Raw genomic sequence first — 72,089 nt, forward strand, 5'->3', positions numbered from 1 at the left:
AAGGACCTATATATACTCTGAGCTTGCACTCCTAAACAGCAACATCTGCTTTAACTGTGCAGAGCTGCCCATTTTAGATTATACCTTTCACTTCTCATTTTTCCACAGTCCCTACCACTCTATAATGTCTTACATCTGGCCCACTTTCCTCATCAATCTTATTGTCTGATCTCTATAGACCTCTGAATTTGCAGCTCCTACTATAAACTGATATAGATATATTACTGTGATACGGGGCATGTGGTACACATCTACCATATTGGAAAGAGATACATATTTCCACCACAATATTCATCTAGTCCTGATTCATAACATGTTCCCTCAGCCAACAAATGAGTCACTTCACATAAACTGTCATCAGCATCTCTGAGTCAATTCCTAAACTTCAGGTTCCTACCTTAATATCTAACAACTGGCAGTTTCTATCTGAGAATATTCTCCATAAATGAGAACCATCAAGAAGTGGCACCAAAGACAGAGATAAAGGCCTAGCTTAGGATAGTATTTCCAAAACCCACAAATTATATTTGAATTCAAATATTATTGGTAATTGTGGCTTTGTAATATAATTCTTCTAGAAACAGTATTCTCTTGAATTCCAGAGAATCAAGCAATGGTATTTGGAATACAGTTGTAGGAACATCTAAAGCAGTTGAACATTTGAGAATCTGAGTACCAAGTTCCCATTTCTGGAGTTAGAAGCTGAAAGGTTGAAGAAGTGATATGGCTGATCCCTGTTATATACATCAGGACAGCATGTCTCTGGGAGTATTTACTCCCACCGAACAAGCACTCTGACTGTGGCACCTCCTTTAAGTCATGGACAAGAGTATTTCCATTGTTCAAATTACAATGCTCTAAAACAAATATCTTATAAGTTAATCAGAGGAGATGTATTTTTCATTTTTCAGAAGTAGATGATGTTCAATCAGAGTTGGAATGGAAATGCTTCTTCCTAACTTTTCAATATGGGAGAGGATTGGAGAACTCTGTAGACCAAGCAGAAAGGCCATCATTGCCAGAGCACAGCTCAGCACTGCACCACGAAATGTAAATTGCAAGACATGCTTCTCTATCAGCAGAGCTGATAGAATGATAGTTAATGTAACTGTCACATTAAATCTTGGGTGCTGTGACTCAGTTAATGACTGTCATAAAAGTGTGGCAGTATCTGGCATTTTAAGTGTTTGTGGTGCCTAATGTACAGCTTGTTATTGTAAATAGGCCACACATTTAGAACTAATTGCATGCAAGCTATGATAGCAGGTTTATATTTTACAACTATCTGAGCTGTGATCAGCACTTGTAATCACAAAGCAAGGAAAAATAGGCAGTGACAGCAACACCTTCATGTTGAAAGCAAATTCTCTTTCTGAGTGTTATGAAGTCTTAAGTGTTTTCCAACAGAAAGTGAATATGGTTAGTCAGAAGCAGATATAATTATGAAATAGCCTGGATTTGGCTTTTATACTGTGTTTACATCCACACGCACTTTTTTTCTGTAAGGTTTTATTCAGTCCAGCAAACACTCCAAATCCTATCATTTTTGAAGCAATATTATTTTGACTTCTGAAGGTCAAGGAGAGGAAAGTTGCTATTTTCTGAGTTTCAGCATAGCACTGGTTTTGTTTGTGTGTTTTGGCTGAAGCCAAGTTACAACCAGGCTGAGACATGAAGGAGGCTGACATTTTTTGGACCCTCTTAGTTCAGAGATGCCTCCTATCCATTCTCCAATCTGGAGCATTTTCAAATGCTTCCCTACATGGGTAATCAGAAATCAGAGCTATCTGGAAAGTGGCTATAGACCAAGGAATCTTAATCTGGAGTTGATGGACTCCCTAGGGTGCATGGATAGTCTAGGGGCAAGGGGAGAGCAGAACATCCCAACCCCCAAATGCTTGCAAAATTTTACAGGTATGTTTGCTTTTCTGGAGAGAGGATCCAGAGCTTTTTTCAGGGTCTGAGAAGGAATATTAAGCATCACAAGTTGGCAGCTCATTCAGACCCCAGGATCTCATGAAGGAGAGGGTCTTGAGAAATCAGCTGGGGTCTGCCTTCTTGAGGAGGCCAAGACAATTGGACTTTTGACAGTGAACTAAATAAACATTAGCTGCTGCTAATGTATAGAAAGCTCCAGGAACACCGGCCCATGGAGTCCTTCTGAGAGCATTGTGTGGCCTCACTTCCCTGGTCTCAACATAATGCTTAACTGCAACTGGTGTGCAAGAGATGAAGGGGGGACAGTGGAGACAGTGGGGCCAAAGGCTTTAGCAGCCTCTGCAACAGCAGCTCCACAATCTCTTTTCCGTCCTGTGTCCAGCCTAGGAGACCAGAGCATTCCTGGCTCTGTGGAAGATCTCCAGTCTGCTGCAGGTTGAACATTGACCGTGTGGGCCACTGTGGGGCAGAGGAAGCTGGAGCCTGAGTCCAAACGTTGGGATTGGGGCTGAGATGAAAGACGGGAGTTAGGAGTCAGGCTCGGAGAAGAGGCTGCAGCCTGGCTGACCGAGGAGAGTGATAAAGGCCTGGCAATCTGCGGGGTGTTGAGTGGAGGCTCCAGATTTCCAGTGTGCGCCAGTATCCATTCCTTTCTTTCCATGTCTCTTCTCTCCTTTCTCGCTGAAGCTTGCATGGAGAGTCCAGAGCTGAAGGCAAACGCTCAGCACTCCTTCATCCCCCTTCTGCCTCCTCTGCTTGCCTTTCTCTGTTTCCTCTCCCTCGGTCTGTCTTCCCTTTTCCCTTATTTCTTATTTTTGTTCTCTCAATGTCCTCTTTATCTTCACTGTGCCCGGGGCCACACCTCAGTAAGTGGTCAGGGAGTAGACTTGCAGAGTGCTCGGGGAGGACATGATCAGTAATCTGCTTATTTTTCATGTCCCATACAGATTCCCTTTGAGGAACTTAACGATGCTTACAGCAGTCACTGGTCTCTCCATCTTACTGCATGGGCTTTGAGCCTCCTGTTAACCCTGTGAGGGGTAGGTCATCTCCATCTCAGGGGAGACTGGATTCCCATGGCGGAAGCAGTGCTCACCCTCTGGCCACTGGTCCCCAAAGTCTCTGCCTTCTGCTGTGTTCTGGTATCTCTCAGGAGAGAGGATAGTCAAGGACGCATCTTTGGGTGGTCTCCACTTTCCTGCCACCCCTGGACTCCCTGTGATTCTCAGCCACAATACCTCCCGTCGGGAAGACCCCACAGATTGGGGAGCACCTCACTTGTTTCCCTTTCTGGGGAGCAGAGTACACCAGTCCCTTTATCTGTGGCGTGGGGCTTGCTATTCAGTGATGGCTATGCTGAGACAGCATCGTGAACACTGAGGACAGCCCGGCTGGGTGCACGCAGCTCCCGCTCTGCCTGCTTGGGGCGGAAGGCTGCTTTGATCTGTGAGCAGGCCTGGGAGGTTACGGCCCTAATTAATTCCTGCATAACACTCTGAATTTCCTTTTCATTTGGAGAAAAGTGTAATCATTTAAAAACTTTCATAATGCAGAAATTCTTGACCTCCAGTTGGGTCTTATTTTCCTAAGTCTGGTCAGGGTGACCCATGGATAGCTCTGAAACAAAAGGACAGTGGAAACTATTTCTCTCAAATTACTGAAAACTGTTTCGCTTGGAAGAAGGACTTTTGTCATTAGGCAAAATTTTAGGTGGGAGTGGAACTTATAATAAGCAGGGGGGAGTGTCAACAAAGTCTTCATCAGAATCTGCCTTTTGTTACCTGAATGCATCAGCCTCCAAATCTACCCCATTCTATGGAAATGTCATCCAAATTGAAGAAAAATAGAGAGCATGAGGGAGAGCACGGATAGGAAAGCACTTTGTAAACAGCAACACGCTGGATAAATGTGACATATTATTATAGCCTGACTTCTGCAGCTCCTTCCCCATGGTTAGAAAGTACTAGAGGTCCCCTGACTCTTGTCAGACGCCTTTTTAATGATCTCTAAACTTCATTCCTAAAGGCAGGGCAGTGATACTGGCAGAAAAAGTGCCTAATAATTTGTTTATGGTAAAATGTACTCCTAATTAGTAGATCTCATTAATTTCAATAAGACATCACTCCATTTCTCTCTCTCTCCCCTGCAATCAATCAGCAGCAGGTCTGTTGCCTTTGCCAACATCTGTCCCTTACCTATTTACTTCGCCCCCACTGCCACCACTGACTTAGTGACCTCTCCTGTCACACCTGGGCAGCAGTAACTTAGGGTCTCCTGACACCCACTCACCATGGCAGCCAAAAGGGTCTTTTAGGGATGAATTGTGTTCATCATGCCCAGCTTCACCCAGGCAATGGTTTCCTCGGTCACCACTTGAATGGCCCTCCAGGCCCAGCTCTTGTTCTCAGCTTCTTGAACCTTCTGACTCATGCATTGGTCTGATTTTTCAATCCCTCATGTACTTGAAACTTTTTTCTCTTAGGTTTGGCCTATGCTGTTCCTTCTTCCTAGAAGGTGCTTTCCAGATCTTCGTGTGTGGTGGCTGCTGCTTGCAGTCTTAGCTCACAAAGGCCTCATGCCCTCCTGACACGCAGCAGCCTGCCCGCCACCACTGGCTCCTCACCTTGCTTCTCTAGCTTCCTACTTCCAACAACACCTCATTTGTGTGATTATCTGTTATTCATCCCTTCCTGCTCAACCCCTGTTCCAGGAGGGCAAGGACCATCTCTATATTGTTCTCGGCTATTTCCCCACAGGCTCCCGCAGAGCCTGGCGCAGGAGGGATTTTGATTTAGCATTTGAATACATGAGTGTTAACTAAAGGCAGAAACTATTAACTGAGGGGAAAAAAAAATAAAAAAGGCATGTTCCAGTAAAGTAATTTTGTTCGTGTTGACAGTATATTAAAACAACTAGTAAAATTCCCATCAATGCAGAACTCAGTGAGTTACAGAAGTGAGTTAATTTTAAGAACATTTTAAAAAACAGCAGGTATACAAAATTATATACTATCTATATCTTTTGATTAAATTAGCCAGAATGGCTTATAAGGGTTGGGATCCTCCATTCTTATTTAAATTTTACAAGTGGATAAACTCTAGTAGCCATGTCACCTATTTTAATGGGAGCTAACTATGGGCCTTTCAGTATTGGTTTCTAGTAACAGTTAAAGGCATACCCAATCAAAAGATAAATGAGTTTATAGAGTTTGAGATTAGAAGGCAATTAACTTGAATTAAATTGTATTATGTTGAATTTCAAAAACAAATCAGAAACAATTGGACCATTTCTTTTCCTCAAAATTTGCATCAGTAAAAAAGAAAAAGAAAATAAAACCCTCATGGGCAACACACACACACACACACACACACACACACACACATGAAAATGGGGATTGTTCAAACAGAACTTCTCCCAGTTCTTCCATCCTTGGTTGACAGAACATAAACTTGAGAGTGTTGGCAGGTTTTTAAATCTTTAAGAGTATTATAAAATCAGAGTTCCAAGTTTTTGTAATGTTTAAAGAAGGTTTTTTTCCTTGACATTTCTAATTTCTGCTAAGTATTGAAATATATCACCCATATAATAATTGTAGGCTATGAATTTCAGAGCTGGAAGGGACTTTGGAGACAATTTAGTCTATCCACGCATTTCTTTTTTTATTTTAATTTTTTTAAATCCATGATTTCTACAGAGGTGAAAACTGAGTTCAGGGAGGCAAACAGACTCGCTCAAGGTTATTTGCTAGTCTGGACAGAGCTGGGGCCCTAGTTTTTTTCATCTTATGGAAATGCCCACTTGTACTTCACTATTTAAGTTCTGCAAAGTCCCTGGAACTTTAATATGCTAAAAATACAAGAGTTTGATGGCCAGACAATACAAGAGTTAATCATTAATATCACAGTCTTACTTTTTCCCTTTGAGAAGCTGCAGTTCAGAATCATGGGCTTGGAGGATGCTCATTTAAGTAGAGGATAAAGAAACTTCAGGAACTGGAACCTGGCAGTCTTGGTTGGGAGTCCATTCCCCGTGATGTCTCCTGCAGCTTTGCTACTTCTCCTTGAAATTCAGAGTTTTCTTGCCAAGACTGCACAAGGGTGGCACCCTCAGATGGGTCCTGCTTTGTCTCACTTGACCTAAAAAGAAGCAGCACTAAGGAGTTGGCCTTGGTGGCCCAGGGCATTCTCTTAAAGCCTTCTTGCTTCTTTTATCTCAGAAAAGGGGATTGCCAACACTTACTTCTCCCTTGCCTCACAAAGCTTTTTGGTGAAATAATATTCCTGCCATTCTTTACCAGCACTCCTGGTGCGTGCATTGTCAGAGTGTGTTTATATGTGGTTTTCCTGTTTGACTTGAGGGTCAGGCCTCCCCCTGTCCCTGGGAGTCAGGAGCAATGTGTTCTGAAGGAGATCCTCATTCCAAGGATCCACCCCTGGGAAGAGGCCTAGCCCAAGTCCAGACAGTATAGACGGGGACTACATCTACCCTCTTGTGTTTTTCATTGTGGGGTTTCCTTTCTGAGGAGCAGACTTGTTCTAGAATGTGCTCTGGGATGGAAGGGGCAAAGTACCAAGATTACTACAAGGAGGCAGACCCAGGAATGGGTGGGGTGGACCTGAGCCCAGGGGAGGAGCCATATTTTACAATATGGGTAGATGATCTGATTACATGTTTTGTCTAAACCTCTTTCCTTTAATTTTTAAAAACCCTTAGCGTTTTCTTAAATAGCATGACCTGGTCTTAGCTGGAGTTTAAGGGGAAGATGTGGGCTATACCTGGTCTGCAGTATTAAAGGGGAAGTGCCCCTAGATTGGGGCTTGGTGGCAGCAGGACTTAGGGAGAAATACCCACGGTGGATGGGAGGAAGGCAAATCTAAGTGTTGGTGTCTAGCCTTGACATGGCTCAACTGCGGAGGCAAATTCTGTCCTGGGGGGGCCAGTGTCCAGAGAGTGAGCAGTATTTGATTACAGAAGAAAGCAGTTTGCTAATAGCTCTGGTACTTTTTTTTCTAGAGTGTTTTGCTGTTGTTTATCTGGGTAGTTTACTTATTTGTTTCAAAAAATCCCTAGGGAAAGTTAAGCAACAATTCTTGTCTTAACTAACAGAAAGGCCAGAGGCTCCCCATTTTAATAGTCTGAATTTAATCTCTAGTGAGAAAGTAAACCTTGGCTGTATATGATCAACATAATTTTATTTCTTGAAGACAAAATTAAGGAACAGATGTTCCATAACTTGGAGACTAGGCCAGTCATAGGTATCATTCAGATGTCATTGAAATGGTGTTGCAGATCAAATGAACAGATAATGGAACTTTTTCTCTGCATCTATAAACATGCTATCAATCACCAGGCTCCCATCTTCCAACCAAGCAGTCAGTGAAAAGTCAACAAAACTGCAGAAGTTGGCAGAAAAATGGTTTGAACTGAGCACACCACCAAGTCAGCCTGTAGAGACTCAGCCACAAGGCACAACCCAAAGGAAAACCACAGGGGTCACTGCAGCACTCAGGGTGGGCTTCATTCTTAGAAACCAGGTCCCTTATTTTCCTTCACTTCTGACTTGAAAACTTGAATGAATATAGTGTATTCACAACTTTTTTTATATTTGCATGATAATAATGCTTTTGAGACTAACTGACTCATGTGACTGAATATGTCTCTATGCTCTTCTTTATTGAGTGGAAAAAAATTGAAAAGAACCCATATTACTAACACAGGTATCTCTTTTCACTGTCTTCTTTCTCTTTTTAGTTAAAATTTTTTCTATAGTCATTTCTTACAACTTCAATGAGGCATAGTTGACATTTTCATAAGACTAGAAATTTTAAGATGGCCGGGCCGTTTCTGTTTTGTTCATGGATGTAATCCTAGCACAGTGCTTTCACACAGTAGGTCCTCAGCAGACAACGTGCATGTAGTATGTCTTTACCCCTGTTCAGAGTATGTTTACAATGGTTTTAGTTCAAATGCCCTATTTGCAGAACTCTAATATAGAATAGCCAAGTACTGGATAATCTCTTTTGTAGAAACCAGATCTTTCTTCCTCTAATGTACTTAAGTTGATGTGTTTATAATTTACTTGTTTAGTGTGACTCACCCATTTGACCAGAGGCTCTGTTAGATTAAAGCCAATGTCTATCTTGTTTCACACTCTAGCACAGTGCCCAGCACACAGTGGTGTTTAATAAATGCTAATGATTGGATGGATGAGTGAACGCTACATTCCACAAGTGTGTGTTCAGTCCCACTCACATGCTGGCCCTATTCTGTCCTTGAGTAATAAAGAACAATACGAATACCACAGAGAATGGCTGTACAGCTTCCTATTCAGCTAATTTTTAGACACTGCATGACTAAAAGGGGAAGATTTTAGTACATAGTCCAGATTATGCTATTAGGCTTGGGATAGAAAATTTCTCTATTGCAATATATCACAATATAGGCCCCAGATGGAATTCTGGCTTTAATAGCAAACTGTGATCTTGGGCAAATGACACAACCTTTCAGATTCTCTTATCTTAATATGTAAATTTGGGACACATAGTACTTACTTTACTTGGTTATTTAGAAGATTAAACAAGATGTATGTAAAGTATGTAGTTTTAGTGCCTGGCACAGAATAAGGAATAAGTGCTCAATAAAAGTTATTATTAAATTAATAATAACATTTGAAGTCCATCAGTGGGCTAGCAATGTCCCAGGACTCAATTAGGTTGTAATTAAATGTATTAAACAATGTCTTATGCTCAACATCAGTGAAAGGAATTATTGCTTTGCTTTTAATGGCTATAAAACTCTACTTAGCTAAATAATGAAATCTGATGAATTCCCTATAGTCAAAGTTGAGTTTAGTAAGATCTGTAAGGTTGTAACATAAGACACACTGTCAGTGCAGATTAAAATATCTCTACATCCAAAATATTGTAGTTATTTAATGGAATGTCGAGTGATCTTTTAAAATTTCTTTGACAAGAAGAAAATTCAACCACATAAGTTAAGAATTTAAAAGAAATCTATAACCATATAATCACTCAAGTGTATGTAAACAATATCCCATGGTAAAAATAATTATGGAAATATCTTTTTTATAGCCATTCTTCAAAGGTGTGTCACCAACATATTGGACTGTTAACAAATGTTGTTTTTGAATAGAAATCATTTTAAAGTTTAGTCTTATTGACACAACAGAATTACACACACACACACAGTTTAGATAATTTACAGTGACCAGTGAGACCTAAATTACAGGAGTCAGAAACCTAATTGTTTCAAATTGAATAATCTCCCTAACCAGGGTCACTCATTTTAAGGGAACAAAGGCAACAGCTATTTAAAATTTCTTACTTATATTTGTAGTTCTGTAAAAATTTTTCAATAAATTTTATCAGAGTTCTACATCACAAAAACTCCAAGAGCTGGACATTTCATTACCAATAACAAGAAAATGTACATAGTCTGCCTGATCACCATCCATGTATTTATGAGGGAACAGTGGAAACTCTAATACTACAGTCAACCTGCAATTTTCCCATCACTCTTCAATTTGGACCAAAAAAAAATACTATTCAGAAAAAAATTCTCAAATTTCAAACCTCATGGTAGATGTGGGTGGTATATTGTAGAATAATTTTTCTCCATGTTATTCATGCCCTGCAGTGTTTGACAGAATAAAGACTTCAGTGAGCTGCTAATCTCTCATATTTGTCATCTCTCTTATTTAGGGGATTGGCAGGGTGTGGGTTAAAGAGGAGAGAGTTTGGGTTCTGGAATTCTAGCTCACAGCTTCTGAGGCATGTCAGTGGGACCACCTCATGTTGTTCTTCCTTTATATCTGCAGAACATCAAATAAGAAGTCTTCAGGGATAGTAGAAAATAGTGATACCATCAGCTGCTTTATTGTTACCATATTTTCTGCTACCCACATTCCATCTTTGTGAACTCAAGACATGAGGAGAGAGTGACAGTTAAATAACACATATTTAGGTTTAAAAGACCTCCTTGATTAAACTTGTCCTTCATTCTATTTGAGATAATGCCAGGAAAATACCATCTTTAATGATTATTAATATTCAATATTAGGTATGTTTATATTTGTGTATCTCTCTTACATAATCAGCACTTCTCTCTCTCTCTCTCTCTCTCTCTCTCTCTCACACACACACACACACACACACACACACACTTTCCCATTGGCACACTTGTCCAAACAAAACAAAACAAACAAAAAGAGCAATGTAATGCTCTTCAGATACTTCTCCATTTCCCTTCTCCTCATCCCAGCAGAACACAAGGAAGGAGTTGTCTATATTTCATGTCTCCACTTCTTCATCACTCTTTTCCTACCCAACCTACTTCATACATTTTTTCATTCCCATAGTCCCATTAAATTTGCCCTTATCAAGGTGACCAATTACCTGTATGTGGCCAAAGCTATCAGTCAATTCCCCATTCTCATCTTACACCCTCTGTCAGTAGCAGTGGACCTTGCTGAACACTTCTCTTCTTTCCCTTATTATTCTTTTTATTATTATTTATTATTTATTTGAGTATTGTCCTTTTTTTTCCTTTATGAGCCTAACTAGAGGTTTATTAATTTTGTTTATTTTTTCAAAGAACAAATTTATGATTTCATTAATCCTTTGAATTGTCTTTTTGATGTCTACTTATTTATTTCTGCTCTAAATTTATTATTTCCTTCTTTCTACTGGCTTGTGGTTTCATTAGCTCACTTTTTCCTAGTTACTTGAGGTGATATAAGATTATTTATTTGTGCTCTTCCTTGTTTCTTGATATGGGTCTCCATTACTATATATGCCCCTTTGACTGCTTTTGCTGTGTCCCATAGATTCTGGTAGGTTATGTCCTCATTTTCATTCGTTGCAAGGTGTTTTTTAAATCTCTCCTTTAATTTCCTCATTAACATAATTGTCATTCAGTAGTGTGTTGTTCAGTCTCTACATACTGGAAGATTTTCCTGCTTTCTTTTTTGTCATTGACTTATAACTTGATAACATCATGATCAGAGAAGACACTTGTTATGATATCAGTCTTTATGAATTTATTGATACTTATTTTGTGGTCCAGTAGGTGGTCTATCCTGCAGAATATCCCATGCACACTTGAGAAGAGCGTGTATTCAGCTTTTGGGGGATACAGTGCCCAAAGCTATTAAGCTCATATGATCTAATTCTTTAAGGATATTGCATCCGTGTTTATTTTCTGTCTTGTTGATCTCTCTATTGGTGAGAGTGGGGTGTTGAAATTCTCAGCCACTATTGAATTGCTAACAATATCTGTTTTCCTCTTTGATAGTAATTGCCTTATATGTCTTAATTCTCCTTGATTGGTGATATATCAATGAGTGCTATGCCTTCTTGATGTATTACTCCCTAAGTCATTATATAGTGTCCATCACTATTGCTTGTTACCTGTTTTTAGCTGAAAATCTATTTTATCTGATATAAGGATATCTGTCCCTGCCTTCTTTTGGGTCCCATTTGCTTGTAGGATTGCTTTACTCTAAGCCTATGTTTAATTTTTTAGTGCCAGTGCACTTCCTGATGACAACAGAAAGTTGCATTTAATTTTTGATTCAACCTGATAATACTCTGTGCCTTTTGATTGATGAGTTCAGTTAACTTGCATTTAGGTGACTCTTGGTATATGAGGGTGTGCTACTGCCATTTGCCCTTAATTCAATGTTTCTAGCTATTTCTTTATTCAGTTTATTTTGTGGGTGTTCTCTTTGATTTAGAAATAAGAGATCTTTTCAGCATTTCTTGTAGGGGGCGTTTCCTAGTATTTTCAAACTCCTTTAGTTTCTTTTTGTCTGAGAAGGCCTTTATATCTGACTGAGTCTTGCATGATACAGTATACTTGGTTGGCAATTTTAATCTATAAATAAATCATTCCATTCTCTCTTTTCCCATGGTGTTTCCTCAGAGAAGTCAGGTGTAAGACTGATGAACATACCTTTATAGATTACTGCTTCTTTCCCCTAGCAAGCTTCAGTATTCTTTTTTCATCTTGAACTCTTGGAGTTTCACAACTATGTGTCCTGGTGTAGGTCTCATTACATTTAGGTAACATGGTATTCTTTTAGCTTTATGGACTTGTATATTCAGTTCCATATTTAGATTTGGGAAATCTCCTCTACTATTTCTTTGAGTAAGTCCTCTTTTCACTTCTCTTTCTCTTCCCCTTCTGGAATATCCATTATTTTTTATATTGCTTTTCCTCATCTACTTGTATAATTTTCAAAATATCTCTTCATTTCCCCCTTATATAGTTCTCTATCTTCTACTAGAGTCTGTTCATTGCCATCTTCAGTGTTACCAAATTGATCTTCTATTTGGGCTATTCTACTTCCATAGCTATCTCCAGGAATTTTTATCTCCTTTATTGACCTTTTTTACATTCTGAATCACTGCTATTTTTTTATTTAAATATTCAATTTCTACCTTCTGCTCATTAATTTTATTTCTCAGGACAGTCATTTGTTTTTCTGAGTATATCTTTGATCTGCTTTTCTGTGTTTTCTTCCATTTCATTGAATTTCTTTTTCATAGCAACTTTGAACTCTATCTCTGATAGGAAGAAAAGAAATTACACATTTTTTATGATATTAAAGTAATTTTTTTATTGTCATAAGGAATGCAAAATGACCACATGGTGCCATTACTTTAGGGTAATGTAATTGTCTAAAAGAGCACTGTGTCCTCTGGCAGATCTCTCCATCTCTCAACTGGAAGTCAGAACTTCTAGTCCAACATAGCCTAATATTGTGAGTCATAAAGTATAAATTCCCCAACTGGATAAGTGATTGTATGTGCCAGAAACTATTCCTACTTCCACCTCTTGGTTCCTGAACTCATGAATTCATCCTTCAATACCTATTGATTCAGACTATGTACTACTTTTTATTTATTTTTTATTTAAATTTTATTTTTATATCCCCATACAATTACAACCCCCTTATTTTGACCCCAATCTCTCATTTCCACTCCCCCCACCTCCATAGAGTGTCTCTGGTTCATAGTTGTTTGTTGATTTTGATATTTTCTTTCTTATAGTTATTCTTTTTCCTGGTCCCTTATTTAAGTTTTCTAGATTCCTGCTATGAGTGAGACCATCTGGTATTTTTCTTTTTCTTTCTGGCTTATTTCGCTGACCATGATCCCTTCCAGCGCCATCCATGTTGCTGCAAATTGCATGTGTTTATCTTTTTTGAATGCTGAGTAATATTCCATGGTGTATATGTACCACATCTTCTTGATCCAGTCATCTATTTTTGGGCATTTGGGTTGTTTCCAAAGCTTAGCTATTGTAAATAGTGCTGCTATAGCACATAGGGGTGCAAGTGCTCTTTGGAATTGGTGTTTCTGTGTCCTTTGGGTAAATACGTAGGAGTGGAATTGCTGGATCATATGGAAGCTCTATGTTTAGTAGGTCCAGAAATCTCCACACAGCTCTCCATAGTGGTTGGGCCAGTTTGCATGCCCACCAACAGTGCAGGAGAGTTCCTTTTTCTCCACAACCTCACCAACATTTGCTGTTGCTAGTTTTTTTAATATGTGCCATTCTCACTGGTGTGAGATGGTATCTCATGGTAGTTTTGTTTTGCATTTCCCTGATTACAAGTGATGTTGAACATTTTTTCATATGCCTGTTGGCCATTTGCATTTCCTCTTCAGAGAAGTTTCTTTTTAGCTCTTCTGCCCATTTTTTGACTGGATTATTTTCTTTGTTGTTGTTGAGTCTCATCAGCTCTTTGTAGATTTTTGTGATCAGTCCTTTATCATTAGTGTTGTGTGCAAAAATGTTCTCCCAGTCGGTGGGGTTTCTCTTTGTTTTGGTTATTGTCTCTTTTGCTGTGCAGAAGCTCTTTAATTTGATGTAGTCCCAGCTGTTTATCTTTGCCTTCACTATCACTGCTTTGGGTGATGTGTCTGTAAAGATGTCTTTGATGTGCATGTCATGTAGTGTTTCGCCTATATTTCCTTCTATGTATTTTATGGTTTCAGGTCTTATGTCTAGTTCTTTAATCCATTTTGAGTTGGTTTTTGTGCATGGTGCGAGGTAGTAGTCAAGCTTCATTCTTTTGCATGTAGCGACCCAGTTTTCCCAGCACCATTTATTGAACAAACTTTCTTTGCTCCAATGCATATTCTTTGCTACTTTGTCAAAGATTAGTTGACCATAAATCTGTGGGTTTATTTCTGGATTTTCTATTCTATTCCATTGGTCTGTGTGTCTGTTCTTGTTCCAATACCATGCAGTTTTGATGAGTATGGCTTTGTAGTATAGTTTGAAGTCTGGGAGTGTGATGCCTCCATTCCCTTCTTTTTTTTTTTTCAGGAGAGCTTTGGCTATTTGGGGGTTTTGGTGATTCCATATGAATTTCATCAATAATTGTTCTATTTCTTTGAAGAATGACATTGAAATTTTTATTGGAATAGCATTGAATCTGTATATTGCTTTTGGTAGGATGGCCATTTTAATAATGTTTATTCTTCCAATCCATGAGCAGGGGATGTCTTTCCATTTCTTTGTGTCTTCTTCTATTTCTTTTAACAGTGTTTTATAGTTTTCTTTGTATAGGTCCTTTACCTCTTTTGTTAGATTTATTCCCAAGTATTTGATTTTTTTTTTGTTTCGATAATAAAAGGGATGGTTTTTTTTTTTTTATTTCTTCTTCTTCAGATTTATTGTTTGTGTATAGGAAGGCTACTGACTTTTGCGTGTTGATTTTGTATCCTGCCACTTTACTGAACTGCTTGATTAGTTGAATTAGTTTTTCTGTGGTGTTTTTGGGGTTCTCTATGTATATTATCATATCATCCTCAAATAGTGATAGTTTGACTTCTTCTTTTCCTATTTGGATTCCTTGTATGTCTTTCTCTTGTCTTATTGCTCTGGCTAGGACTTCCAGTATTATATTGAAAAGCAGTGGTGAAAGTGGACATCCTTGTCTTGTTCCAGATCTTAATGGAAATGCTTTCAGCTTTTCACCATTGAGAATGATACTGGCTATTGGCTTGTCATATATGGCCTAATGATGTTGAGATATGTTCCTTGTATCCCAAGAATTTCAAGGGCTTTTATCATGAATGGGTTGCACTTTGTCAAAAGCTTTCTCAGCATCTATTGATATTATCATATGGTTTTTATATTTCTTTTTGTTGATGTGTTGAATAACATTGATTGATTTTGGATGTTGAACCATCCTTGTGTCCCTGGAATGAATCCTACTTGGTCGTGGTGAATTATCTTATGGATACATTGTTGGATTCTGATAGCTAAAATTTTATTGAGGATTTTTGCATCAATGTTCATTAGCGAGATTGGCCTGTAGTTTTCTTTTTTTGTGTTGTCCTTGTTTGGTTTTGGTATTAGTGTAATGTTGGCTTCATAGAACTTATTTGGTATTATCCCTTCCTTCTCAATTTTTTGGAAGAGTTTGTGAAGGATAGGCACTAATTCGTTTCTGAACATTTGGTAGAATTCATTTGTAAATCCATCAGGTCCTGGGCTTTTGTTTTTGATTACCAAGAAATTACACATTTTTGAGGTTGCATTCTGGAGAGTTGTTCCCTCTCTCTGGTGAAATATTCCCTGCAGGGCTCTAGCTACCATGTGTTATATCTTTTGACTGCCCATTTTCCTATTTTCAGGTAAGAACTTCCACTTTTTCAGCAGAGGGCACTTTGGTTCCCCCCCCCTCAAACTTTTCCTGACTTGGAATTTTAGTATGCTGATGTTTTATATGAGAAGAACTGATCTGTAGCTGCTGGATCAGAGGGTGGGGGAGAGTCCTGGAAAGGTCTAGTCACTGGTGAAAATGGTGTGCTAGGCTGACTCATGCCTGTGGTACACTGAGAGGCTGCCTCTCTGAGTTTCCAGACCCTCATTTCCATATTCAGGGGGTAGGGCTTTCAATATCACTTCATAGCATCAGCCCCATGGGGATAGGGGGCTTACTCTGGTGCCCTGTTCTCTTCAGCAGGAACCTTGTTGCCTTGTTCACTCCAGCACATTTGCAAGAATCTTGCCACATCATTCAGGTCTCCCCTCTCCAGTGCCACCAGCCAAACACTAGATCACAGATTTGTGACACTAGTTCCCACTCCTATTGTATGTAGTCTCAGGATGCCTCTCTCTACCCACCTTTTATTTTATAGAATTGAATTTCCTCAGTGGCCCTTCTATTTCAGTCAGAGCCAGTCTCTAATGTCCAGGAGGTGCTGTAGTTTCACCCCAAATCAAAAGATTTTCTGAATCTGTTTTCCTCTAGATTACCTTAAACCATCTTCCTTGGAGCAAAGCAGGAAACCTTCTTCTGATGCGATCATTCCTCCTTACTCCTCCACAATCTTCTATGAAAACACACCTTCTTTGATATACTCTGGTTTTTATGACACCATTCTCCAGTTTTCCCTACATCAGAGAAAGCCTTATCTCATCTCCATTCTGGATTTCTCCTTTTTTCTCAGTCATGTGAGAGGACCCATGGCACCAAGACAGCAATTTCTTCTTCTAACTGCACTCTCTCCCAGTTCCATGATTTCTCTAGACACTGATGCATCTCAAATGTGTACTTAGTCCAGCTCTTGATTATTCAGTTGCCTACTCAACATCTCCACCTGAATGTCTAAAAGGCACAAAGCAGAGGGACACATAAGCACCAAAGGCATTACCCTCTCTATCCTCATTCATTATCCAAAGATAAGGAAAAGTTAGTTAACTTCCTTCTCAAAACCAAGAGGAGAGAGTGAACGCAAGTGAATTTTTGAGATGCAATCATGCATCTATCATCTCAAAATTGGTAGAAATAATAGGGGCAACTACATTTCAAATTGTTGTGAATAAATGCTTATACTGAAACACCACCCAGCTGCTAGATAATCTCACATGTACTGAAAATCTTGTCCTAAAACTGGTAACTTACCTTTGGAAATCAGTGTCAACCCTCACTAAGGTTTCATATACTTCTTAGAACAGTAGTTGTTGGTTCAACCCTTCAAACTCTCTATGTGCCTAAAGAAATCATTAACCCCACTTTTCCAATGATCCCAGCTTCAAGCTACTCAGCATAATTTCCCCTTACTCTTATTCCTAAAACAAAAATAGTAAATTTTGATATCATCCTAGAGGACTCCTCTCAAATGGCCCATTTATATATCATCAGGAATCTTAAACACATGTGAGAGTCAAATGCTAGACATATAAAGATCTAATTCTTTATTCCTTTTCTTATATCCAGTGATTGTTTCTGTCATCACAATTACTATAAAAGCATCTAGGATTTAGTGCTTTAAAGGAATTCACTCTACCAGATTCATGCATAGTATTCCAAATGTACTTACTCAGTTTTGCACATCCCAAGAACTCTCAGTCTGCAAAATGGGTAGGGAGAGTACTTGCTGCCTCTTCTTGTTCATAGAAGATACTTCTACCTTCCAAAGTTATTTCTCTTTCAAGGAAACAGGAACACCTAATCTCACTGAAAAGCCTACCTTCACTGAATACCTTTTACTAGTAGGTGTTTGTTGTTCTCAATGATTACATATCCCTCCTGCCTATGGAGGTAGTGACCTTTTTGACAGCATACTAGTCATGGTGATGGCTATATTTTCAGCTCCTCCTCAGTTTCTGTAGAGCTAGAGGGTGCACCATTTTCAGGGATGGAAGTCATGGGATGCTCCAAGTTCACTTCAGGCATAAGCTATATTCTTGGATATAAGTTTACCGGGAATCCTGCTTTTAGGAAGTTATTGGTACTTGCCTGAATTAATAAAGGAATACTTCCTTTTTCTTGTGGGTATCAACCTTTAAGCATCTACACTAGTGAGAACCTTAAAGGAAAAGAGGTAGAAACCCCAAACTCCCAACTTAAGAATTGAAGTAATCTAGAAAGTAAAAGCAGCTTTTCCATTTCATCAGTTTTTTTTTTTTATTACTGTCTCAAATTAGTGGTCTCAAATAATACCCATTTATTGTCTCATAGTTCTGTAGTCAGAAGTTTGGATACTGTGTGGTCCAGCTGGTTCTATACATATGGTGTCACAAGGCTACAGTCAAGGTGTTAACAAGGTTGCTTTTCTTCTTGTGGGTTCTGGGATAAATCTGCTTCAAGCTCATGGAAGTGGTTGGTAGAATCCAGTTCCATAAGGTTGCCAGACTGAGTTTCTTGTTCCTTTGCTGGATGTCAACCAGTGATTTCTTCAGGAGTTCACCCTCATCTCTCTCTCATGGCCACTCCTTTCTTCATCTTCAAAGCAACCGTGGTTGGTAGATCTTTTATACTTCAAATTTCTCTAACCTACTTCCTACTGCACATCTCCTCTGCCATATTTGACTGCCTTCTTCTTTTAAGGCTCAAATGGAGGGCTTCCCTGGAAGATCCAACATGATTGCCCTATTTGAAGTTCAGATGATTAGTAACCTCAATTCCATCTGCAAAACCTCTTCAAAACTGTACCTAGATTAGTGTTTTGTTGAATCACGAGGGTACAACTTTATAATTGCTCTTACCAAGGAGTTTCTCCATTTCTCTATTATTTCTCCTAACACTTTTCATGCCCTCAGTTAAGGCTCAATTATTACTTTTCTCTGAATGTCCAAACATCCAATATTACTTACTAATTCCCACTGCCAGCCCTTCTCTTGCATTTTCGACCTGTGTATCAGGGGCAAGTCTTAAACTTCTCTGAGTCCCACTTTCCTCTGATATAATAAAGGTCTTCTACATTACAATATATTGCCAAGCATTAAATTAAAGTGAATAAATTTTAGAAAATGTAAAATTAAATGCAAATGTTCATTGTGTCAGCAGCTTATGCTTGTATATATAAATATTTTAAAAAGTAAAATGGAAGGGTTTTAAAAATTAACAGGAAAAAGTAAAAAACAATAACTAAGTGCTAATTCTAAACTGCTATATATGTTGTTTGGATAAGGTGATTTCTAATCCTCGTTGTGCTAAAGTTACAAAATGTGGACTAGAGTGTACTTACTAGTTGGATGACCTTGGTCACATCATCTTGTTTTGGTACGTCTTTTATTCCCCTCATCTGTGACATTAAGGTGTTTTACAAAAGTATCTCCCATTCAGCTCTGAAATTCTGTTTCTGTTTTATGCCCTTTCTTCAAGATGCACTAAGAATCAGAGTTGCAAGAGGCAATCTACTTGTAGTCAGCTCTTCATAAGATGACTGTAAAATGCCTGAGACAAGCTCATAATGCCAGAACTAGAAAACTCCTCCAGGACAACCTGAAATATATCTGTAAATCCCAGTAGGGTTTTCAGTTCTTTATCATTATAATCATTATAATCATTTCTTCAGTACCCATTTTCAAAATATTTGGCTAATGAACAGTTTCAGTGTGAAAATTCATATTATATAATTAACTAAATGCTATTATGTTTCAGAAAAATTTTAAATATATTACATACGCTAGTAAAAATGTTGTCCTTGAATTGTTTTTAAAAGAAAAATCAAGTATGCACATAAAACCTAATTCAGTATTTGTGAACATCTGGATTTTCCAATTTTTCAAGATTTGGACATTAAGTAATAACTTAAATTGTAAAACTTGCCCTTTCTCTCCCGAAGAATTCTGTTTTTATTTCAAACAAACCACAGAGATCAAGCTATGTGTCTTTGGTTTTGTCTCAAGAGTCACTAATGAATGCATTCACTTTGCTGAGTGTTGGTCTATTCTACATCCTGGATCTGGAAAGAAGACTATTTTTATAAATTTTAGTTTTGAATTTTAAAAAGGAGACATTTCCCCCAAATTCCCTTTGGTGAATTTCCCACAATACAACCTTATTTCTACAACGGTGTTGGTGGGGAATGTAAGGAGGGTGGGACTGTGAGTTTTCAAGCCCTTTTCATTCATAGCCTCATTGGGGAGTCCACTCTCTGCAGGGGCCTGCTTGGGGGAGGAAAATGACAGGGCTGGCTGAGTGTGAGCACAAGCCCTTGTCACCTTTGAGTTAGTGCTTCTTAAGGGAAATAAATGAGTTATTCTGACCACACTGTGGTGGTCAACCAGCTTTCACTTAAAGAAAATAATTTTCTTTGCCATGGTAATCTCCTAGGTTGTTGTAGCTGGCTGGAATTGAAGGTTCACAAGATGAATGTGGTGGGCAGTGTGTTTGGCTCTAATCAGTTGCATGTGTGTGCTCGTTTCAGCTCCAGTTTAGATACAGTAGAGAGAAAAGATGACCAGAATGAGGAAAGAGAAGGATGCAAAAGTAGGAAAATAAAAGCAGGCATTAAATTTGTTCTTGGAATTGCAAGAAAAAAAAAAAGAGGAACAAAAAGAGATGCAGAGGCTAGGACATTAGGTTGTCATTTGTTATTCATTCAACAAATCAAGTCCCTGCTCTGTTCCCAGGTTTCAGTGTTTGCTAGGGACATCCCAATGAACAGGACAGATGCTCCCCTGCCCTGAGGAGCTGTGGTCTTCAGGAAGCTTGGTCTCAAAGTGCATCCAGGTGCTGCTCATGTGCTCAGAGAGGTGCTTGTGAGCAGGTGGGTCCTCCACATCCTCCACATGAGCTGTAAAAAGCCCCCCTAAGCTCAGGGCACCTCGTAGGATCTGCCTCTCAGGGCTTCTCAACCACAGAAGCTATGTGTTTGAAGAAGCACTTTTAAATTTTCAGTTTGAAAGATTTTTGGCTAACCACGGGTCCTAGATGATTCTGCTAGACAACTTGTTTGTGTTGGAGAAAGAGCAATTGCAGAGTGACATGTACATCATCCTTTGGTGGAGTTGGCACACTTTTATAGACTAGTCAGAATTTTTAGTCCCCAATGGAGTAATGGTGGAAACCAAGAGGACAAAATTAGGAAGTAACTTTGGAGATTTTTTTCTGTCCCTCCCTGGCACTCTCCAAATAATACCCTTCAGTTCCTCTCCAGAGTGCCAGCTGGTACGCCCTCCTGGATCAGACTGGATAAGATACCTTTCCACAATTCCAATTTTATTTGTTCTGATTCCAGTTACAGACATTGCTAGGCAATAGGAGGCATTTGATAAACTTATTCAACCTGAACTGTCACTAGCAGATTCCTACCAGGAGTTATTATTCTCCCTTTATCAACTGAGGGTTAGTATCTGTGCCTGAATGAGTTAGTAATGGGGATTCCAGATTATTAGCCAGGGCCGAGGGCTTTGGGCTCTCCTCAGTTCTTTGCTTGTTCTAAAAATGCACAGATCTGGTGGGAAGCTGTGCCTGAAGGGGAGAAGGTAGTGGCATCCAAGGTTTCTGTGAAACTGCTCATTCTGCTAGACATTCTACTTAGAATAGATCAGAATTAGGACTTGAGTTAGTGTCTTCATTCTAAATCTGGGTAAGTGTACCTCATATATAGTCATTTTTATCAGATTCACTCGCATAAAAAGTGTGGCTCTTCAGACAAATCCCTGGATAAAAAGTGCTTTTCAGTTTGAAACCCGTTCCCTGTTCTGTCTCAAACTATTTTGCCTCTGACCTGCCCAAGAATCAGTGAATGAACCAGATAGACCATCTGCAGCCCCATCACTGGGCTCCCAAGGTGGGCTCAAAGAGGGTGGTTAAAGCTTCTCAAGATCCTTCTAATTACTCATTGTTTAGGAAATAAAGTTTTGCTTTTTTATTGTTTCATTTTTAGTCTTTTTCTTTCAGTGAAATTATAGGAGGTTGAATTTAGAAATAATACTTAGCATTTATATGTACAAACATATATTATTTATGTATGCCTATCAGAAGCATCTAGATTAGATTTAGAATGTTTGAAGATTATTTTAATGGCCATTTGTGGTGTATTTTACCACGCAAAAGTCCCTTCATAGACATTTTCTCATTTGATCCTCAGGAGTAGTTCTCTGGAGTCCATAGTCATTCTGCCCTCAGAAGGAAGGAAGAGAAGGTTTATATACTTGATCCTTCAATTGTGCTCTTCACTCACAAATATTCTATTCACAAGTATATTCACACATGCATCACTTCATATAATTCTTAAAGTGGAACTGTGAAGTTGTTATTCTTCATGTGCTCCTGTCTTTACAAGTGAGAGTCATCCAACCTTGAAGCAGAGAAACCAGGACTGAAGGAGGTCAGTTGGCCCTCAATGCTCCATGCTCTGGTCCCTAGCCCCACCCCATCACCGAGGATCCACATTGTTTGTTCTGGCCCTGGTGGCCATTTCCTCTCCAAGCACCACAAACCTCTGTCTCAGAAACTGCTGGCTTTGTTCCCGGTCATGTTCATGGAGGCCTCTGTCTGCTTGGGAGGCACATTTGGCCAATATGGCAGAGTCTCCCACTTATGAAGGACCTGGGTGGATACTTTACTACATGACCCCTGAAATTCTGTGGTGGGGACATAGGAAGGTGCCAGTTGACACCTCGCTTACCAAAGGCAGACATTTGACTGCTTTTCCATATGCCAGCAGTTACTGCCTCCTGCCTACCCGCTACGTCTATCTCATGTCTCTGAAGTTGTTTCACTCAGCCCAGCATCTGGAAACTGCCTACTTGGAAACCTGGGGACTTTGAGATTCGAAGTCATTCCTTTATGTCATCCTGCCTGTTCATTCTATTTAGTAAATGCAGATTTCGTCACCCCCACCACACATACGTCTTTTCCCTGCTAGCCATTTTTTCAAACCTAGAAATGTTGGCTCTAGTCAGGGTAGAAGGCAGGAGCTGCTGGGAGAAAATCAATGCCAGCCTCTGGCTATCATTTGAATAAAACAGAATCCACTTCTGTGGACATCTGCTATTCTCAGGCTAAATTATGGTGTTAAAAGACATGAAATTGAAGAAAGTACGATACCAAATCTGTTTTATAAGGAATACTTTTGTGATTCTACTATTTTAAAAGCCTATTCAATCCCTTATTTCTTATCTCACCCGCTACAACTAGGATAAGCCTTGGCTTAATAAAAAACTCATCTGGATTAAAATGCAGTAACCCATTTCAAAGCCCACAGAAATAAAGTCATTTTGCAATCATTTTGATGATGTTGAAACAAACTCTTCCAAATGTTGTCAAGTCTAGTCTTCAGTGAACATTTCACCATGGTGTGCAAGGGGAGTTTCAAACCTGACAACCATTTCCTACTTGTTAGAAACAAGAAGGAGGGGTTTAAAGGAAACAAGATCTCTGCCTTTCAGATGTAGAAATAATAATAAAAATAACTCTACGGACCAAAGGGCTGACTGGGCCACTTCCAAGAACAGGCAGTGCGAGGACCTAATGTGTCATGACAGCTTGGTGGAGAAGCTATCTCTCCACAGGAGGGCTGGCCTCACTGCCTCTTCTGGTTTAGTTTTGCTATGGCAGCCATGAGCGATGAGGCCACCCTTATCTCCCTGAGATGAAGGTCATATTCCCCATGGCTGTGACGTGTTCTTTCTGTGGAATCACTTAGGGGGTGGATTCCATGTCCCAACAATACACATGCTTTACACACAAATACACACACACACACACACACACACAGAGCAGGAGAAAGAACTGCCTGTCTTTCAGTGATGTTCAAATATGGATGTGGCACTGCTGATGTGTCGAAAGAGGACTCTCCTCTCCCCACACTGTGGGCACTTGACTGACTTTCAAGAAAACCAACTCCCCTTTCCCTAGCAATCTGGTTTTCATACCAATTTATCTCCTGATGCCAGAACATTTTAGAAATGGCAGCAGCACACATTAAAAAAACCCAAAGTGACACTCTTGTCTGAAGTGGCGAGCAGGCCGACTCCTTGTCTAGAGACTTCCAGCGGGTGGGTTCCTCTCAACCCTGAGCCATGTGTGTCGCAAAACTGACAAACGTACATTCTCGGCTCAGCTCTTTTCCAAAGCGGGACGCCGGGTGGGAGGCCTGACGACATGTAAAGTGTATAGTCTTAGTCCTGTCGAAGCCAACCAATGGTTCTGTGGTGTTCTTTCTCTTTTTGGTTTTGAATTATTTATTGAAAGACACAAGGTCTCACCACAACAGAGAATGTGAATTTTATGATTGGTGCATAGAATCTGCTCCTCAAGTGAAAGCTGTGGGGGAACCTCAAATAGTGACAGAGAGGCTGCTGAAAGTCCAGGTGTTCCCCCTTTCTGATTTAATTCAGAAGAGATGGCTTGTAAATATTTTGGTTCTATTCTCCAAATGTTTTTTGTTCTCTTTGAAAAGTAAACTGCTGTTAGAAAGCCCCAACTTAGCTTTCCTCATAAAAACACAGGGAGACCTGCTTAGGGTTAGCTTTATCCTTCCTTGAGGAGGTTTGTGTAGGTTGATTGGGAGGTGAAGAGGGGCTAGTCACTCACTTTTCTTTTGCTTTGATGGATTCCTCCCCTCATAAACTATAGCCCAGCTCATAATTATAATGCAAAACAGCATCCCCACAGCCTGCTCGGTGCATTTCAAATTTGAAGTTCCTTGAAGTTCTAAGGATTGTAAAATATTGATATTCATTAATTGCATGGCTTTTTGTGACATAAATGCACATTACATACTTTCATGTGCTGGCAACAGCTAAAAATGCCATGTCACAAATGTTTACATGGCTGTTATGGAAAACGGTACCATGCTAATCTATGTCTGCTTCTTAAATTCTGTTAGCAGTTGTAAGACAGTCAGATACCACCCGTGGGATCTTGTGCCCTCATGAAACACAATTACAATGAGAATATCTCATTATCTCATTGGCTTTAGCTTACTGCTCTGTTTCCATGGTTTCAAATACACAGAGGAGTCTGAAAGTAAGAGTGCTGCTAACAAAGAACATATCCTTGTACAATGACATCAGATCGTGTTAGACAGAATAGACTTAATTAAATACCCCCTGATGGAGGCCAAAATACAGAAGTTGGGTCTACTTTTTAAAAAAGAAACCAGTCATTTAAGAAGATTCTACTTAATTTACTTGGGGATTTCACATTGCGTTTTAACAGTAACTACAATAATAAAAACAAACCAAACTCAGAGCCCATTTAATATTCACTGGGAGTGATGAGAAGTTAAGGGAATGGGGAAGGATAAAACCCTCAACAGAAAATGATGTCAAATGTGGTTTTCCTCTGAGAGTCTGGTGACTGGGCCAATCAGCCCTCAGACTGAGCAAGTGGAACAATTCTGAGGGTTCAAACCCTGTGGTGTGTCCCAACTCCCCAGCACGAACCCTGCATTCCTTCCTGACAAGACCTGATTCACTAGACACTTAGGGCATTTCACCCTCTTTTCTGACACTTGTAGTGTCTAACTTTGCAAAACTAGAATTATATTACTTTTTATGATGGAAAAAAGGTCGACTTTATTAGAAGCAAAATCACCACTCTGAACTTGCCCCTGGCTGACTCCACGCTGAGCAAAGTGCTTGTAACTCCAGCCAATGTGGCTTTTGTTTAGGCAAATCTTTAAAATGCACTTCAGTGCAAGAGATCATTTTAGACCCAAGAGTATCCTAATGGTAATCATTTTCTCCCAAAGACCTAAAACAGTGGCATCCCTTTTTTCCATGGTGTAAAATTAATTTCCCTATAATAGAAATCTCCCTTGTCAATGTGAAGCTTACCCCTAACCCCCACCACCATACACACGAATACACCCTCCCCCACACAAAGAATCATAGTAGTAAAAAAAAAAAAAAAATTAAATCACTTATAGGCCCTGGAGACTATCGGGTGACATAATGTGACAATAATGACATCCCTAGTGGTGTTAATTGATTTTGTCCTGGTAGAGAAGGTAATTTGGCTTCCACGGTGACTGCTGGATCATGGACTTACTGATTGGCTTGCCTAGGTAGTATTACCATTAATGAACAAAAAACATACTTTCTTTCTTAAAACATACTAGTAATTATGGGGAAGGGAAGATGGAAAGCCATAGGTTCTTAATCGTTTAAGGAGGCTTAATCCTGAGTTGTTTGCATTAAAAGAAGGATATACGGTAAAAGACCATGAATTAGCAATTCAGAGCCTCACTCCATAAAATCCAGCTGCTTTTATGCTACCTTAGGAAGATCTGTGAAAAAGTCAAATGATTTGTAATGTGCGCCTTAACAGAAAAAAATAGCAATTGGCAGCTGCATGTGCTGTGTGATTAAAAGTGATACATCATCTGTCAAGCTGGCTCACTTTATTGGTCTACATTCCTTCCTTTATGGCTTCTAATTGGTGTGATTTTTAAAATATTTTTAAAATGAAAAACACATCTCATTCTAAATTGTGTGTGGAGAATAAGATATTCAGATAATCCTGATTTCAGGAGAGTTGCATAGATTTGGGAGTCTTTCATGCTAAAATCAAATAATTGAGGTTATGTAAATAGAAATGATGTTACCCATATCAGTTAAAGGCACCATTATTCTCTATGTCACCAAGCTAGAAAATCTTGGTGATATCTCAATTCATTCCTCACCCATTTGCAAGTCCTTTCTGTCCTTCCACACTGGATAATATTCTGTCTGTGGGCACCAGCTCTTGCCATGCAGGTATACATGACTTATGTCCATTCTGAAGGGTCAGAGTCATGCATTGGCCATTTAAATATCTTTTGAATCTTCCCCTTTATCTCCATTGATGTGTTACTGTCCTTAGCTAGATTTTAGTTATCTCTAACCTATTTATTATTAAGGGTGGTTATTAGCTAGTAATTTCCACCCCCACCCCCTCCCAGTAATAGGCTTTGAACTGGTCTTTTTTACTCCAATCTCCTCCTACTTTAATCTATACCCCTCATTCTAACTACAGTTCCTGTTTATATTGATATAAACTATTTTCAATGAAGAATAGAGAACACATAGAAAAGTACACAAATTCTAAATCTATGGCTGTATTATTTTAGAACAGGTTCCTAGAAGCAGAGCCTGAGATGGGGAATTTATGCAAGTGATTTATTGAGGGGAATGCTCAACTGAAACTGTAACATAGCCCTTGTGGCTTTTGATTTTCTGAAGGTGCAGGAGGTCGTGGGTGGGGTGGGGTGGGGGTTGGTGTGCAGCTGAGTGGCGTCAGCCATAGCCACAGTTTGATGGCCAACCCTGGTGCAGTCAGGTTTGGGTTTTAAGAGAAAAGGGGAAAGAAAACCTCGGCAATCTTGGGACATGCGGGTCAGGTTTGAACTTGGCCAGTGCCATTCAGATACAGTGGAGCTTACCCGCCCAGCTCCTGCAAGAGCCAGTGCAGGGCAGAGTGAAGGCACTACTGGGGTTTTGGTTTTGAACCTTGAGCTAGTTTTGAGGACAGACCAGGTCCATGGTCCCAGTGACACCAGTTAGCGTCAAGCTTGCGCCAGCACCAATTCAGTCTTGGACACAGCTTGTTTGGAAAATGGACCAATTAGGTTTGAAAGGTGGGATCCTGAAGGGGGATATAAGCTGAAGCTTTAGCAAGGCTAGAAGCTCGGCTTGATGGAGGAAAAGGGTTGTTGGAGGAAAGCTGCCAGGGAGAGGAGCTGTTTGGGAAGGCTTGGAGCCAGCTTGAAAGGAAAGGCTTGACTGGCTTGGGAAGGCTTTATTTGGTTTGAGGAGGCTGCCTTGGAAGGCTTGAGTTGGTTGAGAAGGTTAAACTCAGTTCGGAAGAAGATTCAGGAAGAAAATTCAGCTTTGAGAGAGATGCCACTACAGTGTGGCCTCGGCAGTCCTGCCTGTGACTACCCAGATGCCACGGGTTAGCTATCCTGGCTCACCACTTAACCTTTGCGCCCCAGTTCCAGGCTCTCATTAGAGGAACATTACCTTGCATGGGGTTTGGACTACTGGCTAATGCAGACACTATCTGGGGCAGGACATCCAGCCATTTGTAGCCTTAGGAATATTTTCCTTTTCCCCAATTTCCTCTTTGTAAATAAGCCCTGTTGGACTTGCTCCCTGGAATTGAACTGTGTATTGGAATTGTCAGTACTCAGGTGAAAAGCCCACAGTGATCTGTCCCCCACCTTTGCACACTTTCAAAACCTGTGAGAGAACAGGGTAAGTGGGAGAAGTGGGAGAAGAAGTTGTAAAGAACTGGGAAGGATATGAAATTTTACCTTATTTGCAAGCCAACAAATTAGCCTGTCACCATTTGCTGCATTTGGGTCAGAAAAAGGACATCCTTACTTGACAGCACTAGCAGAAGCCGGAGAGAGCAGCATCTGCACTGGTTCCCTGAGCTGGGATTCCCATACGGAGAGAGAAAGAAGGTCAGGAATGCCCACAAGTGGTGGATTATATTATAGGAGAGGAACTCAAGCTTTAGGAGTCTGCATCTTTTGTAATGGGCAAAACCTGTCTGAATTTTGCCCTGGAAGAAGATACTATCTTTATTGTACTGCACGGTAAACAAACTATCCTCTGCTCCAAGGAAATGCTATGCTATATCCTGGGCTATTCACACCCCAGGATGTATAAATATCTTAGTACAATATCATGCTGAGTGAAAGTAGTTTGTGTCTCTGCTTACAAGATGTGCAGAATGGGGAATTGTCAACTGACAGAGGAAGCAAGTTCAGTGAAGTCCAGCCTCAGTGTGATCCCATGGGGGCATTCTGGGGTATTAGTGGCCCATCAGGCAATGGGCCTGGTCTTATGTACCTCTGTATCACTCAATGTTTGGCTGTGATCACTTGATAGGAAGGCACTACCTTGGGAGTATTTCCAATGAAAGCCACTTCCTCTGACCCAGGGTCATTCTCAGAACAAGGAAGCAGCTATGAATTGCCAGTAACCAAAACTCACAGTAACTTTGGAAAAGATGCATCAAGCAAAGGGCGTCTGGGTGGGCATCAAGTGTCTACTATATTTGATTACTTACACAAAGTGAATATACTCATGCAATCATAACCAAGGATAAGAAATGGAGCTTTATCGACCCCCCCACCCCTTTTTGTGCCTCCTTTGTTATCCACCCCATCTCCCTAAATATACCCCGTCCTGACTTTTTGTACCATGTCTTGGTGCCTGTTGTTGAAGTTATATATATATATATATATATATATATATATATATAATATCATATAGAATGTTCTTCTTTATGTGTGGTATTTTCCACCCAACATTATTTTTGTAAGATTCATCCATATTGATGGGTGCAGCCATAGTTCACACCTTTTCGTTGCTGTATAGTATTTCATTTAAAACCTTTCTTCTGTTAATGAGCATTTAGTTCATTCTGACTTTGGCTCACTATGCTGAAATTTTATAATATCTTGTACATAACTTTCATGTCCATATTTCTCTTTAATATAAACTGCCTTGTTGATCTAGTGAATATGTCTGTGTTCAGCTTTTCATACCTGGTACCAACCACTTTTCCAAAGTGGTGGTCCTAATTTATACTTCTACCAACAGTGTAGGAAAATTTCATTTACTCCACAGCTTTATTGGTCTTACATTTTAATAATTGTGGTAGGTATGTGGTTGGTTCTCCCTAAGGTTTTAAATTGTATTTCTCTGATGCACAAGGCTAAACACCTTTTATATATTGTATTTGTTGACCATTTGGCTATCTTCTTTTAGAAGTACCTGCTTCAAATATTTTGCTCATTTTTCTTAATGTAGGAGTTTGTTATATATTGTAGATATAAGTTCTTTATCCAATATATGTGTGCAAATGTGCAAACAAATTCCTTTTCCTACTTTCAGTGCCTTTACACGTTTAGTGATGTCATTTGTTGAACAGCAGTTTTTATTTTAATGTTATCTAATTTATAATTTTTTTAACATGGTTAGTGCTTTTAGTGTCCCATTTAAGAAGTTTTATCTACCTCAGATCATAAAAAAAATACTTTTATGTTCTCATTTCTGAAAGTTTTATTGTTTTATATTTCACATTTAGATCAATTCATCTGGAATTGATTTTTAGTATCATATGATGTAGCACTTGAGTCATTATTTTTCCATATAAATATCAATTGGCCTAGCACTATTTTTGAAAAGACTATCTTTTCCCCACTGTACTTATTGTTACCATCATTGTAAGTCAAATGACCATAAATGCTTGGTCTGTTTCTTGACACTATATTCTGTTCCATGGTTCTCTATATTTTGCCTCCTCATATCTGGCCAATTTCATATATTCTTTAATTTCTAATGACAAGACTTGCTGTTTAATTGACCTTTGTAATTATGAAGTAATCATTTTTATCTTTGGAAATACTTTTTGCATTTATAGAATATTAATATGGAAACACTAGATTAGAATTTGTCTGATATATTAGTCAATGTTCTCCAGAGAAGATAAATGTTGCAGTTCAACCAATGAACCAGGGAACAAAAAGGAGGGAGCAAAATCTTCCTTCATCTGACATTTGTTCATTTTAAAGATTTATTTATTTATTTATACAAGCAATGGGGTACAGTCAGAAGCGCGGGAGGGTGAGAGAATTCACCAGAGCCAGAATGGAGAGCAGAATAGGCAGACTGACAAAGTACACTGCTGAGGGGAGCAGCAGGTGGCAGGGGAGGTCTGCGCGCCATGTGGGACCCTCACCTGGTGGCCGGGGATCGAACCGGCATTGCAGAGGCTGCAGGCAACTTCGCAATCCAGGGCTCAACCGCTGCGCCACCAGGGAGGCCCCGCATTTGTTCATTTTAGACCAAAATGGACTGGATGGTGCCCACCTACACTGGGGAGGGCACTCTACTTCATGGAGTTCACCAATTCAAATGCATTTTCCTCACCTATATAATATATATATGTAATACATATAATACAATACATTGTTCATATAGTATGTACAACATATATATTATTACTGACATGTTGTATATAACATATATGTGGCATAATATATTATTTATACATAAAACATATTATTACTGTCATTACTCCCTATATTCTGAGAATTTTATGGTTTCAAGTCTTTAAGTCTTTAATCCATTTTGAGTTGATTTTTCTATGACAAAACTGAGACAAAAATGAGCCTCTCTGTTTCTCTTCATTTTTTAACAGTGTCTTTCATAGGGTAGAGATTGTAGTTAAATTAAGTTAAACTTAGCAAAGTTTTTCTTTTATGAATCATGGTTTTGGTATTGTATCTAAAAATTATTGCCAAATCCAAGTTCATCTAGATTTGTATTCCTCTGCTATATTCCATAAGTTTTGCATGTTACATTTGGATCTATGATTCAGCTCAGCTTTTAAATTATCTGCCTACACAGCTTACAAACCAATAAATAACTTTGAGGAAAAAGGATTTTATTTTATTCTTTAATTGTATTTTTTATTTGAGGTAACATTGGTTTAGAACACCATAAATGATTCAGAGCTATAGATTTACACCTCTTCAGATGTATGTTACCACACCACACCCACCACCAATGCACCCATAATCCTCCACCATAGTTCACCTCTCAGAATTTGCTCCCCACCTTCCAGGTAACCTCAGTTCTGCAGTCAGATTTCTAGGGTTTGATTTGTTTTGGCTTTGTCTGTTGCTTTGATTTGTTTCTCTACACACCACGTATAGTGAAATATCTGATATTTGTCTTTCTCTTTATTTGCTTGTCATTCACTTTTCTGCCCTTCTCACAGATAGTCATCCTTAAAGTGTTGATTGTCTAGTGTCCATGAATTGTAATTTTTGTCTCACCAATACTGCAAGATTGCTGAAAACTGCTAATTTTTTGTCTTTTAGCATCTCCTTTTCCCTCTTCACTCAAGATGTTTATGAACTGGTAGTTCTCAAGGGAAAAAGAAGTATAGAATATTGTGTTCACTTCAATGAGTTTCCCTTTCTCCTGACATATTGGTTCTTCAGGTCCTGGGTGATTTTGTAGGTCTCCAAAGTGTTCAAGATAAATTTTAAAAATAATATCAAATCTACCTTTTCTAGTTGCTCTTGACAAGAGAATTGATCTACTATGGGTCAGTATTCCAAACCTGGAAAGCACAATTTAAAAACACATGTCATATACAACTTTCTTGCTCAAAAATCTTTATAGTCTCTCACTGACCACGTGTCTGGCATACATAAAGTAGGATAGTCTATGATATCATTAATACTCTGCCCATACCTGATTCTGGGGCCAATCTCCATACATATTATTATCAAGTTGTATCCTAATTTACAATATTCTCATGCTTTTGTGCCTTTGCTTGTGTTCTTCCTTTACCCACAACATTCTTCTGATGGTCCTCCAATTTTTTTTATACTACATGCATACTTTCATCAGTATAGTTATTATTCCCATTATTTCCACTAGTTATTATTCCCATTCTATACTAATAAATCTAGAAGCATTGTGTTATTTGCCTGAGTCACACAACTAATAAAGGACACAGCTAGGATTGAAACCAACACTTTCTGTGACTGAAGTTACTCTATTCCATCTCGCCATTAACTTTTTTCCTCCTTACTATCATCCCTTATATCCCTTTGACCCTTTCACCCTCCTTACCTTAAGTTCAGAAACCTCACTTCATTTATTAATGTCTGCTAGTTTGTAGTAGTGGTTCACTTTATTGAACATCTACTATATAAATGTCCAATATTTCTCTTTGTCATTCTCACTTATTTTACCACACACTGTTCCCTTGAACTCCTTCACTTTTTCTGTATGGCAACATTTCATCTTTTTCATAGCTGAATAGTATTCAGTAGTGTGGGTATACCATTTCTTCTTGACCCAGTCTTCTATCAATGAGCATTTAGGTTGCTTCCATGTCCTTGCTATTGTAGATAGTGTTACAGTAAACCTTGCATATAGTAATTTGAGTTGATGGTTTCACATTCTTTGGATAGATGTCCAGGAGCGAGATTGCTGTTTTTTTCTTTGAATTTTTCGTATAAGTTTTTTAAAGTAAATCCGGATCATTTTCCAAAATGGTGCTTCATTTTAAGCAGGAGTTTACATTCCCAGCAACAGAGTAATAGGGTTCCTCTTTCTCCACGTCCTCTCCAGCATCTGTAGTTGTTTTCTTAATATGCGTTATTGTCATGGATATGAGATAATATCTTCCTATGGTTTTAACTAACTTTTCCCTAATTAAAAGTGATTATGAACATTTTTTTGTATCTATTGGCCTTCTAGATGTCCTGTTTGATAAACTGTCTATTTGGATCTGCTACCTATTTATTAATTAGGTTGGTTTTTTTAAATTGTTGAATTGTATATATTTTTTGTATATCTTGGGTTTGAACTCTTTGTCAGTTGTGTGATATGTAAATGTTTTCTTCTGTTCAGTAGGATTATTTTTAATTTACTTATATTTTCTTTCATTCCATACAGGCTTTTTGATATGAGGTAACCCCAATTATTTTTGCTTTTATTTTATTTGCCTCAGGAGTGGAATCTCTAAAAACATCTTTACCATTGATGTCATTGTAGGGTCAGGAATGGCCACAGTGCAGGTTTTCTGATCCAGCAGACCGGGTAAAGGAGGAGTCAGAGTCCTCAGTGGCTTTTGCAGATCTTTTATTGGGATTTACCCGGTACACAGCAGGCAGGGGTGCTGCGGGGCTGGGAGACTGGCTGTCCTCCCAGTCCCTAGCAAATCCTCACTCTATCTGGGTTCTCTGGCATTCTCTCTGCTTCTGCTTCTCTTGCTTTTCTCTCAGCTTCTGCTGCTGCTGGCATCTCCATGACACCGCCTTTAAAATTTCAGTCTCTCAGCCCAGGTGTACCCACTTCAGGGGCCTGCCATCAGGCATGCATTCAGGACCACAGGGTTCCCTCATCTATCCTGATGGCGGGAGGGCAGAAAAGCCTAATACCTTTTACCTACCCTACAGTCATGAAACATATTGATAATATTTTCATCTATGTATTTTATTACTACAAGTCTTCTGTCTAATTCTTTAAGCCATTTGGAATTTATGTTTGTGCATGGAGTTAGAATGTGATCCAACTTCATTCTTTTACATGTGACCTTTCAGTTTTCCCAGCACCATTTTTTAAAGAGACTCTTATATCCCCATCGTGTGGTTATGGCTGCTTCATCAAAAATTAAGTATTGATTTGCATGTGGATTTATTTCTGGGCTTTCAATTCAATTTTGGTGATCTATGTGTCTATTTTATTCCAATATCGTATGGTTTTAATTACTGTTGCTGTGTAGAATAATTTAAAGCCAGGTAATATGATGCCTCCATTTTTCTTTGTTTTCTTTAGTGTTGGTTTTGTTATTTAAGGTCCTTTTATTGTTTATAAATTTTATTTTTTTTTGTTCAAATTCTTTGAGAATTTGTTGGTATTTTCATGGAGATTGTATTAAATTTATATATCACCTTAGATGAAATAGTCATTTTGATTATATTGATTCTCCCCATCCATGTGCATGGAATGTCTTTCCATTTCCTTATGTCATCATCTAAATCTTTTAATAACATCTTATAGTTCTTTCTATGTAGGTTCCTCACCTCCTTAGTTAGGTTAAGTCTTAAATACTTGATTGCCTTTGAAGCAATTTTGAATGGAATTAATTTCTTAATTTCTTTTTCTTCTTGCTTGTTGTTTGTATAGAAAAATGCAACAAATTTTGCATGTTCAATTTGCAACCTGCCACCTTGCTTTACTCTTTGTTGTTTCTAGTAGCTTTTTGGTAGATTTCAGGGTTTCCTATATATAATAAAACATCATGTGAAAATAGTTTAATTTTACCTCTTTTCTGAATTAGATTTATTTCCTTTATCTGATTGTTGTAGTTAAAATTTCTAAGATTAAATTAAACATAAATGTTAAAGTGGTAACTCCTTGCCTGTTCCTGAACTTAAGAGGAAAACTTTCAATTTTTCATCATTAAGTGTTATATTGGCTATTCGTTTGTGATAATGACCTTTATTATATTATGGTGGGTTTCTTCTACTGCCATCTTATTTAGAGTTTTTATCATAATTGGGTGCTGAATGTTATCAAATGTTTTCTCTGCACCTACTGATATTTTCATATGATTTTAATCTTCACTTTCATTGATATAATACATTACATAAATTATTTTACACTTATTAAACCATCCTTGAAGTCCTGAGATAAATCACACTTGATGATGATGTATATAATCCTTGTGATAAATTGTGAAATTCAGTCCTCCAAAATTATCCAATTACTCATCCATCTAGCCCTAAAGCAAATGTCATCTTTTCTGGGAAACATACCTGAATCTTTCTCCCTAGGCAGAATTAAGTTTTCTCATCTATATTCTCACTGAATATTATACAAACCTCAATCAAGATACTTTTCAAATTGCATTTGATGAATTGTTTGTGTCCCTATGTTCTGTGAACTTTTCTGTGATCAGCACATAGCCAGACATGACCTACAATAGGCAGTCAGTAGATAACTGCTGGCTAAATAAATACATGAACTATTCAACCAACTGATTTATTTGACTATAGTTTCTCCAGAACTATGCTTTCTCCAAACATTACTCAGTAATAAAGTCATTATAAAATAGTAGTTCATTTAATTAAAAAATCACTTATTCAACAAATATTTACCAATTACAAACCACATGTCAGGTACATTTCTAGGAAACAGAAAACACAATAATGAACATCTTAGAATCAGCTATTGTCTTCACAGAGTTTCTCATCTAGAGACATTATGCATTTCATTTGAAAACACGTTTCTCAAATGGTCAGTAGCAAGTAATTCAGAGAAAATATTTTCTCTTTGGCTTTCTTTCTGTACTCTTTGTCCTAAAGCTATTAAGTTAAATGTTTTTATTTGCAGCAGTTCACACTCTGAACTGTTATTTTCCCCATGTGCCATGGAAAACAGAGGGGCTCACATGCTGAGATACCTCATCTCAAAGAGCAATTAAAATATTTTAGGTAGATCCTGTCAGTCAAGTCACAGAATGTGTGTTTCATTAAGCAGCATAATTATTTTATCTTTATTTTAAGTGACAAGAATGTCAACTCTTTGATGTTAATTGATATTGCCAATTGAAAGGTTGATAAAAATCTTTTATTTGATGCCAAATAGCTATTTTAATGTGAGAGCTTTTTTTCTTCATTGAATTGACTCATTTTTGGTGAGGTGGGAGGAGGAGAAATAGGGAGGGTATGGGTATCTGACTCTATAGTAAGTTCTTCATATGAGGCAGCTAGAATAAAATTTTAAACATATATTTCAAATTCATAATAGTTTCTTAAGGATGACATTGTACCTTTCTTTGTTCTATTTACTCTCTGTATGCCTATGTTTGAATTAACTATTCCATGGCAGTAAGGATTATAAATTATGAAAGAATTTCTTATGCAAAGAATTTCCTAAACCCTCGATTTAAAAGTGCTAAAATTTAAATTTTGATTTAAAAAATTCTTGAACTTGATAATTTTTATAGCGCTTTACTAGAATTGGCTCATAAACCTAAAAATGAGCATAAGTTTGTTTTTTTTAGACCTGCATTTAGCACATTGGTAGCACATGAAACAAGCAAAGCCTAGGATATTTATGTTTTGGTTATATACATCACACATTGTCTAAGTTTAAGTTCTCACTGTTAGAGTTGTGATCAAGATTTTAAGCTGCTTAAGAAAATAACTAAGAACTTAAAAAATGCATTTAGTGTGAGCCTATACACACAAATTAGAACACAGTGGATCCTCTGTGTAAATAAAATAATGTTTATTTACATTAGAATACTAAAGTTGCTATTTAGGAAAGAAATAGATAATCAGATCAAAATATTTGAGAGACAGCAAATAAAGGAGAAGGGAAACAATTATAGTTTTAGAAGCCGCAAGATGTTTTTAAAATGTACACAAATAACACCTTTCTTCAGATTTGATAGTAATCACCTTAGGTAAGTTAACATTTGACAGTAAATTACCCTGTGCAGATTTGCAAAGAACAGGGCCACGTTCCCCCGCAGTGCAGATGGTGGCCCAGAGTCAGCTCTTGTCTGGGTGCAGGTCTGTGTGCAGATGTGCACAATGATGAGATCAGAGTGCAAGAAAACACAGCTACCAGGAGCGAAGAGCAGCTCTTGCCTCAGCTGTGAGACAGCTGCAAAGATTCGTTTGGCCATGGGGATCTCAGCACCAAAGAGCATGTGGAGGCCGGGGAAATTAACTGGCATGCATTGTTCAGAAGCTGCACGGAAGATAATAGACTGTGGTTTCTGGAATATTTACAGTTCACCTTGGGTTTTCCTAAAAGTATAAACTTTCCTCAGCTTGAACCCGGTAAGGGATAGGAAGAAAGCACAAAAATCCAATGGGATGTTAGTTAAGAAGACTCATTCTTTCTAATTAAAGGGGAAACAAACTCCACAACCAAGGATCAGGCTTATGGGAGGGAATCAGTGTGTGGAATAGTTCTAAGATAGGGACAAGATACTTTCTCTGGGATAAAAATTAATGCCTTTATTAATCTTCCTTCAGCCCTGCTATTGGGACATGGCTTGCACTCATTCTCATGTCAGTATGTCTCACATTTCCCAGGGTTCTCCAGTTTAGGGTTCCAGGCCTCCTAAAGGCCTTCCTTCTGCATACCAAGCATCTGCTGTAAGGTCTCCTGAGACCTCAAGGAGTCCTGGTATCTCTAGTTGTGCTGCTTGTTCTGCTGGGGCGCTTCCCCCCACCCCCTGGAATGCCACCTGTTGTTCAGGATGAACTTAATGCAATGCTTTTCATGGCCTTCCCATGTCCCCTCTTTGGGCGTCCTTTGCTCCCAGGGCAGGGACCAAATTTTGCACTATTTCATGTCAGGTATCCACACTGCTGACTGTCCTCTTAGATGGGAAGCTCCTTGAAGGCCTGGGCCATGAGTTTTGCTTATTTGTGTCCCTCACAGCACTTAATCAAGAACAATCACAATCACAACCACATTTACACAGTGCCAAATAGTACAGAACACTTACTCACCCTTTCTTCCTTTGAGACTAAATAACTATCTTATGAAGTCAGTTAAATCAGGTAGTGATTTGTCTAATTTACAGAAGCAGAACTAGAGGTTCAGAAAGATTAAGCAATTTACCTTTGGCCAAACAGCCAAGAACTGGAAGTTTCTAGACTAGAGTTCAAGTCTTTTGACTCTGGATTCTTATTTTTCCTTGTCCTGCTCCATTTCAAAGAATGTAGAGTTGAATTAAAGGAACCACTCGCCAACCTCTTACCAAGAAAATAAGCTCTTAGTAACAACTTTTGTTGAGATCTCAGCTGGTGAATGGGGCCACAGAGAAGAGTCTCAGTTCATAGCTGGGGATTTGCAGCTACCCAAAACCTTTCACTGAATTTGACTTTGAATCAGTCAAAGGGGTATTTTCAGCTTCATTTTGCTTGGTTTGGGGTTTGCGTGAGCTCTGATTAAATGCAACCAATCTCTGCTCTTTCCTATTTATCTTGTCAAATAAGAGGCTTTCCTTTCCTCCCTGAGAGGAACACTTGAATCTCATCAAAGTGAATGGCAGGGGTTTTACTTAACACAGATGGCAAACCAAATAGAGAGGGCAGGAGATCTCCAGGAGAGAATCCAGAGCAACTTTGAACAAAGAGAATAGTCAGTTTGTAAGTATAGGACTAGAGTAAAAATCATCAACAACACTGGCAAGATCAACTGAGAAAACACTTTGAAGAAGATGAGCTGTGGTCTCTTGGCAACTGGTAGCAGAATGGTGTGGGCACAAAGCTCAGAAAGGGGTGGCCATGATGCTCTTCCAGGGGCTGGTGGGCATGCCCCCTTCCTCTGTGTGCTCTCCTGTGTGGCATTTGTAAAACTACAGGGCTTGTAGAATACAGGCAGACCTCGAGATATTGAGAGCTCAGTTCCAGACCACTGCAATAAAGCGAGTCACACCAACGTTTTGGTTTCTCAGAGCACATGAAAAATTATATTTACATAGCATTGTAGTCTATTAAGTATACAACAGCATTATGACTAAAAATACCCCACAATGTATATATGTAATGAAATGTAACATAGAGATACAAAATTGAGAATGTGTTTTTGCAAAAATTGCGCTAATAGACTTGCTGGATACATTGTGGCCACAGAGCTTCGATTTGCGGAAAAACAGAATGTGTGCGGAGCAATAAAGTGGGGTGCAATAAAGTGAGGTATAACTGTACTCTTCTTAGGAACATGTTTTAATCCTTTTTTATTGGAAACTGCTCTCAGACAAAAATAAGAACACATCCCCTTTTGATGTTCAACATCTGACTTCTCCAGGATGTAGGTTCTAAGCTAGAATGTTATGTGTTTTATTTGCCAATATGAGTTTCTGTTGGACTGATACCACATCAGTGAAGGCACAGTCGATGAAAAATTCTATGCTAACAGTTGGTAACAAAGCAATTTTGAGTTTTTGCCTCACAGCTCCTTTGCCTTAGGCTTAAATCTGGTTTAGATTCCACACTGAAAAATTTTAGAAGTCCCAAACACAAAGTCCACAGGAAAGTTTTGCTTTATCCCAATATTATCAATGAATTCTCCTTTTTCTTTAGTCCCTGTCACTCACACGGTCCTGGGCACCAGAAGACAAACTGTGGGACTCAGGCCACCCCAGACTAGGGTTATTAGAAGGTCACATGAAGAGTGACAGTGACCTCGCCTTTCCCCTGTCTGTGCAGGCTCCTCTGCTGTCTGCAGAGTTGTGTTTGATGACTTCTGGGAGGGTTCAGCTCTATTCATGAATAATCACAACCAGCATCACAGGACATCTGCTGGAGGTGGCTGCCTCTTCAGGACCTCATTGCAACTGTGTATTGGCATCCATTTCAAGCTCTCCTGCCATACCTTCCGTACAAACAACCATTTCTTCTGGACTCTGCCACGTTGCTCCCACAAACACTGGGCTCCATGGCCTGACTTGGTGCCATTCCCTCCTGTAGAACATCAGAGGCTCCATGGCCTTGTGCAGCCCACTCCAGGGTTGAAACACTAAGTCGCAGGATCTGGGTGCCTCCTGTGTTCCACTCTGCTAGTGGGGCTCCAAAGCAGCACCTCTTTGTGCCAGCTGCTTTATACTAGTTATATTGAAAACAGAGATGCAATTATTACTTTGTAGCCCCCAAGAGCTCCTCCCCAGGGAGCTAGCCTGGGAACAAAAGCCAATGACAAACACCACCAGCACTTTCTACCCCAGACCCCCAGCCTCCTAGCCCATCTAAAGTTTTGTCATAAGATCTGTCTGGCCTACAGCATTCCTTTTACCACCAGTTCCAAAAAGGACATGATGTATTAAGGATCATCTTCTCTGCATCCTCTATTAGTTTCCTATTGCTGCTGTAACAAATTATTATGAATTTAGTCATTTGAAACAACACAATTTTTTTTTGATTTATGATTCCAGTGGTCAGAAGTTTGAAATTTATCACTAGGTTAAAGTCAAGGACCAACAGGGTTGCATTCGTCAGCGGCTCTAGATGAGAATCCATCTCATCTTTCCAAACTTCTAAAGGTGCCCTCATTCTTTGGCTCATGGCCTTGCTCCATCTTCAAAGCCAGCAATGGCTAGTCAAGTCCTTCTCACACTGCCAGCTGTCTGATTCTCTGTTTTGCTTTCCTTTTCCACTGATAAGGACATATGACTGTATGGGATCCAAGTGGATCTTCCAAGAAAATGTTCCGCTCAAAGTCAATTGAATCCTTAATTCCATCATCAACTTTAATTTCTTCTTATCATGTAACAGAAACTATTTGCAGCTTTTGGGGATTAGGGTACAGACTTCTTACACTATTCTACTTACCACAGCTGCTTTGATGAAAGCATAGTGACAGCTACTCCTGAGGGCTATGCACATGCAATGGGTAGAGCGGGCAGATGGGCAAAGTTGCATCACTGTGACTTCGGCTCTCTCCATAGTCCTGCTTTATCTGTGGACACCGTGTGCCTATCCAAAGATAGCCACTTTTTGTCTTTCCAAAAACTCCCTGCTGCCACTCACATGACCTTCTCTTTCCTTCTTTAGACTCTTCCCTTCCACAACTTTCTGATCCCATAATCTAAAAAGCTTCTATAGATCTCTCCTGATTTTGACAGGCTTTTTACAAGGCCTCCAGAGTCAAACTGCTATTCTTATCCATGTACTAGATACCAGTAAGTGAATGAACAGCAGGGCAGTTTATTTGTTTGTTTGCTTTCTTGCTTGTGTCTAAACAGCATCTCCCTGCTGGCCAGTGTGTTCCGGAAACAATTATTATGCCCCCAAAATATCACATTGACTACATTAATTGGTCCTTACCTTGACCCAACAAGAGCTTTTCCACAAAGTAGACGATGCCCAGCTGGACTTCCATGTCCTCTTGCCAGTGACTTAGAGACCTATAGACTTCCACCTAGACTAACCTCCACCCCTTCTCAGCTCAATAAAAGAGAAGCTCATGGCCCAGGAGGACCAAGGTGGTACTCTTGGAAACTGGATCAGAAGGTGGGATCAGAACCAAAGTCAGTGGAATTCTGCCCCAATCCCGAGATCTGTATGCAGGTTATCTGTCAACTTATTCAGTCCCAAGAAACACTCCTGAATCAGTGATATTTGATGGGAGGTGTGTGGTGCCTACAAATATGAGCAGTCCACCCTTTGCCCTACAGAAATATGTTTCCAGGTTTGGTTGATGGAGTGAAGCTCACCAACTTTCCCCCACACCTTCCCTCAGATCTTCTATTTCATTTTATTTCCGTCCCCACACAGATTTTGGCGTGCACACGGCACTAACACCACAGGTAATCCTTGGCAGCATGTGTCAGAACAAAACAAGCTCCAACCAGACAAAACACCAGCATGTTTCCCCTGATTCCGAGATGGGCAGCTCATTTTCTTGGAAAGCACATGCTACTCAGAGGCGGCATCTCTTGAGAATACCAGAACTCTTGCAAAAATTCCCATCTTGGCATAATTTTGACCTAATTTATATGGAAAATATAAGAACTTTAACTTAATTTAAGATGGAAATGTAACCCATTTACAATATCTGTGCACCCTAGATGAATAATAAGTTTTCATTCTCATGAGGTGCAAATGCATTTCCCAAGTTTGGATCTGGAAAATTTATCAATTTTTTTGCAAATCCCTTGAGAAGGAAACTCTCAAGAGGAATGTAGGAAACAGCAGAGACAGCTAGTGGCCCCTATGCCCACAGCTAATTTGAGCATCACTGATACCCTAAGCAGCATCCTGCTGCCCCTATAATGAAGAACATGCTTACTTCTAATTTGTAGCTTTTCTCCCCTTCCTGATTATACAAGATGGGTTCATTCATTATTAATCCATTTGTCAGACAGCACAGCCCTCCAAGTGTCAGCCTTCCTTGTTTCCAGGCAGTGAATTTGTGTAAGAGCAATGAAATTTCAGAATGCACAGATCAGCAAGCTCTCGTCTGCACCCGATTAAAGTTAGATAGACCAACTTAACAGCCTTAAAATAATTCTACATGAAGCAGCAGGGCACCTTTCTATATTTGTCCTTATTATTGGAAAGGAAATGGACTTAAAAATCATTACTTTTCTTCCAAACTGCACCTGATTTGAAAGGGAGTGAAGGAAAGAAAGCGATTCCTCTTTGTCTACACCAAATAACCTCAAATCGAAAATAGCAAAGGAGATATAAATTCCAAGTTTACTTTAAGGAAAGTCATTTTCTAAGCACACATACACACATGGATGCACATCTGAGCATGCGTGCACACACATACACACACATGCACACATACACGCACACACACACACACACACAAACTACCCTTGCTTCATGGACCTTACAACTCAACACTAACCAGATCTTGACATCATGTTGTCAGTGGAAAGAGTGCTGGATGTGCCAAGAAAGGATTAGTTTGAGATGATTCTCAGGGCAGTGACTTAGGCATCACTCTGTATTGGGTCATGTGACTGAATCCGGGGTGCATCTAGAGAGAAGAGGAAAACAGTGCATTGTGGGAAGCAGACACAGATACCATGCATTTCAAAACAATAATTATGTAAAAGACTGAGAAATAGATTCTAGCAGATTTCCAAATCATTTGAATGAGCACTGGAATTATTTTTCTTTTGTATCCTCTTAGCTTTAGAGGAAGGGCTGGATGAATAAATCTTGAACTACATACAATGAACAAATTTCCATCGTGCCTGTGGAGAGGTTTTTGATAAGGGTCCCTTAACATTCTTTTCTTCTTATATCCATCAGAAATCCAGCACTTTGTCAATCAAAAATGCTCTGGGCTGTTTCTTGCCCCTGGGATGGAGATGCCCACATATGTGGCAGGAAAACCAATCATGTTTAGATTTTGGACTAGCACTACCTTGGAGCATGTTTGGAGGAAGGCGAATAACAGTGGTGTAGGGGCAATGAGGGATTATTTGTATGGACTCACTAGCCAGAAAAATTAAGTGCACTGGGTGTTCCTGAAGCTGGCAAAGAGACAAAGAGGACAGATTGCAACTCTTGGAGTTATACAGGGAGTCTCATTTGCCTAAAGAGTGTAATTGATTTTTGACACAAAATCCTTGACACAGATTGCCAAAAATGTTATCCCCTAAATTTAAAGGAAACCACAAAGGTAATTTCTATTATATACCAATGATTCTCAACAATGGGAAGAGGGAGATAATTTGCCTCCCAGGAGATATTTGGCAATATCTGAAGACCCTTTTGGTTGATACAACTGGGTAAAAAAGAGGCTTCCTCTGAGTGGGGAAAGCAAGAGAAGGGGTTGGGGAAGAGCTGGGAAGAGCTAACTAGTCTTTTGTCACAACCTCACTGAGGACCATTTTTATGCAACTTTTCATAATAGTTACATTATTTGGTAATTGTAAATATTAAATGAGATAATGCATGTAAAGCAGTTATCACAGTGCTTGACACTCAATAAATTATCTCTGTTATTATTAGCATTATTATATTATTCACAGAAATGGTGTTTCATGACCACGCCAAGGGAAAATGACTTGAGAATTTGGGGAGGCATTTAAAATTAATTTATGATACCTCCCACAAGAGGCCAATGAAAAATTAAGTAAGGAGTGAAGTGTGGTGGCAGTGGAAGCTCCTGAATAAATCTGACTTTAGTAGAATATACCCATAACACGAAAGAACATATTCCACAGAAGATTTTTTTGATTTAATGTAAAACTGAGAACAATCTTGATGACTAAAACCTAGAACAGCACCATCTAATAGAAATGTAATGTGAACCCCACTCATAATTTAAAATGTTGTAGTAACTACATTAAAAATGAAAAAGAAACAGGAAAATTCATTCTAATACCATATTTCATATATGCAACATATCAAAAATAATATCATTTCAATATGTAACCAATATAAAAAAAATCTGATAGCTTAATTTCTTTTCTTCATTAAGGCCTCAAGATTGAGTGCCTATACAGCGGTTGAGCGCTGGGTTGCGAAGCTGCTCGCGGCCTCTGCGGCGCCGGTTCGATCCCCGGCTGCTCCCCGGCCACCGGAGGAGGGTCCCACATGGCGTGCAGACCTCTCCTGCCGCCCGCTGCTCCCCTCAGCAGTGTACTTCGGTCCTTCTGCCTGCTCTGCTCCCCGCTCTGGCTCTGGTGAATTCTCTCACCCTCCCGCGCTTCTGACTGTACCCAGTGCATGTATAAACAAAACAAACAAACAAATAAATAAATAAATAAAACATGCCTCTATTTAAAAAAAAAAAAAAAAAAGATTGAGTGCCTATATTTTAAACTTACAGCACAACTCAGTGTGGACTAGCCACATTTCAAGTGCTTAATAGCTACATGTAGCCACTGGGTACCATATTGGATAGAAAATATACAGAAGGTTGTTGTAAAATGTTAGGGATGCCAAAAATAAGCCTTTAAAGGCATTTCCAGAAGAAGGAGGGTAAGGAAGAAAATTGAAACCTGCTGATATGGGATGATAATTTCATGTTAGCACTATTCAGCTATGTTTTAACTTCCTTCTTTTCCTTCAGGAAAACTTACTTCCCAGCAGGGGTGGTTAGACCTTGCCTTGGTATGAGATATATAAAGGCCAAACTGTGATAAACCATGAAGATATTATTTTGAGTGCTAGAAAAGAGTTAAAATGTCTGTTACTGGGCCTCCCTGCTGGCTCAAGGGATTAAGTCTCAGCACCATGAAGCTATCTGCAGCCACTGCAGCATGAGTTCGATCCCAGGCCAGGGAGCTACCCACACAGCACAGCAGACCTCTCCTATCTTGCCCGCTGCTCCCCTCAGCAGTGTATTTCAGTCAGTCTGCCTGTTTCTGCTCCCCATTCTGTCTCTGGTGAATCTCCTCACCCCCCACACCTCTGGCCTGTACCCCAATTCTTGTATGCATAAATAAATAAATCTTTAAAAATATATATCAGTTAATAGAGAAACCAAAGGATTAAAGAAAGACAGACTTTAAAAATCTGACTCATGGAAGCTGACCATGGATCTAAGGCATCCAGACAGTGAGGGGAAGGGAGAAGGAGAGGGCAAGAAACAGGAGAGGAGGAAAGCGCAGACCACTGTGGTGAGCACCATGTGTTCTTTGGTGGTGGGAAAACTATGGTGACCGCACCTGAGGGGAGAAGTCCCAGATTGTGAAGAAATAAATAAGGATGCAAAATAATGATAGGTCAGGGCCTCCCCGGTGGCCCAGCGGTTGAGCGTTGGGTTGTGAAGCTGCCCGCAGCCTCTGCAGCACCGGTTCAATCCCCGGCTGCTCCCCGGCCACTGAAGGAGGGTCCCCACATGATGCACAGACCTCTCCTGCCACCCGCTGCTCCCCTCAGCAGTGTACTTCGGTCCTTCTGCCTGCTCTGCTCCCCACTCTGGCTCTGGTGAATTCTCTCACCCTCCCGAGCTTCTGACTGTACCCAGTGCTTGTATAAATAAATAAATAAATCTTTAAAAAAAAAAAAAAGGTCATTAATAAAAAGAAATCTGTTACCAATCCAAATATATTTTAGAGAACAGAGCTTTGAGCAGATTTGAGGAGTTGAGTAGTAATAGGGGGTGGAGACACTAATAATAGGAATGAGGAAATAATGCTCTGATTTTCAAAAGGAGGAAAAACTGTGGGTTTCCATGTGAACTTGATGGGCCTCTGCAAAAGTCAGTCACTGAGTCCTTGGGATCTCATATACGGGCCAGAGTTGCATCACACACGTTCGATGGCCGCTTGGTATTTGAATTTGTATGATTATCCAAAGATGGTGGTGCAGTATTGAGAAAGGAAAGAGATGATCACCAGAGTTCAGCAATAGTTTATAAAAGACAAATCACATAAGCTTAACCTCATTTCCTCTTGTAAGAGGGTCTCTAGTCTTGCACTTCTGGGAAAAGATTAGGTCAGAGCACAACTGGATTCTGGTGAGAGATTTGGAACTTACATTTAATGAGCATACACTAGTCACTCAACATTAATTCAACAGACATTTGTTGAGCATCTATAATGTTTTAGACACTGAGGATATGACAGTAGATGTCTCTTAAGAAATGAATTATGCAAAGTTGACTATGGAACAATGTGGAAGCTTCAAGGGAAATCTATTTACCTGTAAATAGACTTACCTGTAAATCCATGTAGACCTTACTTCAAGCAACACCCAGTTAGAGTAAACAAAGGGAGAGGTAAGAGAAATTGCTGAAGAGGTAGGCAGGGGTTGGATCATGAAGGTCTTTATAGGTCGTGCTGAGGGCTTTTTTGCTAATATTTCAAGGGCATTCAGTAGGGGTAAGAAATCATTATCTTTGTACTCTTGAAAGATCTCTCTAGTAGTAGTGAGGATGAGTTGAAAAAAACAAATCAGGAAGCAGTTCAGTTGAGAGGAACTTGCATAACTCCTAGAGAGATAATAGGAGTTTAAACCAGAAAGAGGGCATTTGCAGAGATAAAAAGGAATGGGTAGATTCAAGGTGGGACTTAAGAGGCCATTAATGATATGAGCTTGGTATGGGTGCTGAAGGAATAGAAGAGTCAGGAATGAAACCCTAACAAGTAGGGGTGCAGCTTGACAATGAGGTCAATTTACTGATACAGGAAAACAGGAGGAGATAGTTTGAGGGCGACTCTGGTTAGTATGCTTTCAGAGATAATAAAATGGAAGTATAACAGGTCATCTACATAGAGAAGTCCAGGAGGCAGATGAACATGCATACCTGGCACTCAGAAGAGAGTAGGAGTTAAAGATATCAACTTAACATTGGAGTATTAACGTACACTGAGTAATGAAAGGTTGAGCGTAAATGAGAATCCCCAGAGGAAACACAGATTTAGAAGTCTTCCTCAAATGCTTTAATAAAGAGCTGGCTTGTGCTTGAGAGTAAGTTTGTGTATTTCTAGATGAAATAATCTGTATTAACTAGAGGATATTACAAGAGGGTAGATTTTGATTCTTTATAAAGAAAGAGATTTCTCATGGTATGAGCTAACAGGTAACTCAGAGGTAGTGAGATTCTCATTTATGGATATATTCAAATGAATAACAAAAGGCTACTTCTCAAGAATATGGAAGAGAGTATTCATAAGTCTGGGAGGGGTTGGGTTAATGGCCTCTCAAGCAGTGACTCCCAAGTTGCATTATTGGAGTGGAGTGGAGCCGGTAAGAGATTTTAAAGACAGAAATAGATCCTCCCTGGTGGTGCAAGTGGTTAAGACACAACCTATGAAGCTTGCCGCAGCCACTGCATTATGAGTTTGATCCCCAGCCAGGGAGCTACCCACATGGTGCAGCAGACCTCTCCTGGCTCACCCGCTGTTCCCCTCAGCAGTGTATTTTGTTGGATCTGCCTGTTCTGTTCCCCACTCCGTCTCTGGGGAATCCTCTCAATGCCTCCCACACCTCTGGCCTGTACCCCAGTTCTTGTGTGTATAAATAAATGTTTAAAAATAAATAAAGTTAGAGATTCCTAAAGTTCCACTCTCTGGACATTGATTGCATAGATTTTTACTTTTAAAAAGCTCTCTAGATGCTTCTATGTACAGCCAGGTTCTTAAACTTGAACTAAGTTGCCTCCCAACTCTGAAATTTTGAAGTAGCCTAATGTTATCCCCAGGATCCTTTTGTGTATCTCTGCAGAGTCAAAAGCAACACCCAATATTATGATGTGATTCTTCCTAGTTTTCCAGCTTCCACTTTCTGTGGCACAGGTTACTACTGCAGGTGGCACCCAATGGAAGCAAACTGTCAGGCTTCCTCTGTACTTATGAGATGGTGCAGTGGGTCTCTGCAGAGGGCTTGTTAAATGGGAACACCATGCCATTAACAAGCACAAGATTCAGAGGCACAAAGGTCAACCAGTCTTTCCTTAATTGAAGAAAAAGCAAACGTGCATGTTGCTTATATAAACGCTGATATTTAATATTTAACTCAACCCTCATGATTCGTTAAGAAAAGGAAATTCAATAACATCAGGCAGATGTGACAACAGGAAAAGTCACCTCCAATGACTTTGGCTGTTTCCAAGACTTTGAGTAAAGGAGAAATCAAGTTTTGAAATAAAGTGCTAAATATAGACAGTGACCATCATTAGACATATTACTGTTTGTTTTTATTCTCATAGCAACTATCTCTCTATCTTGTACAAATGTGTTTCTTCAGTCCCTTGGAATACTTATTAAAGAATCTCACTGTGTTTGAACTATAAACTCTTGGGTCAGAAAGTGACTAGTGATGGCTAAGTTCCTAGTTATTTCTGATTTCCAAAAACAAAAATTGATTTTTAGGAGACACATTTTGTGGGTCAGAATTTGTGGGAAATTAAGTAGATACAGTAAATTGGCAGCAGAGAGGAGGCAAAAAATAATAGTAAACAGACCTAAGATCTGGAAAAGCATAGCCGTCTGGGACCATTTAGAGGAGAGGCAGACAGCACTGCACACCTCAACAGTCCCTGGGGCATCACTGGGTCTAAGGTCAGAGTCTAGTTTATAAAGCTTTCCATCCAAATAAGTTTTAAAAGATGCTACTAAATAGTGTTTGTGCCTAATGGGCATAAAAGGTGACTTGTAGAGAGTGAACAAGGGGTGCTTGGAGAAAAGAATCATTTAAAGATTAAAAAACCCTCAGATTTTGAAAGGGGGAATAAAACAGGAAATGATCAATAATAGTATTTGCAGAATCTAACATTACACAGGACTGGGCATATGATTTTAAACAATCAGGTGTTGGCAAATTATAAAGAAAAATGAAAAGAATTTAGTCACACACTCAAAAAGTGGCAATCTACAGCTTAAGTGTCTCTGACTTTGACCTAAAGATGAGAAAGTAGCAGGTTTCCTCTCAGTTTTTGTAAAGTCTGCCCTTGAAATTACAGGCAGCAGCCCCACTGCTTCCTCTTCCGGCCGAACCTTCCTTCTGTGAGCCAAATAAATACTGCTGAGGTCATTTTCTTTTCCCCTCACTCTAATGTAGTTGGGTACAAGAGGGTGTGAGCTGGGATGATGAAGGCCGACAGCTGAAGCCTGAAGGATTCTGTCAAACAACAACAGTGTTGCCAGACTTCCTGAAAAGCAGGTCAGAGACTCAATACAGAAATAGAAGCAGCCCCCGACCTCACGGTGACTGTAGTGACGGTGGATGGGACCTGGCCAATGGACTCATCTACAAGAACTCATGGTCCATTTAAAATAATATTCATGGTTCTTCCATTATTTGGGTGGCTTTGTGCAAGTCATGTCTTCCTTGCTAACCTCACAAATATTCTAAGGAACGTGATTAAGATCGTTATAATTCACTGTTGTTAGTTAGTCTGTTGTTTCCACCAACAGAAGTGCATCAGATTCAGCACAGTCCTTTGTTTGCCCTAAGAGGTGATATGGTACTTTTGTTTAATTCTGATTCAGAGACTCAAAAACCATGGGGGCAACTTGGAAGGGATCTTAGGACTACCTGGACAGGGTATGGAAAAGGCAGAGTGTATAGGGCCAGAGTCAGATACTTGATATGCTCAATGCTCCTGCTTTCTTTCTGGTTAACTTGTTATAAATTAAAATGTGTCAGGATTCTTTGTGACTCATGTATGCTAAAATTAGAATATTTTGGTGAATTTGGGGATTCATTGCTGGATGAAAAAGTGAAATCCTCTTTTGCTTTTTTTCTTTCCTGTCTTCCACCCCTCCCTCTCTTATTCCCTCCCTCCCCCTCTTCGTTCCTTCCCTCTACATCTCCCTTCTTTCTCAATATTTTTGGGGCCTTTGGCTAAGCAATGTGTTCTATCTAGAAGCAGAATCTAGGTTTCTGATTCAAGACCCTGATATGACATGACTAAACTTGATTTTCATGGGTGGAGGTGGCTATACAGAAGATTCAGCCCAAAGCTAAGTTGAACTAAGACAGCCAGAACTTCATGCTAGTCCAAGGAGTGTTGTCTCTCTCATCTAATGTACAATAGGGAATAGTTGAAGAACTTATCTCCTGTGCGTGCAAGTTATTATATTAGACTTAAGGATATTATGACTTATTCTGGCAAGAAATTTAGTATCACACAATTGATGCTACTTCAATTCATGCTTTATTGTATTTGCTAAGGGCTATATGCAATGTCATAAAGTATTCCTTTTTGTTTCCAGTTTTCCTTGACATTCCCATATCACCGAGCCCGGAACTTGTCATGGAATTGTAGACTATGGTAAATTGGAAAAATCTAGAAGGGGAAGGTGTTACCAGTGATTTACTGAAAATATGTTATAAAGATTTTCAAATATTAAAAAGAATTATTTTTTGAGGGCATCATTAACTGCTTAAATATAGTATTTTGGTTATAGAGAAGCAGCAATATTTTATGGAAAGGTATGGTCTTTGAACTCAACTGAGTCAAGCCCTGCATTTTCTCTGTGAACTGGGTTTTTATGCAATCTGAGTCACATGTTTTTAACTGTCAATTTGGGATCACATGGTCATTTTAAAGGACTACATTAAATTATTTATTTTTTTGCACACTTAGTGCAAGCTTGACATGTAGTAAAAGTAGTGATGGTGATGGTGGTATTGATGATATTAATAATGATAATGGTGCTCTGATTTTGTGCAAATATTTTCCTTATCTTCTACTTCATAATGAATTATCCCAAAATCAAGTGGCTTAAAACAACAGCAACCACAAAAACCAATTACCTCACAGTTTTGGGGGATCAGGAATCAAAGAACAACTTAGCTGTGATTGTTGGATTCTATTTTTTGAGGACTGTAGAACTGAGAGCCTAAATTCTGCTGCCTGTGGGCTGAAGGCTTCCCTCTGGTCCTTGTCCCATGGGCATTGTCCATCGCAGTAGCCAGAAAAATTCTGCCAGTGAGACAGATGCCACCGGCTTTTTCACCCAGTCACAGAAGCGATATCCCATCACTGTTGCTGTATTCTTTTTGTTTGAAGTAAGTCATTTGGTCCAGCTGACAGGCAATTACACAGAGGGAATTACACCGAGTGGGAATATCAGTAAGGAGGGGGATTTTTAGGGACCATCAGATCGTCTGCCTCCACAGCAAGTTACTTGACTTCTTTTTATTTCAGTGCTTCCTTCTGTGAATGGAACAAATAATCAAAACTACTTAATAGGACTATTAAAGGATTAAATGAGTTAATATTTGTAAAGTATCTGTGCCTATCGCATAGTAATCTCTTAATAAATGTTTGACATTCTTTCCTGGAAATATCAATTTACAACTATTTTCCCTGTTATCAAAGCATTGGCTCAGACTGCTTAATGGTCCTTGTCACTGTATCAAAGGTGGTCGTGGTATCACCAGTTTGTACAGAGATCTGGCAATAAAGCTCAGGACTTCTGGCGTGGGGACACTACGGGTACACTGTCAAACGAGGCTGGAGGCCAAGTTCTGTTTTTCCCTGAACAAGATATGCAGTGTGGGCAGGTCACTTTATCTCCCTGGGTCACTGTGTCTTTATCTGTGAAATGAGTACTTGGGACCTTATCAGGAGTGATATTCGTGATATTTAGCAACTGCTCGGAGTCAGGTACTGGTGGCTCCGAAGAGGAGTATCATCGGCCTGTGTGGTTACGCTTGAGTGGAGGCTGCTTGACAGTCTCAAGCTGTCTTCACAGGCCTTCCATTGCCAGACCTCTGATCTCAGGACCTATCTCTGAGTCACTTAATGATTTTGAAGTCCACATAGCCTTTTAGTTTTGTTCTCCTTTTATAACTTTTTGCCAAAGTGATTTACCAGCCGCATACGAAAACACTCTAAATAAAAAGCCACTTAATATGATATGATTATCCTCTTCTGTGGGTTTCAAGGGTGTGAGCAAATGTATCTAAATATAATCATAGTTATTTGGTTCAGGAGCTAATCCCATTAAGTGTGTTTTTAAACCTCAACAAATGTTTCAGAGACTCATTACCAGAATGAAAACTGTAGTCTGTGTTTGTCTCTGGCAGACTTTCTGGATCCTCGTGGAGGAGCTCGCATATGCCTTCAGACAGAAATGTCGCCTGGCGAGGTAAGTGTCCTTGCTCCATGTCTGATGTTTCCAAGGTTCCCTGTGTGACCTGCCTCTTTCCTAATGCTTGCTAAGTACCTGGTACTTTCCTATCCAGGAAGCTTATATGAACTAATTAACATTTAATGAGAGGAAACCAACTGATTAGAATGCTTTTCGTGGTATTTAGCTAATAAATGTTGTATATCCTTTGACTGCATCTACCAGCGTGGGCTCCCCTCCCACCGCACCCTCTCTTCACAACTCGGCCTGCTCCGGGGCTTTCTGCAGTAACCTGACTGAACAGTTTGTCTTAGTTAATTTGAGGAAAGTTTTGGACCAAATTATTGAAGTAAATATTTTGATTAAATTTTGCTTAGAGCAGTAAGTGAATGAAGCTTCTGAATCCAAATCAAGACCAAATCATTCCAACCATGCTTGATGGAGAACAGCGAGAGTTTGATGAAAAGCAAAATCTGCCCAGCAGAGTCTGAGGCAGCTGAAAATGATTTCGCCTGTGTTTACAAAGGCAATTAGGGTTGTGCTGTGTGGCTCTGGGGTTCAAATGGAGAGGCGGGAAGTGTAACTTCAGAGGCTCCCTGCATTTCTAGGGGAATATCTGGCTGTAGTAGGTTAATACCTGCCAGGAGCTAGTGAGTCTTGGGAAGACCCCTAGTGTCTCAGTGATGTCCACACTCTTTTGTCTGGTGTTATCGGTGTAAGATTGCTGAGCAGCACCCCCAATTTATAAACGATTTACAGCACTTAGCTAATATCTCAGGGTACAGCGGCCTCTTGGGTTGAGGTGCATCATGATGACAGTGGCTAAGGCTACATTGTGAAGAGTCTTGATTTCTCTTATATTAAGTAAATTCTCATGGTTTTAACCTTGTGTTGTACTGGGCTCAAAACAAATATAATGGGTACAGCATTTACAGATCAGCTCTGTCATTTTTGTGTACTTACCTGTGCTTGCTTCACTCGTACTGTCTCCAGTCCTCAGATATGTTGCAAGAATATTTTAAGCCTTCTGACCATTTTTTGGTTTGAAGATTGATTTTGTTGAGTCGGTGAGCAATTGGTTTTGTTAAAGCCAATGTGTTGGTTATTTTATATGCCAACTTAAGTATATTCCCAGTTAATTAGTTCGCCGTGATTTCTGAGCGTTTCTGGAAGAGATTAGCACTTGAATCACTGGAGTGAGTAAAAAAGATGCCCTTACCAATGTGGGCAGCATCATCTAATTTGCTGAGTGGGCACAAAGACAGGACCGGCAAATTCCTTTTTGAGTTGGGCGTTCCAGCTTAACCTGCCTTTGGACGCCAGAGCTCTATCAGGTCTTTGACTTTGAACTGGTTTTCCTGGATCTCCAGCTTGCAGATGATGGCTCGTGGGACTTCTCAGCCACCATAACCATGTGAGAATTCCTATCATAAATCTCTTTTATGTGCATCTGCGTATCTCCTATTGGTTCTGTTTCTCTGGAGAAATCTGACTAGTACAACCAGATAACAAAACATATAAATCCATTTAAACAGGGCCATGTCCGCTGAGATAGGCTAAAAAACAAGAGTGAAAGAATGAGCAAGAGCTCTGCTCTCACCCCCACAGGCCATGCAACCCACCTTCCCCGAGAAGATGTGTGCATCTCTCTGTGTGACATAGAAAGGAGTGAGAACACTTATATTGGCCTACATATTCGATCTTAGAAAAGTATAATTTCTGTCATATTTTAAAGTAAAATGACTATGTTAAGAGAAGTTCTCATATGTTCTTCCCTCTCCCCAGTGGATTGTTCTGAGAGCCCTCCTCATAGACTTATGCCTGAGGAGTTATGATTTTTGTCTGAAGACACAATCTAACCAGTTCTGTTTATGCTAGAATAAGCCTCTAGCTGTCGCAGGGCCTGGCTCCTCACCAGGATGCAGGGAGCTGTGTTAGGCGCTCTCCTTAGCTGGAAGTTTGGGATTCCCTTGTCATGTGCACTTCAACAGGTGGCTGTAGCTTCCCCTGAGCACTTTGGTTAGTTCTCACCTCCCTGGTTTCCCACAAACCACAAGTGAAGTAAAAATCCAGCCTGGCTCAGTGTATTGAGGGGTATCCACAAACAGGTGTCTTTCTATGCATGGTGACCCCAGCACTCCCCGGAGGTCTTTCCAGCCTAGAATCTAAGTTTCTATTCATCTATTTTTTGGACATTTCTTTTTTAGCTTCAGGAAGAAGCATGATGTTATAGAAAGAGTGTGGCTTTGCTCACCTGACAAGTGTGAGTTCAATTCCTGGCTCTCACAAATTCTAACTGTGTGACCTGGGGCAAATCCCAATGTCTCTGAGCATCAATCTTTCTATCATTTAATGGGTCGAGTAATATACACTCTGTTGGTTTGTTGTGAGAATTAGGGACTGTATATATAAAACACCAAGGCTGATGGCAGGCACTCAGTTTATTTTTATTGTCAGAATTCTTAGAATGAGAACATTCTCACATACATTAAAATTTTTATCAGAAATAAATTTTACTTATTAGATATTATTTTCATCTTGGGCTGAAATAGCTCAAAGGGTATGTGCAGGGATCCACAGATTGGTGGAGAAGGACTGGCTGCGGGAAGGTCCTGGGGGCTTGGTGGGACTCAAAGTTACTGAAAGACAATGGGTCCAGAATGTCAAGGTCCAGGGCCTCCCCGGTGGCGCAGCAGTTGAGCGCTGGGTTGCGAAGCTTCCCGCTGCCTCTGCGGCACCGGTTCGACCCCCAGCTGCTCCCCGGCCACCGGAGGAGGGTCCCACATGGCGCGCAGACCTCTCCTGCCGCCCGCTGCTCCCCTCAGCAGTGTACTTCGGTCCTTCTGCCTGCTCTGCTCCCCGCTCTGGCTCTGGTGAATTCTCTCACCCTCCCGCGCTTCTGACTATACCCAGTGCATGTATAAATAAACAAACAAACAAATAAATAAAAATAAATGCCTCCTAAAAAAAAAAGAAAGAATGTCAAGGTCCAGCTGGGAGACTGTGTCCTATTAAAGCTCAGAAGCACAGGCTATGTGGAAAGCTGACCTTGCCTGTGCTGTGTGAATATGGAGCCTGGGGCCTGCGGGTGTGAGAGTTAGGGGAGCTGGAGAGTGGCCAGAGGCAGGAGAGCTGAACATTTCACTCTGGGGTTCGCTGTTCTATCCATCCTGTGATAGCCACAGTAAGTAAAAATAGTTGTTATGAATAAACACCCAGTATCAGTAGCTTACTTTTCACCCCCTTGACAATTGGTGTGAGTTGGTGAGTAAGCAGCTTTCTATACAGATATTTCAGGTCCCAGACTCGTCTCCAGTTTCTTCTGGGTTCTCCTAGTTCTGTGACAGGTGGGTACGATGGGGTCCTCAGTTCTGTGACAGGTGGGGAAAAGCAGGGTCATGTTTGGCAGTTTCATGGGCAGAGTCTGGAAGGAATGCACCACACTTCTGCTCACACTTCAATCACAGGGGCACACCTAGCCCCAGGGGAGGCTTTGTTTATCTGGATGTACTAGAAAGGAGGAGAAAATACAAATATTAGTGAATACTTGTAATTTGCCATACATGGGTTTTTTGTTACAACTCAGAGTAAGCAATAAATTCCATATCAATAGCCGGTACATACACATACACATTTGTTCCTTTATATATGATACTCTGATATTTTCTATTCTATAGTGTTTCACTTAGAAAAAAAAAAAAAACCACAACCTAGTTGTGCCACCACATGAAGTAATCTCCCAGTCTGGTAGTATGAAAAATGCCATTCTGGATTGGAAGCCTGAATATAACTTTCTACTCACTCCTGCTCGAGCTAGAGAATGAGGCCACCTTTACAATGCTCAGGCTCTGGGTGCCTGAGAGCACTTGCTGGGGGGCCCTGTGATTAAAAGAATCTGACTGATGAATCAAGAGGCAATAGAACTCCATGACACCACCTGAGTAGTATGGGGTTCAGCTCAGGATGAGAGTTTTCTGTTTCCCTCCAAAACAGCAACCTTGAAATATAGCTTAAAAAAAAAAAGAAAAAAGAAAAAACAAAGTCAGGACAAAACTAAACACAGAGCCAGGATGCTTGGTGAATGCGTCTCCTCATCATCCCCAACATTTACCAGTTGTGAGACAGAATGCCTTTCTCATTAGCTGTTCATCGTCCCCTATCTCTCCCCAACCCCATCCAAGTAAGGACTTGTTATCTCATAACTCAGACACCACTATTTTTAGGAAGGTGACCCATGGACCAGCAGAATTAGAAAATCGCTTTGTGGGATGAAACATGACTGCACATTATTCACAGGTGACCTTTCCCTTGCAGTGGAAGTGTGCAGTCCTCACGGTTTATTACACAGAGCTTGCCTAGCGTCTCAGCACTACTGCATTTCCACGAGGGCACTGAGGTAGAGAGCCTTTCAGTAAGGAAAGTCCAAATCAGGTGTAATGAATGCCTTCATGTATGCGTGTTTGCTCTATGCATAGAAGGTATAGGAGGCACCAGGTCCTGTTCACATCTCTGAATCATGCAGGGCATGTAAAGTGAGTCTTACAGCATTGGAACTGGGAATACCCTCGCCAAACCCTCTCTGTCACCCCCACATCCATCAGCCAGACTAAGAATGAAGCTTGCTTTTCCTGGTGTGACTATAGTTTCAATATAATGGGAACTATTATTAGAGTGTTGCAACTATAATTTCAATAAAGCTAATGTTTTGAATATTAAAGGATCCTGACTTTATAAGTGGATTGCTGGCTTGTTGGTCTTTAGAAACACAATTATGAAATGAACTAATAGGAGTAGCATTAGAAATTGGCCATGTTAATGGTGACCGTGTATGTAATGAATATATGTGCATTAGTTTTCATTTTATAAAAGTTCACTTTCAGGTGTGTGTTAAATGAGTAGGTATCTTATATAGAGTAAAAAGTAAAATTTCAAGTAGCTGAAATGTTTAAGCTCAATGAACCAATGAGAGGGGACTGAGAATGTTGTGACATTGGTCATTGTAGTCTGGGGCCCTTGCAGTGAACCACCAGGCAGAGCCTCTAGCCAGATCATTCTGATCTTTTTTTTTTTTAGATTTATTTTTATTTATACAAGAACCGGGGTACAGGCCAGATGCGTGGGAGTGTAAGAGGATTCACCAGAGACAGAGCAGGAAACAGAACAGGCAGACTGACGAAATACACTGCTGAGGGGAGCAGCAGTTGAGACAGGAGAGGTCTGCTATGCCGTGTGGGTTGCTCCGAGGCTGGCGGGGATCGAACCAGCACGGCAGAGGCTGCAGACAGCTTCACAGCGCTGTGCTCAACTGCCTGCGCCACCAGGGAGGCCCTGATCTTTTTTTAATATAAGATATAATATCACTCCAAATTGGTACTATGTGTTGTGGTGTTTTTGTTTTTGTTTTTGGCTATACTAGAATCTCTTTTTTTAGGCAGACTTTATTAGTAGATTAATCTGCAGAACTTGGATCTTTGTTTTCATGATTAACAGTTTGTGACTGATTTTATCAATGAGCTTTTCAGATATCACAATCTGAAGAAATGTGAGCCTTATCCCCAAATCATATACAGTGTGATCAACCATTACTACCTCAATTAAAATAATACAATAAAAATAGGAAAAAACTGTAATTCCAATAAAGCTAAAAAATTATCTCATAAAGTTAAAACTTAAGTATATTATCAAAGTTCAATGTTATTATTTTGTTGTTATGTCTTTGCTGTCACATATCTATGCATTCATTTATCTGCTTATCTGACAAATATTTATAAAGCCTATGGGGTGCTAGGCTCTATGCTGGGTGCAAGGCACTTAGCAGTGGACAAAAATCCTTTGGCAAAATCCTTGCCCTCCAGGTCCTTATTCTCTATCCACAGACAATAAATGAGCAAATAAAATGTGAAATGTGTTAGTGCTGAGGTGGATGATAGAGATGGGGAGAGAAGCAGCAGGTGGGGCTTCAGTTTTAGACCATATGTAAGGGAAGGATTCGCCAGTAACAACTGAGGACTTTACAGCGATGAGTGGGCACATCATGTGACCCCTTAGAGAAGAGTGTTCTTGGCAGAGGGAAGATCAAGTGGGGAGACAGAGGTGAGAGCAAGTCAATGGCTGAGGATGTCCTGAGCAAGGTGAGGGAGCAGATGAGGTGGGGAGAGGTGACTAAACATGTAGAAAAGAGAAAGGGCCACACTGTGGGCTCTGCAGGACATGTCAGTTTTTCCTGAGTATAATGGTAGTCATTGGTTTTGAGCACATGGACAGGGTTGCAATTTAGTTTTTGCAAGATTTTGTGGCCCCTTGTTGAGAGCAAACCAGTTAGGAAGATCAGTGCAGCCATCTAGGGGAGACGATAGTGGATCGCTTGGACCTGGGAAGCAGTGTGGATGAGGAGAGCTTGGACTGCAGAGAGAGTTTGGAGGGACAGCCACCCAGACCTGCTGACAGATCACATCTGAGCTGTCAGAGGAAGAGAGGCCTCAGCCTGAAGGGTGCTCCTGGGTGGGGCATCTATGCGAGGAGCAGGTTTGAGGGAAGAGAGAAACTTAATCTCTCCCTGCTAAAAGTGAGTAGAGATATGAGTCTGTGATTCAGAGGACACTGGTTTACCTCCAGGTTTTATCAATGCTCCCATGTAGGGGCCTCCATGGTGGCGCAGCGGTTGAGTGCTGGGTTGTGAAGCTGCCCGCAGCCTCTGCAGTGCCGCTTAGATTCCTGGCCACCGGGTGAGGGTCCCACATGGCGCGCAGACCTCTCCTGCCGCCCGCTGCTCCCCTCAACAGTGTCCTTCGGTCCTTCTGCCTGCTCTGCTCCCGGCTCTGGCTCTGGTGAATTCTCTCACCCTCCCGTGCTTCTGACTGTACCCAGTGCTTGTATAAATAAATAAAAGAACTATCAAGGATGCATTGGCAAATGGCAATCCTATAAAAAAAAAAATCCTCCCATGTACTGGGCAACAGAGCTGTTGTAAATTAGGAGTGTCAGCTATAGTCTCCAAGAAAGAGGCCCTTACCCCTGGTCAAAGGTCAGGTTTTCTTCCCAAAATAATTATTATGCAGATTGCATTTCTTAGGATTCATCTTCATAGCAGGCCACCCCCACCCAGATGCCTAACCATAGCAGTATATTTTTCTTTTTCCTCCCTTAATTAGTGGGGTTTGCTTCTGACCACAGTCAAATTAGCATCACCACTTTAGGCTGTAATATAGAGATCTATGGCACACATTAGGTTCAGGGCCTGGCCTGGTATACATTAATTCATATGATTTCTTATCAGAACCAGTAACTTGCTGTTCTTTGGGTTTTGGCCAATTGCTAATTGAAATATAATTAGCACCCCACATCTTGTCAGGAAAAGTGTTTTGTTCTAAACCGAGCCAGGCAGGGCACCAAATGTGGGCATCGAAGGTGACTGAGAATTCACACTCAGAAACATCAGAGAACCTAAGTTCTGCCCCTGTGATAACACAGCAGCCAGTGACTGCTGGCTATCTTGGAAAGTGGATTTTTTTCTTTTGTGTATGATAGGAGGTTGATGGATTGTGTCTGTTGCAAAGACACAAGGAGAAAAGGTGACTCAAATCCCAAAATAGCCCTTTTGAATGCATTAAGAGAGAACATATCTGACACAGACAGGAAGAAAGGAAGAGGGGGCAGGAATCGGTGACAAAATGTTCATAGTGCGTTGGTCACCGGCATTGATTCATAGTAAGTTATTGTCCTTTGTTAAGAATGACACTGTTCTTTGCTTTTATATTAAATTATACAAACCCTCTAAAACTGTACAATTACCTGCAGATTAAATTGATTGTCCATTATCTGTATTTTAACAATCTGCTTGGTAAGTGTTTTTCCCATCATTTCTTCATCACTTTACAGCCGGTTGGGGTTTGGGGTGGTTCATAGGCACGACTCTGTTTGATGATGTGGTGGTTGCATATCTGAATTCTCTATACACATAAGAACATCAGTACTGAAATGAGACAAGGCTTAAATTTGCTTTAAAATACGTAGGCAATGTCTGAGAGAAACTTTAATGGAAGAAATTATCCCATTCACAACAGCAGCAAACCCCATTACAATCTCAAATTAAACTCAGTAAGTCATGCAGGAAGTAAATAACAAAAACACTAAAATTGATAAGAGACATGAAAAGAGACTAATGGGTAGAAAAACCTCAAAATGTAAAGATAATGTAAGTTTCTCCTAAATTAATCTATGATTTTGATGTACTCTCAGTAAAAATCCTACTAGAGTTTCTTTTCCTTGTGCATTGCTTGTTTATTTTGAGACTTGTCAAGAATAGGGAGAAAAAGCAGGAAAATATCATTAATGGAGATTGCCCTGCCCTACACTAAAATCTATTATGAAACTATAATAATTAAAACTGTGCAGTGTCAGCACTGACTAGAAAGATTATACCAATGGAACAGAATTGAGAAATAGACCTAACTTTATATGGAAATTTCATATATGACAAACCCATGATTTAAAATCAATGGGAAATGGATTTTTCAATAAATGGTTTTAGAAAAACTATCTAGAGCAGTGGAGAGAAAAACTGAAATGACTCAATCTTCCTCCTAAGAGAAAGATGAACCAAAGATTTAAACATAAAAATGAAACCATGAAAGTCCCGGAAGTAAGCATGAGGTTTGTATGTAATTTCAAAATGGCAAAAGCCTCACTAAGCCAAAACAACAAGCCCAGAATCCATAAGTTTAAAGATTATAAATTTCACTATCTAAACATTACATTTTCTGCACAGCAAAAATGTCATCATTAATACAGTCAAAAGACAGATGACCAACCAGAGAAGCAGTTAGAACATATATTCCTGGCAAAGGATTAATTTGATTAAAATATACAGAGTTCTCTCAATATGATTAGGAACAAGAACACAAAGTCACACACCAAAAACAAATTTATGAATAAATAAAGAGATTCTCCATTTTGTTGGTAATAAAAGGTACTCACTTTAACAATTAGACAACATTTTGCAATGCTCAGGTTGAGAAAGATTCAAAAAATTACAAGAGGCAAAGATCTAAGCGGGCTCATTCACCAAGGCTGAGAGTATAAATTCGTTCACCCTAGCGACAGTGTGAATGTGTGTCCTCTGCCCCCATCCATGTGTTGAATTGCTAATGCCCCATGTGATAGTATTTGGAGATGGGGCTTTTGGGAGGTGATTACTAATGAGATGATTACCCTTATAAAAGGGGCTCCAGATTGTCCACAGCCCCTTTTTTGCCTCTTGAGGACACCATAAGCAGTCCAAAACTCAGAAGAGAGCCCTCACCCTCCAGTGGGGGCACCTTGATCTTAGCCCAGTCTCCAGAACTGTGAGCAATACATTTCTGTTACTTAGAAGGCAGCACTCCATGGCATTTTTTATAGCAGCTGAATGGACTGATAGCCCTTCTTAGAAGACAACCTGGTGATAGCCATCAAAGGTAAGCTTCATAGGTCCTTTTTGGTCAAGTAGCTGATACTTTGGAGAATTTATCCCATATTCACACCTGTGTATGAAATAGAAGGTGAGATTATTTGTTAGAGCTTGTTGGTCATGGAAAAAGATTGAAAAAACTATTGGAATAGGCTATTTATTTAAACAAAGGTTGTGGAACAATAGGATGTCCCACAAATCCATAGCTACACGAGCCCTTCGCGCCTCCATGAGCTACAAAGAATAAAGGGTTAAATCGGGCATCAAAAAGACCTGGAGTTTGTTTTCACATGAGTTCCTGGATCGTGCTCTGTTGTAAACTGACATCTGAACAGTAGAAGCCCTTTTCACTCAGAAGCATGGATTTCAAGTTCCGATTTTATTTTTGATTTGTTTTTCATTATTTCCTGAAGCTATTGATGTTTCAGAGGCAGTGGGGGAAATGGCAAAGCCCTGGGACAGTTTTAGGCTTTGAATTTCAGAACTTGACCATTCAGAAGTTCGTGCTCATGTTCAGAAAAACAATGTCACGGGGTCACTTTGGCCAACGGAGTGTTTGTGCGAGGGCTGGGGCTGGGTCCTGCCTGTGTTTGCTGCAGCCTTTCACCCCTTCCACACTCGCCTTTTTCTCTTTCTTTTTCCCTTTATATCAACATGTTGTAGCCTGTGACACCAGCTAAATTAATCACTCACTGCACTAAGGGAAGTCACCGCAGGATATAGAATAACAAAGACAACAAAATTATTGCAAGGCTGGAGAGAAGGGACTGGCATGTGAATAGAGTCAGCACAGCCTCACCAGCTGCGTCCTCGCAGGGGCTGGAACTGCAGATTAAATTGGGACTGTTTTTCACTCTATTTGTGTGGATTTGAGAATGGCCACAATACAGTGCCCAGGACTCCTGGTGGAGGGAAATCCCTTTGGACTCTTTAGTCTACTGTCAGAGTCAAGCCTCACCTGCCTTCAGGATTACCCAGGAGCATCCTCCCTGGCTGTCCTTTGGTGAGCTCTGCTTGGGCAGATCCAGAACATATGGGGTCCTTAAATTAAAACTATCAGAGAAATCAAATCTCCAGCAGCTAAGAAGATGTGACTTACTCCTAGTGGGTCAACCCTTTGTAAAAAAGAAAAAAAAGGCCCAAGAAAAGGATGTAAAGGATGGATCTTCAGCTTCTTAGATCTAGGAGAGAAGGGAACTCCTGCTGACAACTATCAGTTGCATGCAGGGCAGAATGGAGAGTCATCCTTATTCCATTTCAAACCTGAATTAATGGACCAATTTCAATCTACAAGGGGCTGTCCAAGAGTGACCTTGAGCTCTTGGACCTTCCCTGTTCAGCAATCTCCCTAAAGCCTAGGTAAAGTCAACAAAGCTATATTCATGGACTCATAGCTGAGAGGACTAGCAAGGGTAGTAGGTGACAACATTAAGACTCCCAAGATATTTAAAGGTACAAACAAGAAGTCAAAAATAATAAGAGGAAATGGAAGAGGAATTATAATAAACTTATTTTATAATCACAAACAAAACAAGTGTAAATCTAAATGACTGTATCAGGTTCAAAATCAATTGAAAAAAATCTGGAATGTGAAGATTTAACTTAATAGCAAAGTCACCCCAAAGAAATCCTAGGATCAGGAAGATCCAGCTGATGTATTTGGCTGATGTCAGGGGAAGAATAGAGTTTGAAACATGGGAAATCAGAATTCTGTGACCCTTGGTGTGAGCAGGAGAGTACTCACATTCTGGGGACACGAAAGAGCAGAATTAAGGCCTTTTGTCCCCTGGAGCACTGCTTGTCCCTGGGTGCTCTGAAGAGACTGTTTTGGGCTGGGAGTAGACACCTCATCTAAGGTGATTTTATTGGACTAAGACAATTAAATCCTTATTCTGAGAAGTTAAGCTAAAGAGAAAGAAGTTTAATTACTTTGATGTGCCCATTTCTTCCTTCCTTATAGGCTGCTTTTGGGGACCCAACCCCTAAAACTGGCTTCTGTGGCGTGGGTCCAGAGTCCCTTTCTGTGTATGGCACATCCCACAGGGACCTGACCCAGTTTGTGTGGCTTCAGAAGGATGATACTGACTGATGCTGGGGAGAGCTGTTATGAAAAGGCAGATTCAGATGGGGTGGCAGTTGAAGGGGACAATGTCAGAATTCCCTTCCATCTGATGGTGTGTGATACCATTATACAGATTCATTACTAGAGTGGACTCTGTGCTAGGATTAGATGCCCACAGTTGTAAGAAGGAACATTCCTATCCAGGGATCCATGTCCATTTCTTATATCCCCACAACCTGGATCTCTAGATCTTGTAACTAGACTGAGTTTTACTGAGTTTACCTTCAGTAAAACACAGACATTAAGCCCATGCAATGGAAAATTAGATTTTTTTTTTGAAATTTCAGGGAGTACAGGAATGTTCATGCTCACTTTCCTATAGACCTTTGATCAGCCTGCATAGTGTGAATGGGTATTTGTGAGTATGTGTGTGTTATTGTGTGTGTCTGGCTCTGTGACTATTCTTTCCATCAGTGCTACCTCCCTCTCCCTGCCATGACTTGCTGGAGTCTTTTCATGTTAACACCCTCTGGAAGAAGCCTTCAGTTTGATAGCTCACACTCTCCTAACAAATGCATCAGAAAACAATGCACACCCCTGCCTACTGGTAATTACTTAATGAGCACATCTCTATCTCCTCCAGGGTGGACTAATTAAAAGGCTTCCATGCTGTTGTCAGGAATGGACAGTATGTTTTGTATTGCTTTTTGGAGAAGCTGAAAACTGATGTTGGGTTCCATGTGGAAACATTTTTAGTATGACCCATAGTCTACTTCTCTCCTCTGTCTTGCAAGACAGGCTCATTTCTTGGCCATTGATTGAAAAGGCAGGACAAAGAGTAGGTATATGTTTTCACCTGCTGTTTTGAGACAGGTGTCCTAGACCTATGGAACAGAGGTAGTTCTCAAACCTTATGAATACTGATCACAATCCGCAGTTAAAATACAGCCTTTTCATAGCCCCCCACCCAGAGTTTTGGATTCACTTCTCTAGGACATTGCCCCAGAGCTTGCACTTCTAACATCTTCCCAGGTGGTGCTGCTGCTGCTGACATGGAGCCGCCACACTGAGGACAATGTGATGGAGAAACACTGATCTCTTCTTTCTGTTACTAAGGCAGCTGGAGCAGAGCTTTTAGTCATGCACAACAGAATCAGTGTTAGATGGTGTTCTATTTTGTAAGATGGAAGAGATGATGATGGACACTTGACTTGGCTAAAGTGATGCAAACTTTGGGTTCAAATTTCATGTCTGTCACTTGGTAGAATAGAGCTGATTACTCAATTCTCTGATTCTCAATGTTCGAATAAAATGTGGACTGTGAGGCTGCATGAAATCCATAGTGTACAGTGTGACCTGTCCTTAGTAAAACGATAGCCCCCACTCCGAGTTTCTTCCTCTCTCCTCTGCATTTCCCTGAATGGTTTTCAGTGACTTATTTCTTCTTCAAGTTCCTATAATGTTCATGTGACAAATGCAAAATATAGTTTGTTTTATACTATATCACAGTTAGATCTAGCATTTGTTGGTTCAATTTTGTCTGTTCATTTGCTTTGTTTCTTTAGACGTCACATGAGTGAAGTCTGGTATTTGTCTTCTCCTGATATATTTCATTTATTTTTATTTTTTTTTTAATAGAGGCATGTTTATTTATTTATTTGTTTGTTTGTTTGTTTGTTTATACATGCACTGGGTACAGTCAGAAGCGCGGGAGGGTGAGAGAATTCACCAGAGCCAGAGCGGGGAGCAGAGCAGGCAGAAGGACTGAAGTACACTGCTGAGGGGAGCAGCGGGCGGCAGGAGAGGTCTGCGCGCCATGTGGGACCCTCCTCCGGTGGCCGGGAAGCAGCCGGGGATCGAACCGGCACCGCAGAGGCCGTGGGCAGCTTCGCAACCCAACGCTCAACCTCTGTGCCTCCAGGGAGGCCCTGATATATTTCATTTAGCATAATACGCTCTAGCTCCATACATGTTGTTGAGAATAGCAAGATTTCATCATTTTTGTAACTGAGCAGTATTCCATTCTGTATATACTCTACATCTTCTAAATCCACTCATCTGTCATTAGGCACGTAGGTCATTTCCTTACTTTGGCTATTGGAAATAGTAATGCAATGAGCAACACACACACACACACACACACACTAACACACACACACACATATCTTTCAAAACAATGTGTTTGCATACTTTGGTTAGATACCTAGCGATAGAATTGCTGGATCATGTGATAGATCTATTTTTAATGTTTTTAAAACCCCCATACTGTTTTCCATAGCTTCTGGGCCATTGACATTTCCACCAACAGGAGTTGTAGTAATACTTTTTAACACCACGTTAGAACTTGAACACACAGTCAATTTATACCAAAAGTCTACAGTAAAAAGATTTTGAACATAGCATCCTAATGACAGAAGAAATTTCTGGAAGGAAAAGTATAAAAAATATAGAGTTATCTAATTCTCTATGCTCACATACTACTCAAGATTATTAATCCTACTTTGGTGCTGATAAAATAAAATCACTTTAAAGAGAATATCTTCCCTACTTACTTCTCATGAAGGTAGTCAGAAACCCAGATTTTAGGTGGTTATGAATTTGGGGTCTTTATCAACAACTATATTGTATAGAATCCTTCTTATGTGCCAGACTTGGTACTATGTCCTTTGCATATATTATCTTAGATCATTTTCATAGCAACCTAGCAAAGAGGTGCTAAAATTTCCCCAAATTTAGAGATGAGAAAATAGAAACTTGTAGATGGAAAAGGCTTGCTCAAGTTTGTAGGAACTGGAGTGGACTTGAAACTCGGGCTGCTAACACGGGGGATCTCTGCCAGTCCTTTCTATTATGTTCATATTGTCCTCCTTGATCAAAGACCACAAATGCTGGAAATGTGCTTTTGTAAAAATCAAAACCTGTTGGATCCAATTGTCAACTCTTGCCCTGTATGAATAAGTCAGTTTTTCGTAATTCTGGCAACTGCATCCTAGTGAAACCTGAATCTGCTTAAAGGTCAGAAGTGCACTTAGGGACTGATGAGAGAGGCATGAGATAGACATCTCTTTCATGCCTAAATACCTTCAAAATTCTGCCAGAGCAGTGCCTGGCATTTTCTAAAGAGAATACCAAACAAGGTGAACACACGGGATCCTCCAGTCTGTAACTCCTATTAGGGAAGGCTAACCCTTTAAGAGTCAAGGTCTTGAAAATGAAGTGAAAAATGAAGGTTGATATTTAGAGCTACTTAATATTCAGTGGCAGAACTTCCCAAATACACAGAAATTTAATGCACTTTTGATTGATCCCATAATTACAAAATGTGTTTAAAGCCATTATATTATCTTCTGATTTGACACAATACGGCAAAATTTTGTTTTAGGATTGAAAACCAAATAAGACAACTACAGTTGGTAGCATTTCAAAGAAATATTCCCTTTAAGATGAAATCAATCCTGTTTCAAGTTTATTCCCCTGCTTTATGATTGAGGCTCTAGGGGTGTATTTTGCTGAAAAACGTCTTTTTGATTTTTTCGAAATTCTTTAGATTAATATGCAGCTGTCATTGCAAGGCAAATCTAGATCTGCTTTTATGTCTCCTCTTTCCCCAGGCTGCAACTAGTGTCTACCCCTCCAGGAGAGACAGTCCACTCATTTCTGATTGGGGCTTGATATTCCAGGTCAGACAGCAAAGAATTCATCAACTCATCATCATTTAGAGCATGTCACACTTTGTCTATTTACATTGACTGAATACATTTCTTTGCCTAATATGTCCAATACCTCAGTCTTAACATTTGCCATCATCTAATTTTAATTCCTGTTCAGACACACACATGTCCTCACACCCACTGTGCACCGTACCGTATTAGCACAATTCTCGACATAGCAAGAAAACTACCAGTGCTTTGAAGTGTTTCTGAATGTAGTGGCAGCATTTATTTAATTTTATTCAAGGCTTTCTTGCATGTCTTCCCTTCAGTTTCAATTTAAAGGGCACTGGACTTTCCTCTTGTGTTCTTACTACATGTTTTTAATTCTCCCCCCTCTAATTTCTCTACATAAGTTTGCTTATCTACACTTTTCAGATATATTTCACAAAAGTAGATTTGCACACTTGTCCCCATCCTCTGAAAACACAGGGACATAGAAAGTAGAATTAATTTTTCCAGAAACTTCTTTGTAATACATCTTGGAAACAAAACAATTTTTAAAGCACTTAAATATAAAATCTAGCTGCCTATTAATTGCATGGCCCTCAAAGGAAACACATTTGTTTATTTAAAAAGGGAGCGTCTTCATTGTACTACTTTAGATTGAATGTGGACCATGACTCATTGGATTGAATAACGTGGGTCTATGACAGGAAGATTGGGGGGCTTTTTTGATAACTGGGAGTATCTTTCCATGACATGAATTAAGTCTAACTAGGGCCAATTGTCTTTTTTTCCTCAACACTCAAATAGAAATCTGGATTTTCATTTGGTCAATTATAAAGAGAAAATATTTAAACAGTTGATCTGGGGTCAGCAAACAACAGTCCACAGGGAAAAGACTGCCATCCTTCTGTCTTTGCAGGAGTTTTGGGGAGCACGGCCATGACCACTGGCTTGCATATCCTGGGGCTGTCCTCAGGCTACAGCAGCACTGAGCAGTAGAGAAAGACTACATGTCCTACAAAGATGCAAAAAGTTACTATCTAGTGCTTTACAAAATGTTTGTCACCCCTACCACAGATGTTCAGGTGGTGATATTTTAAAGCCTTTCCCTTATAAGAAGTGGGTTGATTTGTGTTGTTCATGGGTCTTAAGACCTGGATTATAAAAGATGTTGTTTAAATGGCTCCACAACCAGGCAGATTATTCACAAAAGAATGGTCTTTGGCTGGAATTTGTAAGATATCCTATATTATTCAACCAGCATAATAAAGTGTCTCTAAAATAGAGTGAGTATATCATTTACTATCCAAATCCAAGTTTTTTGAAAAGTAAAAGGGGCACTATTAGTAATTATGCTGACATAAATTAGGACTGTCCTGGGCAAACAAAGATGTGGTTACCTGAAAAGTTACACTGGTGCACCAGTGTAACCAGATTCAGATGATTTTAAGTCTGAAGTATATTCACCATCAGTGTGGGATTTGTATTTAACATCTAGGAATCAGATGGGTGCTTCCTGTTCACTTGGGGAGCTGACATAAGATATGTGGACCATCAAAAGACATCATGCAGCAATCAAGATATCTTTTGAAGAGAAAACTGAACTTAAAAAATCCTTGGTGTGATGCCTACATGGACAATGAGGAAGTAAAAGATATGTTACCTTTATTTTTACAGATACAAATGATTGGCCACCAATAAAAAGATGACGTTGACCTTCTGTCATGCTTTTCAAGGGCAATTCACTCAGATTTCATGGATCCACACCAGTATGCTCTGGGAGAAAGGAGATGGAGAGAACCAAGAATACAAGATCCTCAGACCCATTGCTTAAAATCCAAGATCTTAAATATTTATTCCTCCTGTCCCTAATCAACTCTAAAGAATAAAAAAAAAAATTATAGCCTACAACCATTATTCTTTTTATATTTACCGGAAGGTCTCTAATTGAAGATCTATTCTATCCTCAAAAAAAGTTAAAAAAAAAAAAAAGGAAACTACTGTATGTTTAGAATCTTTAAAATTTCCTCTTATAATTTTATACATCATCTGTATGAATAAAGAAACTTAGAATGTACCTCAAAAATGTGAAGATTCCACTAGTATTCATAACAACCAACACTTGCATGTCCTTTATTTCTTGCAAAGTACTTTCAGATCTATTCTCCTATCTCAGCCTGGCTATATGTCAATAAGTCAGTAAAGCAGGGTTATCATCACCTGCATTTGTTGGGGCTAAAACAGAGGCAGAGTCTAGAGGATTTGTTCAAGGTCACACAACTAATAAGTACTACTAGTACAAGGGTTGGTGTAAGCCTGCAAACTGCAAGTCCCAGGTCATTCAACTCCCCACATTGTTATTCTAGCTTATTATGAATTAGCAATATTACTAATAACTCCAAGAAAATGTAATTCAAATGCAAATCCCTTGTTGGAAAAGAAAATAAAATGAGCACAGAACTTAATATAGGCTAGTTATAAATAGAAAAAGATAAATTTGAGTATTGCAAACCATCATTGTGGTTTTGCTGTAGTCAAAGTCAATATGACAACAGGGATAACGGGAACATAATATATAAGTGGTTGAGGAATACACACTAATTATTTATTAGAATTAAAGTTTAATATATATTTTGTCCACTTGAAAGTTAACATCTGGGCCTGGCTGTATCACAGAAAACACCCAAATAGCAATGACTTAAACAAGATAGAAGTTATTTCTCCAACACAGGAAGTCAGTGCCTGAACCACCAAGAGTCCTCCAAACTCCTTATACTTTCTATTTTACTAGCCCTACTGTGTGTCTTGCATCACAGGAGTTCAGGATGGAAGCAGAAGCTCCAGTTATAATATTTTTGTTCCAACTCATGGGAAGCAGGAAGAAAGAAGATTTATTCTTTTTGGAGATACCTTTTGGAAGAAGAAACAGGACACTTTGGCTTATATTTTTTGGTAGAACTTCTTCAGGTGATTCTATGTAATTGCAGGAGAGGCTAGAACAAATGTAATCTCTAGCTGGTCAACTCAAAATTGGGGAGGAGCAGGGAAGGGTGCACATGGGGATAGGCAAACAGCAGTCCTTGCCATGCTGTCTTTTAAAAAGAATGGAGTAACTTGGAAATTTTAGAGAATATGAACAATTTGTTGTATTTTTCAATTTCCACCAGGCTCTTTATATATGTCATACCATTCATCCAGTTTATTGTTCCAGTTTATAAAATTAATATATGTGATACAGAAACTTATTTTCTTTCTGCTATGAATCCTTAGCTCTGTAGTTTATAATATGAAAAATTCTTCAAGTGAAAGAAATGTAATGCGTGGTGGAGAGAACAGGGTATAGAAGGGGCATGCACGCTTTTCCTCATTCATTCACTCAGCAAACATCAATGACTCCTATGCAGCGGGATGCCTATCTTCAAGCAGAAGGTCATTGGCTTTTTTAATGAGAAGCCAAAATATCAATGAATTGAAATCGGAATATTTGAGGCAGAGGGAGTTGTAGATCACTTGGTAGAAAAGGAGATGAGGGCTGTTTGATGAAGGCATCTTCCATTTCTCAGAGGAACAAAGGACAGGAAACAGGCCCCTCTTTAAGTTAGAACAGATGTATTGTGTCCCACAATTTTGTGGCACTGGATATATCATTGAGGCAGTTTACAGAATCACAAATGTTAGAGCCTAGGAAAGTGTTCTAGAAGGCTCTCCTTTCCTTGGGTCAGATGACTGCTTCAGACCACTTGTGCCCTGTGACGCCGCGGGTGACTGTGGGTAGAAACATCTGTGGTGGGATTCAGTCCCTCTTGGGTTGAACTGGGAGTTTAAATCAGGGCATGGTGGAGGCGAGCACATGGCTAGAAAGATATCTTCAAATAGAAAAAGACTAAAGTAGTAATTACTTCCTTGTCTTGTTTGTAGCAAATAGAAGGCTGTAAGAAAACTGTGAAGTGATTAGAATTTCATTCATTAGGGAGATCTCCTGCCTCCTCTCTTTCCCTACTTGGCTCTGTTTTTAAGCATTTAATTATAAAGCTTTATTTTACTATAGTTATCACAGTTGTTCAATTTAAAAGTTGATGATCCTGTGTGTAAAGCCATGGCCCTGGGCATCCTATTGTAACAGGGTGGTCCCCAGGAAAGGGGAAAGTTCCAGGTTCCCTGCCCCACCCAAGGGAGGGTGGAGCTGAGCAGGAAGAGGAGAAGCTGAAGAGACTGAGGAAGGAAGCAGGATGGAGCCAGAAGGAGACCTGGAGGAGGCGCATGGAGCCTAGAGACACGTGAAGAAACTGCGCTTGTCTTTTGGTCGTGGACTGGGTGACACAGATGTGGGTGAGACCCGTGGGGAGGTGACAATGGCAGCTTTTATCTTGATGTTGATTTTGCTCTTTTCCTTCCGGGCTTGTCTGGTTGTTTGTGACCCTTTTCTGTGGGTCCCCACTGGAAGATGCTTTAGACTTGTGGCAGGCTTTGGGGCTTTGCTCTGGGCCAATCCCATATGGATGGACTTTTACCCACGAGGGGATGGGTAACTTTGGGTGCTTCATTTAGAAACTAGACTCTTTGCCTTACCTGTATTGTTTCCTAGTTTTATTAAAGATCCTTCCCATTAGTCTCATGTGTTTTGTGTTGATGCGGCGGATGGCAGAACCCATTTAGAATAGGCAGGTTTGCGGGGTTTGGGCTGCCCCACTCCCTGTCCTATAA

This window comes from Talpa occidentalis, unplaced genomic scaffold (assembly GCF_014898055.3).
Source record: "Talpa occidentalis isolate TD23 unplaced genomic scaffold, MPIMG_talOcc4v2.1 talOcc4.4, whole genome shotgun sequence".
NCBI lineage: Eukaryota > Metazoa > Chordata > Mammalia > Eulipotyphla > Talpidae > Talpa > Talpa occidentalis.